Source organism: Gymnoscopelus microlampas, assembly GCF_963454915.1.
Source record: "Gymnoscopelus microlampas genome assembly, chromosome: 6".
NCBI classification, from domain to species: Eukaryota; Metazoa; Chordata; class Actinopteri; order Myctophiformes; family Myctophidae; genus Gymnoscopelus; species Gymnoscopelus microlampas.
The window spans coordinates 20,379,888-20,451,976 of NC_139943.1; the positions used below are offsets into that span (position 1 = coordinate 20,379,888).

The 72,089-nt window shown below is 41.4% G+C and overlaps 4 protein-coding genes and 1 pseudogene across 11 annotated transcripts in view; 3 read left to right on the forward strand and 2 right to left on the reverse strand.

The window, feature by feature from the left end:
- Positions 1-12,282: 12,282 nt before the first annotated feature.
- On the forward strand, positions 12,283-13,472 carry LOC311046894 (interferon-inducible GTPase 5-like; annotated as a pseudogene). Its single transcript has one exon. The product of its transcript is annotated as an interferon-inducible GTPase 5-like (transcript).
- Positions 13,473-16,003: 2,531 nt separating this feature from the next.
- On the reverse strand, positions 16,004-18,682 carry LOC311047257 (interferon-inducible GTPase 5-like). Its single transcript, XM_084059914.1, has 2 exons — positions 18,516-18,682; positions 16,004-18,122 (listed from the first exon to the last, which is right to left on the reverse strand). The coding sequence occupies exon 2, from the start codon at positions 18,113-18,115 to the stop codon at positions 16,757-16,759; it is 1,359 nt and encodes a 452-aa protein (XP_083916040.1). The 5' UTR covers positions 18,116-18,122; positions 18,516-18,682; the 3' UTR covers positions 16,004-16,756.
- A 2,922-nt stretch (positions 18,683-21,604) lies between these two features.
- On the reverse strand, positions 21,605-24,572 carry LOC311047088 (trypsin-1-like; the record flags this gene model as incomplete). Its single annotated transcript, XM_084059674.1, has 6 exons — positions 21,605-21,721; positions 22,356-22,457; positions 22,562-22,698; positions 23,010-23,257; positions 23,575-23,722; positions 24,437-24,572. 6 exons carry the CDS (start codon positions 24,570-24,572, stop codon positions 21,674-21,676), a joined length of 819 nt encoding a protein of 272 aa, XP_083915800.1. The 3' UTR covers positions 21,605-21,673.
- A 4,925-nt stretch (positions 24,573-29,497) lies between these two features.
- LOC311047492 (metallophosphoesterase MPPED2-like) lies at positions 29,498-39,290 on the forward strand. The gene is made up of 8 exons (XM_084060224.1): positions 29,498-29,647; positions 31,374-31,501; positions 32,386-32,539; positions 32,715-32,896; positions 33,478-33,703; positions 35,130-35,245; positions 35,426-35,539; positions 36,090-39,290. The coding sequence occupies exons 2-8, from the start codon at positions 31,441-31,443 to the stop codon at positions 36,200-36,202; spliced, it is 966 nt and encodes a 321-aa protein (XP_083916350.1). The 5' UTR covers positions 29,498-29,647; positions 31,374-31,440; the 3' UTR covers positions 36,203-39,290.
- Positions 39,291-58,841: 19,551 nt separating this feature from the next.
- Positions 58,842-72,089, forward strand: part of LOC311046655 (neuron navigator 2-like) — a 46,158-nt gene continuing 32,910 nt past the window's right edge. For 3 of the 7 annotated variants that reach the window (XM_084059130.1, XM_084059131.1, XM_084059132.1), the window contains exons 1-2: positions 58,842-58,934; positions 66,299-66,445. In XM_084059130.1, the coding sequence (XP_083915256.1) occupies positions 58,867-58,934; positions 66,299-66,445 (215 nt within the window). In that variant the 5' untranslated portion in view covers positions 58,842-58,866. Of the gene's footprint in view, positions 58,935-64,034; positions 64,174-66,298; positions 66,446-70,874; positions 71,124-72,089 lie in introns of those variants that run through there. The other 4 variants (XM_084059133.1, XM_084059136.1, XM_084059134.1 and 1 more) reach the window with 4 other exon arrangements.

Here is a 72,089-nt window from a genome sequence, read left to right on the forward strand (position 1 = left end):
CGCACACACACACACACACACACACACACACACACACACACACACACACACACACACACACACACACACACACACACACACACACACACACACACACACACAGTGTATGTGCTTCCTGTCTTACTCTGAACAGATTCATAGGAGCATAAGGGACATTCTTTACCTCTAAGATGGAGGGAAGGAGCAAAGGAGTGGGAAGATGTGAGGGAGGCAGGGATGAAAGGAGAGGAGATCTGACCATGGATGGATGAGGTGAAACAGAAAGGAGACGAAGGAGCAATAGAGACGTAGGGAGAACAGAGGATGACGAGTGATACACACTCAATAAGGTAATCCTTCTGTCTGAACACACACACACACACACACACACACACACACACACACACACACACACACACACACACACACACACAGCAGCACCACTGGAGTCATTTGGTGGATTTAATAATATAATGTAATCTTCTGTAAACGATCTAACATGTTGATGATAATGTGATGTGATAATCATATGGTTATAACACTTAATTGTCACTGTTGATTAAGAGAAATTATGCCATGACTGAATCATTAAATCCCTGTCGGTTGGTTATCAAATTAGTATAAAGCAGGTATGTGCTACCTGTGGGAATGTCACGAGATTGACTGTCATGCGAACTGATAACATGACTGTATGAGTTGCAGCTGTGGCAGATTCAGAGACATTCACGCATGAACACCTAAAGCCTCAGTTATACTTTGTTGCATGCTGGTGTCGTTCTCAGTAAATGGCAGATCTACAAGCTCTCAACGTGTCACATTTGTGACGCGTTGAGAGCTTGTATATGTGCTATTTACAGCATGCAACACCTGCGTGCAACTAACTAAGCATACTCTAAATCAGGCTTAAAGGCATGGAGAATGGAGGTACTTAGTGCCAGTGGGACATATAGGAGTTACTATGTCTACTATTATTGGACTGCTTTTCCCCTGTTCCTTCGACGTTTGATTTGAGTTATTGTTATAACTGAACTGCGGCCCTTTGATTCTCAACCTTTTTAATTTCAAGGACACCCAGTTTAATATGCATTAGGCCTCGGACCCCCATTTGATACCATTTTTATCCCTGTCAGGCCGGATGGCTGAAGCCTGGAGATTATGAGCTTGTACGTACGTAGATCGGCTATTTTCACTAGTTTGGGTCCCGCCCGGGGTTACAGCAAATTCCTCCTTTGGGTCTCGAGCTAAAACGTTTGGGAACCACTGGATTAGATAACAGCATTAACCACCTCTATTGGACTTTGACCTTATACATCTCCTAGACTTTTAGACACTAAATAGTTTAGAATTGTGCCCTCTGATCCAAGATCACAGACTGTTATTCATTAACCGGATTTCAGACTAGGGAGATTAGAGAAATACACATGCACGCCACCAATTAAAACACAGTAAGAATAGTTTAAGAAAGCATGACTTATTCAGAACATATGGTGGCTATAGTTTTAGGGTGCATGTATGTGTGTGTGCATGGGTTTCAGGGCGTGCGGGTGTGTGTTTTGTCTAGTAAAAGAAGCCACACAGAGCTTTGGTGTCGCACACGCACACGCACGCACACGCACACACACACACACACACACACACACACACACACACACACACACACACACACACACACACACACACACACACACACACACACACACACACACACACACACAGGACAGTTTTTCAGCTCATTAAGCAGCGTGTCTGATAGGGTCATTAGTGGTTATTCAGCTGGTGAGAGAGGGAGGACCAGAGGGGGGAAGGGGGGGGGGGGGGGTGTATTGAATATGGAGGGAAAGACAGTGGACAGTGTTGCCAGATTTTGCGAGAGAAACAAGCGGCCTGGTCTACGAAAACAAGCCCAAAAGATGCGAATAGGTCGCATGATCACACACAGGGGTCCCCTGCAAAATGAGTTAATGTAGCATCAAAATCAGTTTTACCACTTGAAAAATTGGATATTTGAAAATATTGGAAAATGTTTTAAACATTTTAACTACACTAATCGTGTGTGGGCCAGGGGTATTTTCAGATGGGGTCTGCGGACAAAGATATATTAATTTGGGGGGGTCCTTGACACTGGTTTAAACAACATTAGGAAGGAAGCCCAAATAAGCAATCTACACTTTAAAAACAAGCAACAAAAAAACGCAATCTGCAACCGGCAATATTTACAAGTGATTTTACAGAAAAACAAGCTCAAAGTTGCTTATAATAAGCAGACTTGGCAACACTGTTCAGTGGGGGGAAGGAGGTTACAGGATGTAACTTTGGGAGGAAAGGAGATAGAGGAGAGAAGAAGGCGAGAGGAGTGAGTAGGGATGCAACTATCGAACATCTTCTTAGTTATTATTCTATCAATTACTTTGTCTATAAATAAAATAATTGAGAAGTGCTTTTTGTTTATTTTTTTATATGTCAACGAATCAACATGAAGAAATTAGAAGAAAAAAATTAAACCTTTGTGAAAGTTGTGTGTGTATTTTATAAATTGAACCAATTAAAAATGTGACTGAATAATAACTATATTGGATCCATTGGAACATACAAAGGTTTCTGCCCGACAGCTACAATATATTAATATAATATTGGGCACATATTTTTCCCGTGTGATTCAGATATCCCAGCTTTTTTTTTTTTAGAAATATTGACTTTTTTATCCTGCACCTGAACCCGGTTGAGTTGGATGTCCACACCAGTAAGCTTCTCTCTACATGAAGCTTGACATTTGCCACTATGTTGTCTAAGCACCATGGGAGGCTGAAGCCGTCCATATGGTGCTGGTCAGTGGACAACAGTGTCCACAGGACCGGCGAATCATACACAATGGCATGAATCACCACGGTCCACTCACCCCCCCCCCCCCCCCCCCCCCCCCCCCCCACACACACACACACACACACACACACACACACACACACACACACACACACACACACACACACACACACACACACACACACACACACACACACAAGTGTGCATACAAACTGACCGGACTATGAAATGGCTAGGTAACGTGACAGAGTATTTATGCACACACAGAGACAGAGAGAGAGAGAGAGAGAGAGAGAGAGAGAGAGAGAGAGAGAGAGAGAGAGAGAGAGAGAGAGAGAGAGAGAGAGAGAGAGAGAGAGAGAGAGAGAGAGAGAGAGAGAGAGAGAGAGAGAGAGAGAGAGAGAGACGGACGGATACATTATTGATGGGTTGGTGTAATGCTCAGACAGATTACATGCTGATCATTCAGGTCAAATTGAAATGCCTCATAAATCCACTATTACTACTATTTAACTATCAGGTCCACTTTTAGAGACACTTTTCCATACCCTAGAACAACAAAAACACTCTCTCTCTCGCACGCAGGCACACATGCACACGCACGCACGCAGGCATACACACACACACACACACACACACACACACACACACACACACACACACACACACACACACACACACACACACACACACACACACACACACACACACACACACACACACACACACACACACACACACACACACAGTGATCCACCTCTCTGAGAGGCCCCTTGACATCCCAGAGAAAAGACATTGTTATAAATGAACTACCCTGAGTGAATGATCTCTCTCTCTCTCTCTCTCTCTCTCTCTGCAGACACGCACACAAACACACACCCAAGTTACTTGCATATAGTACATGGACATGTCAAAAACAATCTCTCTCTCACACGCAGACAAGCAATAGACTAAAATAAATAAATATATGAAATAAAGCGAGACCAGTATAAGGATCCATATCAGTCATTTAGCTGGGGAGTAGAGATCCCCTGGAACCCCCTCAAGGACCCATGGAGGATCCCAGTGATATAGAGGCAAGACATAATAAACGCAACTTATAGACAGAGAAAGTGGCAGAGAGAGTGAAGTGAAGGACAGAGACACAGAGACACAGAGTGGAGAGAGAAAGGACAAAGGCTGTCTCATTAAGCGGTGATTTATCATGAGAGGAAAGACCCGTTTAACCCCTGACCTGCCGGCCCTACACACCCACGATCCCCCACCCCAAGGGCCAATTGTCAGCTTCCTAGGGGGTCTCTGAAATTCATATAAATCTATGGCAATGCTTACACTGACTGACCATGAGTTTTGAGCATGTTTATTAAAATGTAATAATTTGTGTTAAATAGCTCTATATTATAATTGCTATGGAGTGAGGTTCTTTCTTCAGTAACAGGGGTCCCCTCTCTCCAGCCCTTTAGTAAACAGAAAATAAATTTTCAGGCCGTGATACCAATTTCATCCAATCAAGAGAGAATTCATACAGGATGAACATGTGAAATTGTAAGTGATGCAGTGATTTCTATAAGAATATAAAGCTTTAAAACTTTTTTTATGTACACTATATCACCTAGCACGCACGCACGCACGCACGCACGCACGCACGCACGCACGCACGCACGCACGCACGCACGCACGCACACACACACACACACACACACACACACACACACACACACACACACACACACACACACACACACACACAGCTAGCATACTTATGTACTGTACAATCCATACATACCACAGGCTTTGTTATTAATATCAAGCATCTCGATAGCGCATAGTGCATCATTCTGCACATCCATCTCAATCTCCTCTCTGTGGGTCTTCAGGTGGCTGTAGAGGCCAAACGTCTCTATTTGGAGGTCCTTTCCTAGGTGTCCTGTGCCTTCATGGACCATGGCCTCCTCCCAGTTTTTGAGGAGTATTATCTGAGCCACATATACCCTGAATGTCAGATTGTAGTGGGGTTTTATGATTTTTCATCACTTTGACCGCTTTACAGAAGTTAACATGGTTGTGATTTTTTAGCTTCCTGGCAAGCAAATCAGTTCTAATAGTTTTAATAACACATTTTCTTAATATACCGGTGAGTATATACTGTCTTCCTGTTTGTGTTTCTGGAGCAAAGAGAAAAGGAGCAGACCACAAGTCTGACAGGTTGTGCTGGACTCTGTATGTCAGGGGTTCCCAAACTGTGGTGCGCGGGCGCCCACCAGGGGGTGCGTGACCTGCCATCTAGGCAAACCAACCTAATTGGTTTGCCTAGATGACGCCCCGGGGGGGGTGCGTCATCTAGGTCAGGATGTAATAAGGGGTGCACAGCTAAATAAGTTTGGGAACCGCTGCTGTATGTTATTGTCATACATTTCATTGTTGAGCCACTAGGTGGTGCATGTATGTTGTGTAATCCTTTTCACTGTGGTCAAAATTGGGCCTAATTAAGGGGAATTAGGAACACCTGTATAGCTCAGTATGCTCAGATCTCCTTAGTTTGCAAGTTGTGACTGCAGATAGCAGATGTTTGACCTCCACTCGCCTCCACTCGCCATAGGATCATTGCTTGTAAGTTTGTGGATTCCTTTCTTTGTGTTGATATTTGCTAACTTAGGCTACAGTGTTGTGCTTTATTAAACGTTGTAGCTTTACACCTGGTTGTTAATGGCATTAGCTGGTGTTGCATCAGCCAGCATTATGTTCATTTGGGTTGTATTGTAACTGCTCACCTGTTATTTGGGGTTGTGCTTAAAGATATGTCATGTGTGCATCATTTTGCAGCACTGCTTAATGTATATAGTGCAGTATATATGACCAATCAATGTTTATTTCTCTTTATTGTAGTTTTACTGTGTGTGTCCAGCTACACAGTGAGTGGCGAGGAATAAATCCATCGCTCAGCGAGAAACAGTAAGAGGACTCCCAGTTGTCTGTCTGCCTAGTTGAAAAAGGGGGAACTTTTTGACGAGGGCGGAATACAGGTTGTGTTGCCAATCTCTAGGTGGGGCCAACCTTTTCCTGTAAGACAGAGCACGGCACATTCCAGTCAGAGGCAAGAGGATGTGTGTGAGTGGGTGTATAGAAGGGAGGTAATTATACATTTTTGGAGTTTTTGTTGAGTTGAGTGTGAATTGGCAGGACAGGTTTAATTATAGGCTAGTATATATTTGATGTTAAATGTCAAGGGTCTTTGTTTCTTTATGGCTGTTTTTCTAATTATTTTATTTTTTAATTCATGTATTTATTTACTGTTTACTTATTGTTATTTTTGAGCGGTGTAGCCGCTCCTATTAGTGGGGTTGGGAATTCGTCTTCCCCTGTACTGTGATTGGCTGACTCTATTCACAGCCTTTTTGCCCTACCGTGATTGGCTGACTCTATTCAGACCCTTTGCTTTGATTGGCTAGCGAGACGCATGATGAAATAATAACCACGCACTTCAAAAAAAACTTCTTTTTTTTAAAGTGAGATTCCATCACTGTGATGACCACTGTTGTTTCTAAATAACACCGCTCACTTCACACTGGGTGTGATTTTTATTTTTGATTAGAGGAATGCAAATTTTAAAAACATAATGAAACTAGAAAAAGTGCTCCTCGGAGCACAGGTCTCCGCCAGGTCAGGTACGTTATTGTGGCCTCCTGGTGGCGCTATAATAGGCCAATGTGAAAAGGGTGTAATTTCTTCTTTCGATTGCCTTTCATGGCAATCGGACACTGCATTCATGATTTGAGGCATTTTGTTTCAAAAATGTGTTTTGCTAAATTAGACCTGCTGGTGGTGCTATAACGTGAAAAGGGTGCCATTTCTTCCTCGGCCTCATGGGAATGTGCGTGTGAAATTTCACGGAAATCTCAAGCTGCGTTCATGATTTGAGGCATTTTGTTGAAAACGGACCAATCCTGCAAACTTTGGAAGGCAACCTTAGCCAATGAGGATGGAATATAGAAAATAGGACCCGTGTTGATCACATGACTATAGAGATACTGTGTACCGATTTGCATGACGTTTGGATAAAATCTGTAGGAGTAAATGGGTTTTGGACAAATCGGCTTCCTGGTGGCGCTACAACAGGCCCATGTGAAACATTTGGGGCAGAGGTTCTGAATTGCCATCCAGGGAGTGTGTGTGCACAGTTTCGGAGCGACCGGGCCAACGGTGCCGGAGATTAGCTGTTCACAGACGGACACACACACACGGACGGACGGACGGACGGACGGACGGACAGGGGGTAAAACATACTCTGGCCATGCCTTTCGGCCTGGCGGAGACAATCAAGGGAGGGGAGAGAGAAAGAGGGGGAAGAAAAAGGAGTGCAATAACGTGACTGAAGGGGTTTTAAGGGTACTTCAGGTTTTGTTATCTATAAATCCCATGTCATTGTTATTTTTTCCATTTGTGTTATTGTTTGATGGATGGGCTTGAATAACTTAATGTCAGGTTTTTGATATTCATATTGGCACTAGTAATACCACTCTGTGGTTGCTGTGCTGTGCTGCACTGTTTGATAGAAGTTCTTTATTATATTGTATAATTATTCGACGGAGAATTTTGTCCTCACTCCGGCATGTTGGTCTTAGTAGCGGAGGGTGGGGTGGGTGTGGGAGGGCCCAGGTTCCAGCAGCCGTTAGTTAGAGAATCACGGACCAAGCTGAGGGTAGGGTAAGCGTCTGTTTTTTCAGACGTTTTTTTTGTTTGTGTTTTATATTTTTTCATTATATTTGTATGTTTCTGTTTTGTGTGCACAGAGTAGGGAAGCTGCAGTTCGGCCTCAGCGTTATCCAGCAGACTGCACCATTTCAGGTAGTAACACAGGGTTGAAGCTTATGAGCTGGAACGTCAGAGTTCTCAATGATATGTTTAAGAGGAAAAAGGTTTTAACCTTCAATAAATCAAAAAAAATGTGACATTGTGTTTATGCAGGAAACCCACTTATTAATACAGGAAACTAAGAAGCTCTGTAGAGATTGGGTGGGGTTTGTGGGGGCCGCTTGTGGTAGCAGTAAGAGTAGAGGGGTGGTGACATTGAAGCATCTACAATTTAAATGCCTTAAAGAAAGCAAGAATTTTGGTTATGCTTTGTCAGATTCAGGGCAATAGTGTAATTTCGGCTAATGTTTATGCGCCGAATGTTGATGACCCCTCATTTTTTGGTAATAGAATAATTTCAGATCATAGCACAATTTATTTGAATGTGACGTAATTTCGTAAGCCAGAGAGAACATCTAGATGGAGACTCAATTCTAGCCTGCTTTTGGATGAGACCTTTAAGGAGTCATTGAGAGCACAAATCAATTTGTATATTGAAACTAACTTGCCAACAGCCCCATCGGTAGGGAAAACCTGGGAAGCGCTAAAGGCCTTTTTGAGGGGTCACATAATCCAACATGCGTCGTTTAAAAAGAAACAAAATGCTGCTAAACTACAGGAGTTAGAAAATAAAATTGGTATTGCGGAAAAGAAACTCAAAAGTAATATGTCCTCTGACAATTTGATGATTCTGACCAAGCTAAAATATGATTTTGATTTAGTTATGACCCAGAGGGCAGAATTATCTCTTTTCCGGGCAAGACAGAAATATTTTGAGGAAGGGGACAAGGCCGGGAGATTACCCGCGGCTGGACAGTTTCACCTCAGAATTTTATAAGGCATACGCAGAGGAGCTAGCACCACTACTCTGAAGAACATATAATGAGGCTTTGGAAAAGGACTCTCCCTCCCTCCTCATTTTCAATGTCTTTAATACACCTTAGAGCTGTTGTGTGGAAATAAGAAAAAAGTACCCCCCCTTCTATGTTGCCTAGAACTGTATAATTGATTGAGGTCATGTGATCAGTGACATACGCAGGGTGTACTTTTGGCTCCGCCCCCCTCAGCCCAGAATACAGGAAGGCTGATCAAATTGTATTGGAATTTTATTGGAAATATTATTCATCACTTTGACCGCTTTACAGAAGTCAACATGGTTGTTATTTTGTAGCTTCCTGGCAAGTGAATCAGCTCTAATAGTGTGAAAACAAATCTTAATATACCGGAGAGTATATTAGTGTCATTCTGTTTGTTTCTGGAGCAAAGAAAAAGAGAGCAGACACATGTGGTCTGACAGGTTTTGTTGCCAACCTCTAGGGCCAACCTTTTCCTGTAAGACAGAGCACGGCACATTCCAGTCAGAGGCCTCTTCAGTAACTATAAAACAGGTTACCGGGCATTATTCCCATAAACAGGTTTATGGGAATAATGCCTCAGTTGGTATCCCTGAGGGTGACTTTATACACTGATTATCAATGTCTGTTTATTGATTGATACATTTCCCTTTTTAAGTAGTATTTATTTACAGTATACATACAGTAAGAAAACAGTCACAACATAAAAGCATGTTATCAGTTTCCGTAGCATAGAATATAGGAAGGCTGACATCATTTTATTGGAATCCAGAGTACGGTTTGAAGGCATATTTGATCAGTCCGATTTTTGGTCTGAAACTACCCATTGACTTATAATGTTATAATGTTACAGTATCCTGTATCACTATACTAAGCACAGCTTTGGCATCTTCTGTCATCTCCTTTTTCCCCTCATAGAGTAGATGCAGCGTTGTGTAAAATGCAACCTCCATTGCTCCAACATTACCAAAGGCAGGAATAGCGGTCAGCAAAACCTCAACATCTTTGCTGCCATCATGGCTGTTGTAGGCATCATTTTGGCCAGTTTGGCTTGTTGACTCTCTGAGAGTTTTCAGAGAGATATCTCATGTAGCCGAAAGAAATTATGGCCTTTTGCAGAAGTTCTAGCATGATCCTAATCTCTCTGGAATGGACAAGCCTGGAATGGAAATTGCAGCAGTGGTACAGACAGCAGCAGCAGCAACTTTTGAATCATACTTCCCTAGGTCAAAGATAGAGATGAGGAAGACTTGGTTTTGGACCATTTGCTCCTCACTGAAGTTCTTCTTTTGGGTATCAGCGTGGATGTCATGGTCAATCTTTGATTGAATCTGGTGGGGTGGTTGTATTGAATGGCTGTCATAGTGGTCTCAGTCACACCAGTCTCTTCTGACCCATCATCTCCCTCTCCAAGACAATATATGTGGCATTGACAATGGTGGACTACTCTCTCCAGTCACAGTAATGTTCAGTTGCATTTTCCAACTTGTCATGTGTCTCCGTTGATTTGGATGGTGGGTGACTTTGATACAAATTCATAAATACCTCCTTTTCATTAAGGATGTCAGGATGTTCATAAAGACACTCTTCTGACATGGAGCATCAGATAAAACAAAAATGATAGAACGTCTTTACATCTATGTATGGCTTCAGTGAATGCAACGGATCAAGCTCAAGGTGAAGTTAATCGTGCTCACGCACACGTTTTCCACTCATAACCACCTAAAATCGAACATAATACAGTTAACACCACAATGTCATTAGCCACGAAATGATTGGGGAGTATACTGTGCTGCTCAACAATGCCTGACAAAATAGTTTCAAAGTGATACAATATTTATTCTTTACACCGCAAGGATGCTGGGAATGAGGTCAGTCATGCTCTCTCTCCCGTGTGTGGAATCAACATAACATCTATCATAGATGCATAGCTGTCATAGATGCATGACGGCAACATATTTAATTGCCTGACTTCACCAGTTTGTTAAAAAAGAAAGAGAGAGAAGCGCTGCAGGGATCATTCAGTGGCTCTGAGATCGGTGCTCTTTGGTGACACAGGTAGGGTCATATAAGCAAAAAAGGATTTCCAAAGAAGTACTGCTTGCCAAAAAGGTGTGAAATGCAGACTTACAAAGAAAAGAATTCCAAGGCACTCCATCTCACGTGAAAAAAAAATTATGAATTAATTTATTTAGAGCAAGGCAAATAAGTATGACCAACGCGTTTCGACCTAGAAGGTCTTCATCAGGGTCTATCTGGCATTTTGGCTAATCAGTCACTTAAATACAGCCGTGGATGATGTTTCAATCAATCATGTTAGTACGTTATTGTGTCATTATCACATTTAAATGACAGTTCAAATGAGCACAATTGCCCCAATAAATGAGAGAACAAAACGAAAATGTAAAGATAGATTGGGAGAACATAAAACAGCCATTCGCACAAACAATCCCAATTATCCGATGGCTGTGCATTACCATGAAAAAGGCCATGGCAGCCCCTCCTCTCTAAAAGCTATAGCCATAGAAGTCATCCCCACTGACAGCAGAGGAGGCGACAGACTCAAAAGAGTGCTCCAAAGATCCTTTTGGATCGTCTCTTTAAAAGCCACACAGTTTCCAGGCTTAAATGATGAGGTTGATTACTTGATTACTGTGATCATGTTTGTGTTTACAGTGTAAATATTTACTACACTGTGATTATATTTACTTTAGTTTTCCCAGTATGTTATTTTATAGAAAAAATGTTTTTGGTGTCTGTCACTCTGGGTGTTGCTTTTTGATTTTATTTTATTTTCATTTATTGGGGCAATTAGTTCTCATTTAAATGTGATAATGACGTAATTATGTACTGAATGCCAGATAGACCCTGATGAAGACCTTCTAGGTCGAAACGCGTTGGTCATACTCATTTGCCTTGCTCTAAATAAATGCATACATTTTTTCACGCGAGACGGAGTGCCTTGAAATTCTTTTCTTTGTAAGTCTGCATTCTTCACCAGTTTGTTATTTTCACCTGCAAATCCTGCCTGCATTCTGTTAACATTTTGCATAGAAGCTACATACGTATGTTAGATAGATTTAGTCTCATCAGGGTCATCATGGCTGAACCTATCTATGACAGTGCTGATAGGAGTGGGGAAAATGATAACGACTACGAGATGATGGGGAAAGTTATGAGTGAAGCACGGAACCATGTGAAAGTTGATCCTACTCAGTCATCAGCCAAAGCAAAAGAGGAACAATACCTCTTGGAGAACGTGACTCTGAATATTGCCATTACTGGAGAGAGCGGAGTGGGAAAGTCTTCCTTTGTCAACGCCATGCGAGGTCTTGGAAATGGAGAAGATGGGGCAGCAGAGACCGAAGCGACTGAGACCACTTTGAGAGCCATTCGATATGCCTAACGTTTACATTTGGGACCTGCCGGGAATTGGTACACCCAACTTCAAAGCTAAAAGGTATCTCAAACAGGTTCAGTTTGACTCCTATGATTTGTTCATCATAATTGGCTCTCTTAGGTTCAAAGATAATGATATCATGCTGGCCAAAGAGATCAAGAAGCTGAAGAAAACGTTTTACTTTGTTCAATCGAAGGTTGATCAGGATGTGCACGCTGAAACCCGGAAAAAGAATGTCACTTGGAATTCTTTTCTTTGTAAGTCTGCATTCTTCACCAGTTTGTTATTTGCACCGGCAAATAGTGCCTGCATTGTGTTAACATTTTGCATAGAAGCTACATACATATGTTAGATAGATTTAGTCTCATCAGGGTCATCATGGCTGAACCTATCTATGACAGTGCTGATAGGAGTGGGGAAAACTATGATAACGACTACGAGATGATGGGGGAAGTTATGAGTGAAGCACGGAACCATGTGAAAGTTGATCCTACTCAATCATCAGCCAAAGCAAAAGAGGAACAATACCTCTTGGAGAACGTGACTCTGAATATTGCCATTACTGGAGAGAGCGGAGTGGGAAAGTCTTCCTTTGTCAACGCCATGCAAGGTCTTGCAAATGGAGAAGATGGGGCAGCAGAGACCGGAGCGACTGAGACCACTTTGAGAGCCATTCCATACAGCCACCCCTTCATGCCCAACGTTTACATTTGGGACCTGCCGGGAATTGGTACACCCAACTTCAAAGCTAAAAGGTATCTCAAACAGGTTCAGTTTGACTCCTATGATTTCTTCATCATAATTGTCTCTCTTAGGTTCAAAGAGAATGATATCATGCTGGCCAAAGAGATCAAACGTTTTACTTTGTTCGATCGAAGGTTGATCAGGATGTTTACGCTGAAACCCGGAAAAAGAATGTCACTGAGGAGCAGATTCTCACCAAGATCCGACTCAGCTGCAGAGAAAACCTTGCGGCTGCTGGAAGCCCCAAAGTCTTCCTCATCTCCACCATGGACCTGGGGAAGTATGATTTCCAGAAGCTGGTTGACTCCCTGAAGGACAACCTGTCTGACCACAAGTGGTCTGCTCTGGTTAAAGCTCTGCCTGTATGCTCTCTGAGCATGATTGAGACAAAAAAAAGAGACCTTCAAAAAAGGGCAAGGGCCGCTGCTACAGCTGCTGCCACCACAGTGTACATCCTTCTTATTCCTGGCTTCTCAATTGGTTGTGAGATTGGTATCATGGTAAAGTTCCTAGGGAAAGCCTTGATTACCTTTGGGCTGGATGAAAAATCCATCCAAGCACTGGCTGCGCGAGTCAACAAGCCACCAATTCAACTGAAATCAGTGACGAAATCTCGCTTTTCCAGGGGAGTAGATAAGACAGTGGTGGCCAATATGTTTCGCACAACAGGCATGTTAGTGGCAAAGACTGTTGAGGCTATATTGTTTGGTGTCCCGGCCCTTTCAATGGTGATAGCATTTGCCACTACTCTTCAACTTCTATCTCAGGGAATAAATGAAATGGCAGAAGATGCTAGAGCAGTGATTCTTGCAGCAGGTTTGTGATGACATTATTGTAAAAATGATAGGCATGTAATGTTGTACTGTAAATGCTTTAAAATCTAGCATTTACATAATTTTACAATGGTCAGAAAGGCATGATTTAAGTACAGTACTCTATAGCAATGCAATTGGTAAAACTACCCAATTAAGGAGGATTGAGAAGGGTTTTATATGAATGTTGACAGTTTCCTTCAGATTATACATGAAGTTGCTCATCTTAGAGGTGATTTATAAGACACACTGTATATTGCCTTAATGTTTGTAAATAATGTATAACTTTTCATAATAAAACACAGTTGAATGAATCCATCTGGATTTCTTATGTTACAGAATTCCTGATCCTTATAATTACATAACATTAATAACATCAATAACATATTGTGAATTAATTCATTATATCATCTCACAATGTTATGGTATGCCTGGTATATGGAATGTCCCAGACACAGTAAACATTCCGGACTTGTTTTAGAGGAAGATGTGTAGATAGAAAGGACACCTACATATTTTTTTATGGGAATGAGGAATTCATAACAATATCATCAATTCAATATTTTTTACTTCTTCTTATTGTCATCTGTTGTATTAAATAAATTTACTAAAATACATTTGCTGGTAATGTTTTATTCTCTCACCAAGGAAATGCTTAATTTCCACAACATGACATTACAATTCAAGTCTATAATGTATATACTGAGAGCTGATAATCTCAAGAATAAAACACAATAAATCAATATTAATAGAAATGGTCATACTGGTATGTGAACCTCAAATTGTATTTACATTTCCCAGTTTCGATATTAATCTAGGAAATTCAGGTAAACATTGTTCTATATTATTTATATCTATATTATTTATTAAATATTATTTAAAGACAAAGAGAAAAGTATATGGTAGGTTTTTCTTTTAAAGAGCTGCTTGAAGTTCCACTAACACAGTAAAAGAAGCAGCCAACTTAATAATAAAAGCATTAAGCTGCAGTGCTGATCCATTAACTATTAAAGAATGCATCTTAAGAAACCACAAATACTGCTATAGTTATTCTTAATACTTGACACTGCATAATGTTATAATTCTATTTACACTGATGACTGTTGTTTCCATGCTGATAACCTTTTGAGGCATCCATATTGATACAGTGCAATGATATATCATGTACAAGTGTTACCAATTAAGGCTGTTCTTCTATTTAGTGAAGCAGAGCCTTTCCAGTGAGCCTATAACACTAGCTGTGGATCTTTTGCAAAATAGAAGCACCCTGACACTGTTTGGGCTACATTATTATTATCGGAAAATGGCCAATCTAGAAGCTCACAACCCATCGCATGAATGCATGAGTCTGCATGGCAAAACAGCAGGCTGCAGAATTGAATACAGTGGGAAAATATTATTTGTATGTGCACCTAGTGATTGATGGTAATTGTGACTGCAAACAAACCAGTTTTCATTATGATTTACTTACAAGACTGTCTTAGTTTGCCAGACAACAATACTATATCCACAGTTAATTTTTACTGATTTTATTCCATAGTGAATATATAAATAAAACTTAAATGATTCATTTGTTTAGGATGGAAATGTATTTGATATAAAATAGAATCGCATTGACTTTATTTTGTTTGTACCTGTTACAACTTAGCCTGCCCCACTTACATTTTGTATAGGCTACCAATTCTGCTATGCTCGGAAGTCCGGTCTACTGCCCCTCCAGACCACTGTCTTTTAGGGTTGAGCAAAAACAGTGGCCCACATGCTTGCCATTAGTTCTGATTGATCAGCTATCGGTTAAAATTTTTAAAATCTTAACCAACACAACCAACAAATGTCTAGTGCTTCAAGGTATCTGAGAATGTACAGTAAACATACTGTACCTTATTGAATTCTTAGGATATGCTTCAGTCACTCCAAATAAAATTTCAGTTTGAGAGAATATCTTGTAGAACATGAACAAGAATTCATAACCCTTCTGTTTGTGTTTGTGGAGTAAAGAGAACATTTGTTAAAGGAGTTGTTCACCCCAAAAATTACTTATTTTCTATCAATTACACACCCCATGAAGCATTTTGAGCCTCTGTCACACAGTTGATAGTACAGGCCAAAGTCACAACTTGCCTGACAAATCAAGCAGTGACTGTAGGTCACAGAATCTGGGTAACATGTCTTGTAACATCAAGATGTGGTGCATTAAATATATGACTCAAACAATATTCTGGTGGGGTTTTCATGATGAAAGAGACCACATTTTACTAAAGTAATAATACATCATTTTTGTTGTTGAAAAAGAGAGACAAACCTGTGGACCAATCTATTTCATTCTGTGGGCTGGTCAGCCAACCAAAAAAAAACAAAACAAAAAAAAACATACGTATAGGACTAAAGTCCAGAGTTAAGCGTACTCTACTGACTTAAGTAGTTTAAAGAATGACGGGTGCAGACTCACAGCAAACAGAAACAGTCCGCATGCGCTCGCAAAATACATATTTGTGTTTTTTTATTTACCGCAGCAGCAGTCTGACAAACAGACATGTTTCAGCTCCTCGGGGCTTCGTCAGCATTTGCCCCGCCTGGGCAGATATGACCTATGTTGTTTGCAGTATAGTTACATGCCAATCACAATACAACAGTGAGAATACAACATTTGATATAAACATTAAGTAGGGTAATACACAATAGAATAAAAAGAATAGGAATTCTCACAAATTACGAACCCACAAGAGTATTCAGTCAATTATTATACTATAAAATGCAATTCAACACTAATTCTTCATTTAGTCCTTTTGGAAATTAAAATGCTTCTCTCCGCATGAGTAAACAGTCTCTGTCAACTCCTCTTTTCAAAGGATTCACCCATTCAATGCCCTGGAATCTCAACATACAGACCTCATGTCCGCTGTAGTATTAAAGTGCCTAGCTACCAGGAATTATTCATGATTTCTGATGTTACTTTTATGTTCACAGATTCAGGTCTTTAGTTCTCTTTTTTATTAATTTATTCATTTGTATTTATATTTTAATTTAGCAGGGACAATACAAAAAATAATCTATCATCAAGTTAAAAACATGAGACCATAATATTGCATTTAGGGTTTCTAGCCAAGGATTATTTACGACCCTTGTCCCTCGTTAGGCCTTTCTACACCAGATGCTTACATATTAAAAAAAAAAAAAAACTCTAAAATAAAACTCACGGCTCACAGACAAACACAACATTAATAACAATAAACAACAACAAACAAACAATGACATTTCCCAACATAACAAGGACATAAAAGACACACTACATATTTTCATAAGTAATCCTCCTGCACCTCACAGACAGACTGACCCACCTGGAGTTCTCCCTGTACTCCCAATGGTGAGTCCATCCCTGGCATGTTTTCTCCCTGTACTCCCAATGAAGAGTCCACCCCTGGCATGTTTTCTCCCTGTACTCCCAATGGTGAGTCCACCCTTGGCATGTTTTCCAGCATCACTATACTAAGCACAGCTTTGGCATCTTCTGCCATCTCCTTTATCCCCCCACGGAGTAGATGAAGCGTTGTGGAATAGGCAACCCCCATTGCTCCAGCACTACCAAGGGCAGGAATAGCGCTCAGAAAAACCTCAACAGTCTTTGCTGCCACCATGGCTTTTGTACGCATCATTTTGGCCACCACTTTCTCATCGACCCCCTCAGCGAAACGAGACTTCATCACTGACCTGAGATCCTCTTCTGGCTTGTTGACCCTCTCGGAGAGTCTCCTGAGAGATCTCTCGTCTAGCCCAAAGGAAATGAGGGCCTTTTGCAGAAACTCTTGCATGATCCCAATCTCGCATCCTACAGACAAGCCTGGAATGGGAATTGCAGCAGTAGCACAGGCAGCACCGGCAGCAGATTCAGCACTTTTGTTAAGGTCTTCCATTTTCTTTTCTATCATGGTCAAGGAGCATACAGGAAGAGAACGAATCAGAGCTGACCGCTTGTGCTCTGACAGGTTTGTCTCCAAAGACTCAATCAGGTTTTGCAAATCATACTTCCCCAGGTCAAAGTTGGAGATGAGGAAGACCTTGGGGTTCCCAAGAGTCTTCAGGTTTTCTTCACAACACTGTCTGATCTTGGAGAGCACCATATCCTCAGTGACGTTCTTTTTACAGGTTTCGGCATGGACATCCTGGTCAATCTTTGATCGAACAAAGTAAAACATTTTCTTCATCCTCTTGATCTCTTTGGCCAGCAAGATGTCATTCTCCTTGAACCTAACAGAGCAAATTATGAAGAAGAAGTCAAAGGTGTCAAACTGGACCTCTTTGAGATAGTTCTTAGCTTTGAAGTTGGGTTTACCAATTCCCGGCAAGTCCCAGATATAAACGTTAGGCATGGTGGGGTGATTGTATCGAATGGCTTTCATAGTAGTCTCAGTCACTCCGGTGTCTGCTGACCCTTCATCTCCGTCTCTGAGACCTCGTATGGCGTTGACAAAGGTGGACTTTCCCACACCGCTCTCTCCAGTCACAGCAATGTTCAGAGTCACATTCTCCAACTCGTTGTGGGTCTTCTTTGATTTGGAAGATGGATCAGTTTGGTACAATTTCATGTAGTCCTCCAATTCACTGAGGATCTCAGGACTGAGGATCGCAGGATTTTCACAAGTAGTCTCTTCTGACATGATGAATCTGATAAAACAAACATTATAGAAAGTCTTTATGTCTCTAAGTATTACTTCACTGAATTCATGGCATCAAACTCAGGGTAAAGTTAATAGTGCTCATGCACTGTGTAAACAACATACCGTACTGTACAATCATGCAGTACATGCTCGCATGCAAATTATACTGACATTAGCCATGAACTTATCTGTGATTTGTAATTCTTCAGTCATTTATTCAAATAAAATGTAAATTTAAAATTACTCTTGCATGAATAGGTTTCTCAGACAGTAATTACATTTTGCTTTCAGTATTATCACGCCACAGTCAAAAACGTCTGCAACAATGCATGGGAACTTTGAATTGTGAATTAAATCCTCTATTCCCAAGGTGTAGAGTGAAAAAGATTTGTTTACTTACCATAGATCTTATGTCGGAGTAGAATAAATTTGAGACAGCAAGTATCAACAATGCCTGAAAAAATGGTTTCAAAGTGATACAAGATTCTTTACACCTCATATACTTTACACGGCATGTAATGCTGTGAAAGAGGTTAGTCTTGCTCTCTCCCTAGTGTGTGGAATCAACAACATTGAGCATGACAACACATAGCTGTCATAGCTGCATGACATAAGTAACTGCCAGACTTTCAGGGTTTTTTGCACTCGAATTTCCTGCTTGTTAAGTATTCCGATAATAGCTACAGTAGGTACGGTATGTTATTTAGATAGATGGTACAGTAGGTATGTCGTTTACTTGTTATCCTAGTTCATGTGTAGCATAAGTATACTTGTATTGCTCTAACAACTGATTCGCCACTTACCATGATGTTTAATTAAAAATAACTAAATTAGAACTATGTGTTAACCACTTATTCCGACGTTGCACTTTATAAGTTGCTGTTTCTAAGTGTCTGCTAAACTGAGATTGCTTCAGTCAAATGAATTGCACTCTGACTGGGGTTATTCATTAAAATAATGTAATTATTTTCTCATTTATATCCATTTTTGTTTACTTATCTAAAATATTTTGGTTGAACAAACATTCAACCTTCATTACTACAGATGGTATTATCAAATATATTTAACAATGTTGCATAGTCAAGTACCGACAACAACTCTGCATGCCCCAGTATGTGGATAACATTCACATTAATGTGAATCAGCAGTTTGTTCCCCTTCAGCCAATCAGCAGCTCATTTTCTAACCTGTCCTCCGCCAGATGTGTCACAAGCTTCTTCCATCTGGCAGAGTCAGGTTACTAATTTTCCCCACCACCAGCAATATGACGCAAGGGGACTTTTGAAGGGGCTATGCCGAAAATAGGTTGCTTTATTTGGATACATACGTGTCACTGCCCGCCCCTGCCGGTTCTCTGAATTTTTATTTTTAAATAGGCTCTGTCATGATAAATTGACCACATATATGAAGTTAAACAACTAAATTCTATCCAAACGATATCTTAAAAGTAAATTCTGTGCCTCAAAAAAGAAGTTTGAGAGCGTTTTAAAGTTTTAAAACCGAAACCAAAAACAGAGCACAGAAAAAAATGCGGCTCGTTACATTTTTGTTGGCTACACTCGGTTCCATTCGGTTTCACTCGAACTCGCCACCTGATTGGCCAACCTTCGCTGTCAATCTCAGAACATTGAGCGAGGACGTTGATAGGACAGTTCATACGGACACGGACGCACACGGACGCACATGCACTTCATTTCATTTACGTCCCGGACAGTCCCGGATACCCGGATGTCAAAACATAAATAGTAGGGAAAAATACGGATTTCAGAAAGAGGATTGTGTTTCAATGCAGGAAAACACCCTGGCATCATTATATAGTAGCTGATAGTGATAGAGGGGAAAAAATGTAAAATATATATATATATATATAATTTCTTTTTTTAATTTAGGCTTCAAGTTACCTAGAATCCCTTTAAGTTCCTCATTCGTTCCCTATAGTAGCCTAACTACTCAAAATGTTCATGCCCGGTTACCCAGTCAGGTCAAATGTATTTCTAAATCATGCAATCTATATCCTATATTAAAATTGCCTAATGGGTGGACGGAGGAACCGAGTATCTGATTGGTTGAGGGAACGATCGGAACAGCCGATATTAACATAGATGCATTTTTATTACTAAATGAATAAATCATCACATTATCCAACCCATTATCACAGTGTTATCATGGTGGATTTTCTGCACAAAGTTCCTGAGAAAAAAACAACTAAAAACTAAACTGCACTTAACGGCTGTATAGAAAGCCTTCGGGAAAGGATATAGAGCACCGAAGTCTGACGTAATTTACGCATCCTACCTGGGTCGCGGTTTTCTTCCCCCATTCTGAATTCCCATAGACGTGTTTAATATCGCGTCAAATAAGAACTGTGTTCCAAAAATAAACAAATGATCCCGGCGGTTTTACTCTATATGAAGCATCAAGTGACGGTGAGAAAATGCTAATGTTACTTCCGCCGAATTAGTTACATTTTCACCAGAAACAGACTGTATCAAATATAAGTGACTGACTATCCTAAACGACACAGAGCCACCTCCCTGACAATATTGCAGAGACAGTTTGTTTATTTTTGTACCACAATTCTTATATGAGACGATTGCCCAATGTTATTCTCCATAGAGAAATGACTTTACGACCCAGGGGATGAACGACGAGTGATGTCAGGACTTCTGTACTCTATAGGAATATACTGTATGATCATTCAAATCCATTTGGGCACTATATTATTCAACATGGCTACACTCCATTTAGCCTAATGTGTGCAAAAAAGCTACCCTCAATATGATATCAACTGTGTGCACAGCCTTTTATAGAAATTCTGCTCTTAGAGGGTTTACTAGGCAACTAATGTAGAAACCAGGAGAAGAGAGTTCAGGTCTTTGTCTGTGATGTGTGTCACATAGTGTGCATATATGTTACATTTCTTAAGTATTACTGTACAAGCAATATTCATGATTGGTAACAGAAAATAATTAATCTCAATCTTTTAAAGAATTATACAAATAAGTATGTTTTTTATGTTGTTTTCTCAGTCAACCATTAAATGTTGACTTTGAATCATTATCTTTTAACACTGGTTCTCAAACATTTTTGTGTCAAGGACCACAAATGTATATGTATTAGATCTTGGACCCCCATTTGGAAGAATTTTATGCCAGGGACGTGGACCCCCATAAGAGAAGATTATTGTTGTTAGATTAGATTTAATACAGAATTCTGTAGTGATAACAGTTTAGAGACTGAAACCAATTATCATTGTTAAGCAGAAATTAAACATTATTAATATACATTATTACACATTTTGCTGGGGACCCCTGGGTGCCTCTCATGGACCCCACTATGTGAACCATTGTTTTAGAATATTACTAAAAAGTACACAATCATTTTAATTTAAAACATCTCAGACCAAATCTGAATCATTATTTAAACGAAGGAAAATAAAATAGACTTCACAGATAAAGTTCAAATGATTTATTTTCCAGTACAAAGCATGGAACACGCACATCACATGATGATAAAGTGCATTAATTGGACTGGAGAATGATCAATGATCGGGATCACTTAGTAGGTGGCCATGGTTTGCTCCAGCCAGTCGTTGAACAGGCACACCTGAAAATGGAGACAGAAAGATTTAGCACAATAATACTGAGATTGTCTTACATATTATAGGGTAGGCTTAGGCTATAGTTGTGTATTGCACTGTTATGGCTCAAGGTTCCAGGGTTGTATGTTCACATGCATTACAGCTGTTGCAATATTGCTGGTAGGCAGTGAAAGTCTTGTATTTATAGCTTCCTGAACATTGTGGATGGATGAAATGATAGTCTGTCAGCCGTAGCTGAGTGGTTAGAGAGGTCGCCTGGGAAACACAAGGTCTGGTACCGGCGTGAACATCTAGTAGCTATATTTGCTGTTTTACATTTATTATTACAGGTTTTTGTAAAGGACAGGGTAATGTAGTCTGTATTGTTGACATTATAAGATTTATTTTTCGCACTTGGAGTCCCATAAGGTCAGGCCAAGAGTTTCGATTTCACAGTTATTTTGGTGGCCAAAAAGATAGACCTCAAATATGTATTTTCTCCGATTCGCTATAGCAGCGGCTGCTGTTTAGCTATACAAAGTCCTTGCTTTTATGAATGACATGTCTGACTTTGACTTGTATGTGTAAAGACAAACACAGAAAAACCCAAACTCATAAATACATACAACTCATAAATACGATCTTTGAGGCATACTGTACCTTGGCGTAGACACCAGGGTGGTCCCTCTCAGCACAACCGTATCCCCAGGACACAACTCCCTGCAGCTCACCGTTACACACAACGGGGCCACCAGAGTCACCCTGAGAGGAGACACGTGAAAATTAGCCACAGTGGGACGATGATTAGATATCTAAATGATGAACAATGATGACAGAGGTACCTTATTATTATGTTAATTACATACCTGGCAAGAGTCCTTGCCTCCCTCCAGGTAACCAGCGCAGAACATGGCTTCGGTGATCATGCCAGGGTAGGAGTTGTCACAGTCCTCGTGAGAGAGGATGGGAAGGTCCAGGCACTGCAGCTTGTCACCGCTAACAGCTGCGAGTCAAACAACGGGTAAAGATGCAACATTTCACTATAATTGTTAATTGTGGTACTTACCACTAATCATGATGATAGGTTCATTAATTAATCAATGTGGAAGCATGTTTATTATGCATTATAGTCAGGTGTTTGTTTGTTTTCTTGTTATGTGTCTATTATTGATGTACTTTTCTGTTATGTCTGATAAAATCAATACAAATGTGTATATACATATGTTTTTCAATCTTCTTCAAAAAATCCTGAACCATTTTCTGGAAATTATATATATTTTTTAGATTTGCCTCCCAGAAGGATGATTTACTCACAGCTCATGGTGTTGCCCCAGCCAGAGACTAAGCACATGGTGCCAGCGGCAGCGCAGGAAGTGGGCAGAGCCACAGCCTGCACAAACTCGTTGAGGGTGGCGGGCGTGCTCAGCTTGATCAGCATGATGTCATTGTTGATGTTGTAGGAGCTGTATTTGGGGTGACGGATGACACGAGAGGAGGAGATGAACTGCTCGGTATTCTCGGTGACCCTGATGTGGTGCTCGCCAAGACGAACCTGAACGCGGCTGGAAAAGAAAGATGGGTATGGGTTAAATTAGCTTGGAGATACAGGAAAGAAGGCTCCTGTGGAACTTGATCTTAAGCCATATGTGGAACAGTATAACTTCTCACAGTGGCTCCCATAAATGTCCCTAACAAGGTAAAATAAGAAAAATACAGGTAGAGGGAAGGGTCTCTGTAGCTATAAACACCAGCACACACTTCAGGTGGGTCATGAGTAATGATTGAGAGAGATTATTTTTTAATGAGTCTATTCATAGTTTTTTTGATAATCTTACTAATATCTTTAATACTGTCAAAAATGTTTTACGGGTTGTCTTACGACTTGTAGCAGTGAGCAGCAGACACAACCCAGTTCTCGTTGACCAGGGAGCCACCACAGAAGTGGTAGCCAGAGTTCAGAGACACCGTATGGGGCTGGGAGTGTGCCTCACACTCATATCCTCCAACGATCTTGTCCTCCTCCGCAACTACAAACACACACAGGGAATCAGTTTAAATAAGATTGAACACTTTCAAGTTTTGCATGAATTAAAAAGCATTAGTTTTCAATGCTATATATCCTTCCCTCAATCTTCCCATTGAAGTGGAAGTTTAGGTTTTCATTTGAATTGTTTGTGTTTGGCCAAAAGTAAAATAAGTGTTGCACCACAATTTAAGTATTTCAGCCAATTGGGTAAACTCTGACCACTAAGAAATCCATGTGTGGACAAAGCTCTAAGTGGGCGTCCAGCACATGCATAACGGAACAGTATACTCAGCGAGATTATTATAGTTTTGAATTTTTATCGTTATTTCATTTTGACTTCATGTTTTCTTTTCAGTTAGTTTTAATATTTTTTGTAATATGGGCTAGTCAGGGGCAAGATTCAAAAAGCCCAGAAAAATTGTGAAAATCTCCAAACTCACAACACGGTTCATCGTGACACATTGTGAGCTTGTAGATCAGCTATTTTCCTTATTTTCAAAGAAAAATATTGGATAATTACAAAGACCAAAACGAAGGATATATGATTTTAGTTGTATTAGTTAGTTTTGTAAACACACAATGCCGTTTCAGTTTTGTTTTTGTAAAGCCTTGTTTTAGTTTTTATTTCAATTAACTAATATGTTTTAGTTTTGTTTTAAATTAAATGTTTTGTTATTTCAATAGTTTTAGTTAACTACATAACCCTCATACTCACAAGCGGCTCCGATGAGCAGAATGAAGACCAGAGAAATCATGGTTGCTGTGTGATCCTGTCGATGAGAGAACTTCACCTGGACCCCTGGTTTATATACACAGTCAGGTGAGCTGCCCTGTTCTCCAGCTGTCCTCATAGACCATATTCACACGTTGTTAATGAAATACCACCCGTTGCCACCCTGTTTTTTCAATGCAAAATGCCAACATGGCCACCGTGTGAATATGGTCTATAGTTTAGCAGAGAGCCAATCACCTGCAGGATGCTGAAGTTAGATCTTTTATTCCCAGAATGATGTGAAATCAAATGAAAATGAGATGCTGATCTCAAGGGGCTATCCCTTCAATAAAAATCTGAAATCCAAAAACAGTCAGTGATGTTCAGGTTTTTGTTTTATCCTTGTAGACTAGAGGTTTCATCACGCCAAATTAATAGACTGGATCCAAGGGTCAGATGTACTCGACCGAGCAGCACCAGCCCCACTGTCAAATGCTTTAAAAAAAGCAATTTTAGCAAGCGATAATTTCCAGTCCAACTAGAGCCTAAAAACAGGCCAATCCACCCAAAAACTGCCCAAAACGTATATTGCTATAAAACCATATGACTTACAGTATGCAATCTGCACCTACAGGACACAAGTAAAGTAGGGCAACTTGGAATCCTCAGAAAACAATTCCATTGATAACAGCAATAACAATAAGGACAATATGCAAATAAACACCAACAAACGCATACAATCCAGTTCAGTAAATGTGACTTAATTCATAAATAGCATTAGGGGCTAAACAAGGAACTTATGTCTCTCTCTTTCTCGCTCTCATTTACACACCCATGCACGCACACACAAGCACGCCACACGCACACTTTTACAGCTCTACAAGCCATTGGAGAACAACACCACAGTGTTCTTCTACGATGTGTTCTTCTAAGAATATAAAATGTATTGCTTTTGTGGGCCACAAATGTAAATAATAATATCTACATATTTCATAATCTACCTTGTTGAACGTAGATGTGTGTGTGTGTGTGTGTGTGTGTGTGTGTGTGTGTGTGTGTGTGTGTGTGTGTGTGTGTGTGTGTGTGTGTGTGTGTGTGTGTGTGTGTGTGTGTGTGTGTGTGTGTGTGTGGACCTTACATGACTCAAGTTAAAATAGTCAGCTTATCTAGTTTTAGGGGATAGTGCTGGTGGAAAAATAAACTGTATTTTTAATGAAATATTATCTAATCTTATCTTCCTCTGGTGTCAGTCAGAACAGGTTCTTTGGACATTCAGGGACACCTCTATATTTAGATTAGAACTATGTGAAATCTTTGACAAACAGATGGCTAGTTCTCATACAGTACAGCATGGAAATATTTGTGAAGCTGAAGTTTAAGTATTAGTATACACCATACAGTAGAATTTAAACACTACAGTACACTGTATTAGATATAGACTTCATTTTTTACAGTCTTAACAACACTGGATAACATTGTTCAAATATCACATACCACAAAAAAAGATTAAGGAACAATATATGTACTGTGGTATTGTAAACTGCAACAACATTTGTTGCAGTAATCTCGCACACTGTGTTACTGTTATTTCTGTTCTAACATGTAAATTGGGGAGTGTAAACATTACAGTATAGTAAAATTCCATCTGTAATGACCCAGGCCAAGGGCCAGTCGAGATGTACCTTTAACACATTATTTACATTGGTTAGGTAGTTGTCCACTTCTGTCACTTAACCACTTAAATCATATACTGAATTGAAAAATTCCATATCTCAGTAATGTATTAAAATATAAACATTTTACACATATATATATTTTTTGTTTTAAGCTCAGAACAAGATGTCCGTGTCCCACCTGCCCCTACCCACTGTCCAAACTGTCAACTGCAGAATTTTGGGGAAATGCACTCCTTGTAGCTACATTTAACAGCTTGACAAATTGTTAGCAGAGGCCTGTATCTGTTCAGGGATCATATAATCGTCATTATTGTTCAAGTAGTCTGTAAGTAATGGGAGGTTATTTTGTGTCGATACAAAAGTGTCCCAAGCGTACCCACTCCCCCCTACTTGCTTTTGCTCCATTTCCAAGTACTGGCATAATCTTTTGTAATAACACTTAAAGTCTCTCTGTAGTCTATGAATGCTGGAATTATGTTTATCTTTTCAAATGCTCTGAGATGTATAATTATTCACTCCAACAGACCCAAAACAATACAAGTCCGCTTCAAATCAAAGCCTCATAATGATGCCATTCATTTGAGGCTGAATTTAAACCATTCCCAATCCTAGTGGAAGCTTTCGGCACATTTGATTTAGAGATTAGAGAAAGCAGGGAATTGGAGAAAAGAAAATTAGAAAAGCGGCTTTGCTGGGTGTTTATACATTTCAATTAATACGTCCATTGATAGAGGCCAGGCTGTGTGGTCAGGTTGGAGGGCTGGGTCCTCAAGTGCTACTTCAAATTCACACACAAATGTTTAGAAGGATTGGAGCTCCGATACGGGGTTTCTTTTTAGCATCTCAGAGCCTGAGATCAGTGGAGGTTCAAAAACAGGTTTTCCATGAACCCATGCACATTTTTAAAACGTTTTTCTCTTGGTACAAACCCACATATGCTCTTTTGTAGATGGTAAATGGTGCATTTCATATAGCCTTTATCCAAAGCGCTTTACAATGATTAGATGGTATATTATGCTAAACTGCCAGGTTGTGTTCTGCTTATAACTATAGGCAGCGGTTCCAGTAGGAGACACAAAGGAGACTCTTATGTCTCCTACCGCGACCGCTGCCGGTCATCAAATTATTGGCTTAGGAATGCGACAAAAACTAAAAAGTATCCATTAATTCAAGTCTCCATGGAGTGACTAATCGGTAGAAAAAAAGTAATTTTGGGGTGAACTATCCCTTTAAGGGGAGCTTGTGGCATCAATTATATAATAGAACCGTCCAGTTAAAAACCTTTACTTGTTGAAGCTACTAAATTTTGATAATTAGTTAGACGTCAATATGACATAGGTTGAGCCAAACAATGTGGCAATTGTTGTATGGGAGGTTAGTGGTCACAGAACAGGATAGATTTTACTGCTCAGCTCTCCTTCAACAGTGACCATGGAAATGCCCTTGAGCAAGGCATGTACTGTAACCCTCAAATGCTCCATTCAAGCTTCTCAGGGGTCAAAAGATGGCATGACTCATAGTAGGTATGGCATACACCATAAGTGTGTGTGCTAGCCAGCAGCCACTTACTTACTTACTGTACTTAGGCTCATCGCTCCCAGTGGAGCATAGGCCATCTACGACTCTTCTCCATCCAACATGGCTTTGGGCTGTCCTTTCTGCCTCCCCCCAGTTCGTTCCCTGTATCTTGAGCTCTGCCTCAGTGTCCCGCCTCCAGATGTTCTTAGGCCGCCCTCTCTTCCACGTCAGGGCCTGGCGTCAGTGGCGTGTAGTACTGGTTGCTTGCCGGTTTTCCTCAAAGTGTGCCGTATCCATCCCCACTTTATCTCAGGATCTGTTTCTCTTCTGGTTCCTGTGGCCCTCTCAGCCATTGCTGGCCACTGCTGGTGGAGAAACCTTAGAGTCAGATCTAAAACTTTTATAATATATATATTTTTAATACTTTTATAAGTATCTATCACACAACAGCATTGCTTGCCTAAATCTTCTTGAAGATCAGTTATTTTAGGCAAGCAAAACTGTAGTTCTATGGAGTATAAATTAGGCTTTAATAGTTCAAATAAGACTATTCATTCACACACACACACACACACACACACACACACACACACACACACACACACACACACACACACACACACACACACACACACACACACACACACACACACACACACACACACACACACACACAAGTGTTGTAGTTCTGTGAAGTTTCTTGCTATAAAAATGATTACTCAGTGACCTCTAGTGGCTTTGTATTATTCCTGCTGCCTAACATAGAACTTCGTAACAGCAAAATGGCAAATATATAAAAAATATATATTGCTACATTCTTTTCATGGAGAAACAGAAAAAGTGTGTGTTTGTGGGGGGGGGGGGGGGGGGGGGGGCAGAGCTAGAGCTATGCAATGAAAGCAGTAGAATTTCCTAAAGGCTTCAATATTACATGGTCACAGCATCTGTTAGAAATGCAATTCTCAATGTAGGAGGCAGACATTTTATTCTATAACTATTTACTTTAATATATATTATATCAATATGTTCAGTAACATGGGTCTCCCTGTCTTTCCAGCTCTTTATAACAGAAAATACATATTCAGGTGGGTCGCCAAATAATTTCAGCCAATCAGGAGAGTACCCAATTATCGGCTTCAATTGTATTGTGTAACTGTTCCAGTTGCAATTTTGTCAGCTCATTGCTTGAACATCACATGTTTATCCTGTATCCTGTGTGAGCTCTCTCCTGATAAAAGTGGTATCCCGATTCCCGATCTAGAAATGCATTTTCTGTCCACTGAAGAGCTGTCCAACACTCTATAACAATTATTACTATCAGAATATAGAGCTATTTTACACTTATTTTAACAAAACAATATCACTTTCCTTTTCCTACCTTTAGGTAACAGTTGGTTTAGAGGTAGGCCCACAAAGGCATGTTATTTATGCCCAGTGTTTTTCTGTTAATAGTTGTCCAATCTGTTTACAAAAAGATTTTTATTAATCACTTAACACCATGGATAACCGGAGTCACTCAAGGCTTATTACTAGTGTTTTTTCCCGTTTTCTGTTAATGTGGGGAAAGCTTTTGCTGAAAATAGCCGATCGACAAGCTTGTAGATCTGTTATTTTCAGCGAAAGCTTTCCCCACAATACGGATGCTGGGGTTTACGTGGTTACGATTCTGTCTTATTTTGAAAAACACGTACCGGAAGTCGGAGGCCGGTAGCAGAGGGCGTCCCTTGCCAAAAAGAACAGATCTACAAGTTAACAACGCGTCGCACTACCACCCGATCGTGACGCGTCGGTAGTTTGTAGATCTGTTCTTTTTGTCATTCGCGACTACGGAAGCCCAAAAAGGTCACAGCTTATTTTCTGTGCCAAAAAAGACAACACAAAACAAAACGGGGGCTGTTATTATTATTTAGACGGTATTTTGCATCATTACGCGAACAGCAAACAAGACTGCGTTGTCTTTATCTACCGACAGTTGATGAGCCTTGTCAAAAAAACAGAGAGATAGATGATCTGCTGCCTGGTAAGGATGGTGCGATGCAGGAGAGCATCTAGCCCCTTTCGGGACCCTGTTTACCTTGTTTTGTATTTGGGAAGACGGTAACCAGGGTCCCTTGACGCTCAAAGCACTCTCTCTCATATTCGCGGGTACCACTGTCTCGTCTCGGGCTAATAGCTCGTCGCTGGGAAGTTGCAGAGATTTCTCAAAGGTACCAAAAAGAGCAATACTAAACCGCGGTTAATCTGCATTAATGCGCTCGGATCGGCGCTGCCGTTTAACATTTTTAATCATTTAGTAAAGCTAAATTTCCTCTCTCAAACAATGCTCCACTTCCCATGTCCCGCCTCCCCGCGTTGTGACTGACAAGCTGCGCGTCCTACGCATAACTCTATGGTCCTACGGTACTGCCTCTGATTGGCGAGCTCCTACATGCTTGCATGACAATCACAACGCGGGGAGGCGGGACATGGGAAGTGGAGCATTGTTTGAGAGAGGAAATTTAGCTTTACTAAATGATTAAAAATGTTAAACGGCAGCGCCGATCCGAGCGCATTAATGCAGATTAACCGCGGTTTAGTATTGCTCTTTTTGGTACCTTTGAGAAATCTCTGCAACTTCCCAGCGACGAGCTATTAGCCCGAGACGAGACAGTGGTACCCGCGAATATGAGAGAGAGTGCTTTGAGCGTCAAGGGACCCTGGTTACCGTCTTCCCAAATACAAAACAAGGTAAACAGGGTCCCGAAAGGGGCTAGAGAGCATCCACAGTAGCTTATGTTATGTAGGTTATGTTGGCTACAGTAGGTTATGTTGGATTATGTCAGTGGTTTTCAACCTTTTTCATATCAAGGTCCATTATTTATTCGGCATTTGAGTCACAGACCACCATTTGATGAGATTTAGACTCTCAGACCCAAGACTTACAGTAATAGAATTTGTTGTCGTAAGATGTTGTCCACAATTCCATGCTGTATTGATGTGGTACCAATAGGAGAGATAACAGGCAAACGTTGATCAAAATAACACTGAAACCCCTCAAGGACCACTGGATTATGCAGTTATCATGTCGTCACTTACAAGGCAATATGGATCAGGTAGCCTTGGACCAAGACCGTCAGAGATTTATTTGATTGAGTCTGACATTTGTGTACGTCAGACTATGAAATAATTCTCTGGTCCAATCCAAGGTTATGCAGATCAGGATAAGGAAGAACTCACCCTCTCTGTAAAATGATGTTTCCCAGGAGGTTTTGTTTAGGTCTTTAGAGTAATTATTGTCCTAATAATGTCGTTTGCACATAGACTCCAGTTAAGAGCAGACAGGCCATGTGTAGCGACAAAGCTGTCATGTATGCATAGGAATACTGTTGAGGGGCTAATAAATTATAGAATATTATGATTTAATTTAATTCTTTAAGTCTGTTAGTCCATTGTCTTAAAACTAAAAATTATTCTTATACATATACGTAATAATCAAGCAGGAGCATTGGAATGTCTATCAAATCTTATCTCAACTATGTATTTTTGTATGTCTTCGTATATGTGCTTATAGCTCAGTGAGAGTGGGGCCTGTGTGCATGTGTGTCTGTGAGTAAACAAAGGTGTGTGTGTGTGTGTGTGTGTGTGTGTGTGTGTGTGTGTGTGTGTGTGTGTGTGTGTGTGTGTGTGAAAAATAATGCAAGCCAGTGAGTTTGTTGAGTAAAAGATTGCAAGAGTTTAATGTACGTTTGTGTTTGTGAGCATGTCAGGAGGATGTCACCAAGGTGCCACTGGTCTGCAGGTTGGCGGCGGCTGCGATGCTACTGAATTGAATCCATGAGGATGGCCCTTAGGAGCAGGGCCCAGCCCTCTCCTCTGCCCCAGCCCTACAGCCAAGGTCAGTACATTGGACTGGACATTAGTGGGAGTCAGCAAAGCTGGCATGATCAGCTAGTTTGTAAACTGACAGGTTGGCGGTGCCATAGGTTGATACTCCCCTGTTCACGTATATCTATGACGACACAAATCCATTGACACGACTTAGTAAATGCATCACTTCCTAATGTTAAATCCCACACATCAGACCAGGTACATGGATATTTTGGCATTGACAATTCAATGGAAAAGCACCACGCTCTATGAAAAGCAGTGGGAAAGAAGGAATCAATATGAATCACATAAGGAGTTTACCAAAACATGTTTCCTGCCTAGAGTATGTGGGTAGTAGTAGTACTCAACTTATAATGAGCTATTTGTCATACATTGTAGATTAGTTAGGCCCTAAAACTATGAATTAATGAATGGCATGTTGAAAACAACACTGAATATGTACATTTCCTCTTAATGTTCGTGGAATCCTTATCCTTAAAGAACATTACAAGCATCCTTCATATCTTTAATGTACCATGAAAGTAACCACGGCCCAATGGCACTTCATCGTGTCCCTGGGCTGCAGTGATTAAGAAATGTTCAGAAATGTTTAAACATTTTCACACATTTTTTAAAGTATGAAATTATTACGGAAATTGGGCCATAGCACTTTATTTATTTTGCTTATTCGTACCGGTCATTGTCAGTCACTTCTTTTATGTCAAATCCGCTCTGTGCAATTTTTGTTTACCAAGCCTAAATGGCAAACAAATGTAATAATCGCAATTATTTGTATGACAGCTAATCGTCAATTAGACGATTAGTCTAAGGTCATGGTCATTACAGCCCTTCATGAGGGCATGTGCTGCAACATAAAATGAGAGACTCACAGTTCTCATCATATGCTTTCAGCATCAGAGGACGAGGAGCCTGAGGCAGACTATGGGTCCCAGAAGAACCAGGATAAAGTGTCGGTGAGTGTGGATGAGCTGAGCTCTGACCCCTCCCAGGCCTTCACTTACTACAACATCAACCACAACCGCTTCCAGCCTCCGGCTGTTCATATGTGAGTAAGCACACACAGCACTAAAGCTACACTATGTAACGTTTTTTTGGTGAATAAAATGTTACTTTGACTAGTCTGTATGATGGCGGGGGTTGTATTTGGCCTCCCTGCTCTTCTATTGATACATTTTTGTCCTGTATCCATCTCTTCCTGTCTTTGTCCCTTCCCTCCTCAGGGTGGAGCCACTGGACCATGAATCCCCCAAACCTCCAGGCCACACACGCTTTGTGTGCATGTCAGACACCCACTCCAGAACAGACGGGATCCCCATGCCGTACGGAGACGTTCTGTTGCACAGTGGAGACTTCACAGAGCTGGGCCTGCCCGCTGAAGTCCGCAAGTTCAACGACTGGCTAGGTAACGCACACACGCACGCACGCACGCACACACGTACAGCATACATTCATTGTTATTAATTATTTTATAATTCTATGCTGTATTAAAGTATCCATTTACACATACTTTTTTTTAATATAAACAATGAAGTATTGATTACACCACTCAATCTCCTCTCTTAGCGTCATGTCTTTGTTTTGTCTTTTTTTTATTTGTATTTTCTGCTCAGAATGTTCTTTGATGTTTTTTTTGTTGTCTATTTTCTTATGTTTTTTGTTTTGTTTTAGTTTTTAGACATTAATACATTCTAATTGTAATGTAAACGGTGAGGTTCTCTTATAAGGCCTCCTAGGGGTTCTTACCTCACCAGCACAACAATATTCTGTCATCTTTCCTAGGAAAGAAGTAGTATACTATGTATATGTATATGTCTCCTGTTGTGCAAATCAATAAATCCTCTCCTCTCCTCTTCTGTCTCTCTCCTCCAAGCTTTCCATATGATTCCAGCTCAGTGTGCAATAACATCAGGCCAAAACGTCTTCTTTTCCTTTCCTGACTAACTTCTCATTAATCTGTCCTCTCCTCTCCCTCTCTCCTGTTAGGAAGCCTTCCCTATGAATCTAAGATCGTCATAGCAGGAAACCACGAGTTGACCTTTGACCCGTCCTTCCTGTGTGAACTGGTGCGCCAGGACTATTACCGCTTCCCCTCAGTGTCCAAGCTGCAGCCCGCCGACTTCGACGAGGCCAAGGGTCTGCTGACCAACTGCGTGTATCTGCAGGACTCTGAGATCACCGTCAGAGGGTTCCGAATATATGGCACACCCTGGTGAGACATGGCTATCCCCTCAGAGCCGATTCATTGGTCGTAGTTAGTCTCGCGAGCCTGACTCTTGCCTCCCACCATTTTTAGCGGCACTAGCCGCTCTATACCTTTAGGTATAGAGCGGATCCTGCTCTATACCTGACTTTGTCCATGTTCACCGTCAACGCTCTGATTGGTCAGACCCGTCAACGCTCTGATTGGTCAGACCCGTCAACGCTCTGATTGGTCAGACCCGTCAACGCTCTGATTGGTCAGACCCGTCAACAAAGTGATTGGTCAAGCTTCACGTGACATGGCTATAAACACATTATAAACACATATCGATGACAAAATGTATCAAAGGCGCCGCTACCTTCACACAGGGTGTGATTTTTCAAATACATACAGTCTGGAGCACGGAAGCGCTGAAAATGATCAACGGTAAAGCGGATGTCCCCCCCCCCCCGGCTTCCGTCTCGTCTTTGTGGTCGCATACATGCATCCTACTGTAAATCAAATTATTCAAAGCATATGATAGCTTTGTGCTTAGCAGAAATGAAAATATATATTTTGAAAATATTTTAAAATATATTTTCGTGAACGGAAATGACGAACAGATGACAGCTTCCTTTCTCGACTTTCAGGAGGTGTAGTTCCAGAGTATTTGGAGATTGAATAGTAGTCTGGCCACGGGAGACTTGGTCGTGGTCGACCAAGGGGGTTGGCTCTTGAATACTAGATACTGTATCTATATATATAATAACCTTATAATTCTGACAGTATATAACTGATTGTATGCAGCACAATCAATTTGACAGATTGCCTGCTAACTGATTAGTAGACACATTCCTATGAGTGTTAATACAAATGTTAATAGACCAAATACATTCTTGACCAGGCTGTTTTTGTTACAAGATGTTGTTATCCATGCTTAGCATTTCATAGTCTGTTATCAGCGTCAGAAATCTATAAGTTGATGACCATGTCCATTTGTTACCATTTGTACACTGTTGGAGCTACAGACCTGCAAGTGTCAGTTTGGTTTCTATCACTGCAGCATGCCACACTGGTCGTTATTTCCATATTACTTTCACTTCCTGTAGCTACCAGATCATTCTAGCGCCCTCTAATTCATTACAAAAACAAACACTAGCATCAACGAGGGATACCATTTTCATTTAAAGCCGGTGTTTCCGGACCTGCATGCAATAAATACACAAAAGAATGGAAATGATATAATCTAAGATGGTTCTGCGCGAGGTATTTCCTTGCCACTGTCGCCAGATGATTGCTGAGGGGGGAGACGATGGGTCTCTCAGCTCTATAAAGTATTTTGAGACAACTTGTTTTGATTTGGCATTATAATAACATTGAATTCATTTGAATTAAACTGATCACACACTCAATCTCTGCCTCTCTCCCATACGCCCCCCCCCCTTCCCCCCATCAGGACTCCGTGGTATAATGGCTGGGCCTTCAACCTCCCCAGAGGACAACCTTTGTTGGAAAAGTGGGACCTCATACCTGATGGAATTGACATCCTGCTCACACACACACCTCCTCTGGGTAGAACACACACACACACACACACACACACACACACACACACACACACACACACACACACACACACACACACACACACACACAACACGATAATCTTTTAATTTGTTTTTTTTATATCTTGTGTGTGTGTGTGTGTGTGTGTGTGTGTGTGTGTGTGTGTTGTGTGTGTGTGTGTATTAGGCTTCAGGGACTGGGTCCCCAGGGATCTGAAGCGTGTGGGTTGCATTGATCTGCTAAACACACTGCAGCGAAGAGTACAACCAAAACTCCACACCTTTGGAGGGGTGCACGAGGGTAGGACGCACACTTAAGGGCCATTCACACTGAGCAGAGTTCACACCAGGGATGCGGAAAGGGGGGTGCTGAGGGTGCTGCAGCACCCCTGGTGGTGTGGAAGAGAAAGAAAAAAATAGAAAAACATTTTAATTTTTTTTAAGATTATTTTTTTTTGTAAATTAAACAAATATATATAATTTTAAAGTCTATATACACACTTATATATTAAAACAATGATGTATTTAACTACAGTATGGGGAATACAATATTTGTTGGAAAAGGTGAAAAAATCGCGGGACACGTGTGAAAAAAAATCAAGTTCCCCGCCAAGCCCAGCACTCCTTGGCATAAATGACTTCCAGCGTCCCTGGTTCACACCAACTATAAAAAAAATACAATGGTGAACGATATAGTTATAGTTATAGTGCTCAGTGTGAATGGCCCTTTACACACCGACTCACACCTCCTGTCTTTCACTCTGTTGCAGCCATTTCATCTCATGATGTTAATATGAACTGTTTGTCTGCTTGTCTGAGGGTCCTATGTCCGTCCGTCTCTTCATTTCCAGGTTATGGTATAATGACTGACAGTTGTACCACCTACATCAACTCATGTACCTGTACAGCAGGGTACATGCCCATGAACCCGCCGCTGGTGTTTGACCTGCCCAACCCCACGTAAGAAGAGGAAGCACTGAATACATTTAAAGGATATACCGTTGGGCTTTTCCTCCAGAATTCCTCAAACTATCCCTTAAAGGGAAAACAACTACCGTTCCATCTGTTTTTAAATTATTACATGGTGAGTTTTAATGGATAAAGGACCTTTTTAAAAATCTAAATAATAATATCTGTCAAACAAGGATTGTGACGTTTTGACTGTGGAACTGTGATAAAGATCCTTATGGAAACCCTACAAACTCTGTAATTTAATGGTCTGCAGTAAGTGGACAGGAAATTAAATCGCACAACGGTGGTTAATTCAAGACCCGTCCCAAATGAACATGTCCGTCCTCTTTGCCTGCTTGATGACCCTCAAATGTAAAATGATTCGTTCTCTTGATTACTTGGCACAGGCATTCTTATCACCATGTGTATAATTTGTTTGAGTGAAGAGGTAAATTAAGTGACTTAGTGGATGGAGGAAGATTGAATTTAAAATGTATAGACTTAAGACTTTTTTCCTTAGCTTACACATACCCGCAAGCCAACAGTCTTCCTAAAACCAATATTTAGTGTTTTGTTTGTGAAATGAACTGTGTTTTTTATAATTCTCATTTTGTACTGGTGGATGGATTTAATTTTAGGCAAACACAGGAGAAGGAGCGCACACCAGTATTGAAGAGGTGCTGACCACGGTAAAAATATAACTTATAAAAAAGGAGGAGGCCGCACAGCTCGTTGCCTTGATGCAAAATAGATTTATTAAAATGCAGAAACAAACGTTTCGACTGGATAGTCTTGAAGTTTAGCAAGTGAACAGAAACGAGTGGAATTGAAGTATCAACATTCCTGTGGGTGCAGTTCATTTATGGATGATGAAGAATGAGTTAACATTATAGCTTTTTGCTAGTTTTTGCCAAATATCTAAACAAGCAAAAAGCCTTCTCATGCTTTGAAGACTTCTCATGCTTTAACCACATAAGCCATATTTTATACTTCAGCTAAGCTCACAACAAACAATACAAGCTCACAACACCTTGTATTGCAACACCTTGTGAGCTTGTCGATCTATACGACATGTTGTGAACTTGTAGATTGGCTATTTTAAAAAATATATGTTTTTTAACACTCACCAGGTTACTTTTTTTTTTAAATAATTGATTACGTTATATTTGATAATCTGTATTCAGATGATAGTTTGTTGACATGAAATCGGGATGTTTGAATCATGCTTTCTCTCTATCCAAACATTCTATCCTATCTATTGACAAACATTTAGAATTTCAATGAGGTTCAGATTGCTGTAAAGCTTCATTCATACTCCCTCGTAGGACAGTATCGCTTCCAACAAGAACTGAAGTACAAGCTAATCACATCACATCATTGTTATCTTGTAAATGAGTTCTTGCCAGCAAGTGGCACTGTCGTCCTTCTTCTAAGTATACATTAGGCTTAAAGGGATATTTCACTTTCAAACATGTTTGGGGTAATTTTAATGTCTACTCTGGCTTTTGTGATCACCCCGGACAGTTTATAAGTTGCTTGATTCAGTATTTAGATATTTGATATTCATTTGATCAGACACACCCCCCTATACAAACCCATTGTAACTTCAAACTCCATTTACCTGCCATTCACGGTTATAACCGTGAATAAAGATCCAACCCGTTATCTGCCAATCACGGTTATTATTATTTATTTACGCCCAGAACCCAAGATAACGTGATCCGAAGATTTACTGCTCCATTCACTTCTTGGTTAACTTATTACTTTAAAATCCTGTATCTCAGCTCCTGTGTACTTTTTTGTTGTTGTGATGTTTCTTTGCTGAAACATGTTATTTGTAACTGAGCATAACAAGCTAATGCTAAGCTAACGTGCTAAGCTAACGTTTTTGTGGAAGCACAGTGAAGCCCTCTGTGATTAGCGACCATCAGGGGGGGTGCAGTACGTTAGTCCGACAGCGCATTCCTCCGACAGCGCAGCGCTCCGACGTTTCCAATACTAAACCCGAACCAAACCCGCACCCTAACCCTAACCGCACGCGGATGCCACATAGTCGGAGAAAAGGTCTGTCGGATTAACGCATGCCTCCCATCAGGGGATCGATCATACTGGAGATAAATATTCTGTGGTTCTTGAAAAAATTGTCAGAATGCTTAAAAATACTGTCAGGGAAGGGGTCTGACAGCATTAAAAAGCCCCCGGCAGGGAATGTGTTAACCTTGAGAAAGATAGTCCTTCTAATACATGAATATCAAATATCTAAATACTGAATCAAACAACTTCAAAACTGTCTAGGGTGCTCACAAAAGCTAGAGTAGACGTTAAATTAGGAACTTTATTTTGCTTTAATTCATTTGGGCAGATTGCAATACATCTAGCTGAGTGTATTCGTGCCCCCTGCAGGATGTCCCCTGCTGATGTTGGTGACTCATGGCCTTTCCTCCAGCACCAACATTTCCAGTTGTGTGTAATGAACAGCACAGCCTCTACTCTAGACTTTGCTAGCAGAGCTTAACACACGCACAGATAAATTAGCCTAATGTACGTAGACTGAACTAGAAAAGTGTGCTCTTCTGAGCGCAGGTCTCTGCCAGGCCGGGTTGCCTACCCATGTGCCTGCAAACTTTGGAAGGCAGTAATAGCCAGTTGGAATGGGATCTAAAAATCTGACTCATACAGTACATCTTGATCAAATTACCCCAGATATATAGATAGAAATGTACCGATTTGTGTGAGTTTTGGACAAAATCTAAAGTAAAAAGTGTGTTTTGAAAACAAATGGTAGAAATGTTATCTGGCACAAACAGGGTCTATACCTTGGATCCAGGGGGGAAAAGATGTTGATCTTACGACCTACGGTTCAATAGTTATAGGCCAAAACATGAAGTGGACTGTTGAAGCACCACCATGAGGAGATTTGAAGAATTTGGGATGGAGGTTCTTCCTCGGCTTAGTGGGAATGTGTGTGCAAAGTTTCCCAGCAATCGGGCGCTGCATTTATGATGTGTGGCATTTTATGCAAAACAGACCACCCCCACAAACTTTGGAAGAAAATCATTGTCAATCGTAATGGAATATAAGAAATGTGACAGATACGTCTTGATCACATAACTACAGAGATAATGTATACCAATGTCTGTAGGAGTAGTAATAAAGAATGTGCTTGGCAAAATTCTGTCTCATAGTTGAGCTATGACTGGCCGATTTGGGGGGAACAATCGGTAGAGATTCTTCCTTGGCCTGCTGGGAGTGTGTGTGCAAAGTTTCCCGCCGATCGGTCCAACAGTGCTAGCATGTCATGCAAAACGGGCCCTCCAGCATACTTTGAAAGCCAATCGTAGTCAATGGGAATAGAATCCGAAAAATTTGTCAGATACTGTACATCTTGATCACATGACTACAGAGATAATGTGTACCAATTTGAGTGATGTTTGGACAAAATCGGTAGGAGTAGTAGCAAAAACTGTTTTGAGAAAACGCGGAAATGGGTGTGGCTTATTTGGTGAGTTCTGTAATGATCCAAGGGGAAAATATATTTTGATTGTATGACCTACGTTTCAAGAGTTATGGGAATGCCGTGAAACAAAGTTTCAATGCCGTGAAACAAAGTTTCACGGCAATCGGATACTGCGTTCATGATTTGAGGCATTTTGTTCAAAACGGGCCACACCTGCAAACTTTGGAAACCAATCTTAGCCAATCTGAAAGGAATATGAAAAATTCGTCTTGATCACATGACTATTGAGATAGATGTGTACCGATTTGCATGATATTTGGACAAAATCTGTAAGAGTAATATTAAAAACAGGCCAATGTGAAAAGTTGTGGGGCCAATGTTGGCCAGAGGTTCTGCTCTGGCGATCGATGCCGGAGATTAACAGTACACAGACAGACAAACGGACACGGACGGACGGACGGACAGGGGTGACAACATAGTCTCGGCCACACCTTCGGCCTGGCGGAGACAACTATTTAGCTTAGATTTCCATGGTGTTTTCTTTGTCTTCAGCTTTGATCCTGACGTTTTAGGACTTGAGCCTGTGGTTGGAAGGTGGCTAGTTAATAACGCGCCCACCATTTTACCTCACAGGATCAAACTGTGTGTTGTCATGGAGCCCAGGGACCACCACCACTAACTGTCCTCCAAACCAGAGTGGAAGAACTGAAGGATTCTTGGGACAAGCTCAGTGGAACAACTTGGCTGCAAGTGTCTTCAGGGTAGTTAGTCCCTTGGAATATTCTGGGACCCATGACACACCACAGTGGAACCCAAGTATTTAGTCAACTTTAACATCTATTAACCACAGGGTCTTTGGTCTTGGAGAGCCCCTGCCAGCTCTGCACCCTTTGAATCTTCCAGAACATTTCACCCAAATTCACCCTCCATTTACCCATCGTCAAAGTCTTGTTAGTTTAGGACAATTGCAGAGAATGTTGAGGAAAAATAAACACTAGTCTAGCTGGCAAAGTAGCAGCTACAGGAGTTCCGAACATAAACGTTCTTCTATCTTACCCAGCCCTCCGGTTATGCTTCGGAAACCACTGGGGACCCCAGGGATTCTGCCTCCCCAGTTACTGAAGCTCTCTGCCTGGGTGGAGGGCTGACAGACACTGGGTCTGATGATATGGATGAACTACAGAGATTACTGTACAGCAGAGACGGAGAGAGACGAGGAAAGACACAGAGCGAGGAAGATGTGATGTGATCAGGCACGAGAGTGGATATGGAGAGAGAGAGAGAGAGAGAGAGAGGGGGAGAGAGAGAGGAGGGCAGGGAATCCTAGGGAGCAAACTGCGATCTCCCATCTCTCACTGTTAGGAATGGCGTGAGTGTGTGAGAGAGTTGATAGCCGGAAGGAAATAGGGCGCGAAAGAGGGAGAGACTCAGAGAGACAGAGAGAGGGATGACCCAAAGAGAGGGGGGGGGGGAATAAAAGTTTAGTATTATAGAGAGTGAGAGCATGAAGAAGTAGAGAGGAAGCATTTTGTTTTCTGCAATGGAGTGTGGATCAGAGGAAAGCAAGCACCACCTTCATCATCATTCACATCAACACCCTGCTCACCATCAGGACCAGCAGCAAAGAAAGAAGAGGGTCAGCCACACTTTGAACAACCAGAAGAAGGTGAGTTGAGAATTTCTAGCACTTTTAAACCCGGCGTCCTTATTTTGGGCATGTAATAACAGGCTGAAGGTTGTTTTTTTTCACGATTTTCTCAATTGAATTAAATTAGTTTTTTCTTTTTTTTTACATTTTTAAAAAGGGCTTATTAAGTTGTTGAACAGTGTGTCTGTTACAGTTTGTTGTAGCAGTAGTGGTTTAGGGTTGTTAGTGATATGTTGCACAACAGACCCTTGATATTTGTATTCTTTCACTCTTGCTTGTTTTCTTTTATAAGAATATATAACTGCAATTTAAGCTTGCACAAAATAATTTCACCCACTCTTGTACCTGGTGTAAACTGTTTTAAAGTTATAGCTTTGAGAACCGTTTGCCTATTATTTAATGTTCATTCTAAACTGTATTTCTGTTGCAGCTGTGGGTTAGTTTTGGTCATTATTTGTCACCTCTGAAAGGAAATTGGGTTGTCACCTCCTCCTGTATTTGTTCTTTAGTGAGACTGTAGGCTGAACAGGGACCAGTCCAATTTGATTTGGCAAGTCGACGGCAATGTGGTGTTTGAACTGGCCTGCAAGGGCATGTGTTCCTCTGGAGGCAACATTCTTAACCACTACCCCATCAATGGGTACTTTATTTCATAGTACAGAACAGTACAGTAAAGTGAGAGCAGCGATTGTTTGAGAACCCATGATACAAAACAAATAGAACACGCACATGTGGGGCAAGGCAGAAATAATGATCAGAAAAGAGGAATAAAGTCCGTCCAGAGAGAGGGCCCATAAATGCCACAATGATGTCCCAATTCCTTTACCTATATATAGTCTTACTGTTTAAGCCACCAGAAATGCCCATAATTATGTTCAAGTGAATGCTGTAGACTCCCTCTTAAATAATGGAATTCTTATGGTGTCTTCTGGGCTAAGCATGTCTGTCTGTTATTTTAGCATGTTTAATGGATGAGCTGTAGAAGGGACAGAACTGGGGGTGGGGGCTTTCAACCACATTCTACGTGGAGGCAAATATATCTTTTAAAGGTAACATGTCTGTTTATTTATTTTATTTATTTTTTTTTAATGTTTTTTTATGGGTTTTTAACCCTATATCTAATCTAATTATTACAAGCAGAGATTGGTTTCTCCCATGTCTTGCTTTTTGATTTTTTTTTGGTTTTGATTTCCAGCATGACAGACAATCGAGGCATTTAGAAAAGGGTTTGACTGTATGTCCCCGCATAATGCAAAAGAAGTACATTTGTACATGGCAATTTTTCTTAGGAGCGCAGCACTCAGGAGTTCATTTTTATGTGTGCATCCATAGCCTCTCAAACCAGACTCATATTCAAATGATTCGTAGAGTCTGTAATTACACCCCCTGAAAGCAGCGCACAGGAAGCTGTCGCCGTTCGTCATTTCCTTTCTTGAATGTATATTTGAAAATATTGTTAAAATTATTTTATTTACATTTTTGCTAAGCAGCAACCTAGAACCTGGGACAACTGCAGATCGGCGTACCGTACCCATATGCCCAATCATGCAAAATGTCAACATTTTGTGGAGAAATACACAGAAGATTGTTTTTTTTTGCCACACTATTATTGATATACTCACACCAGCACAATGGGATTTAGTTTCTATCTTCCAGCCCTCCATACACTTTACCCATTGAACTCTATGATACTGTAGATCTGTGTCACATACCATGGTAAATGGTGCATTTATATAGCGCTTTTATCCAAAGCGCTTTACATAGATTGTGCATTACATTCACCCATTCACACACACATTCATACACGGATGGCAGAGGAAACCATGCAAGGCACCAACCTGCTCATCGGAAGCATTGAGGGGTTGAGGTTGAGGTTGCCATCCAGCTGCTCTACCGGCCACTCTACCCCTGAGCCACTGCCGCCCCGGCATAGACTGCTGTTGCTTTAGTTATTTGTAAACAACGTGATATGCGAAAAGTAAATGTCTTCATTTAACAAGACAGTTTCATCTTAGCTCTTCGGTAGACATGTTTGTAAATTGTCCCCTTTCAGTAGTTCTGCAGTCTTGCATCATTTCACTTCTTTCCTGAGCTTTAAAACTGGGAAAGCATGTGTCATTTTAGGTTTTAGCTATGTATAGCACATTGGTTGGCTATTAAAAAATAGCAGATATACAAGCTTATAGCGCGTCACTTCGTGCCGCGCTACAAGCTTGTAGATCTGCTATTTTTGAAGAAAATGTTTGCAAATCTTTGATTATATATATATATATATATATTTTTTTTTTTTAAGCGAAATATTTGAACTCAAAAACAAAACATTTTGAGATGGGGGTCCGCGGCCAAATACATATAATTTTGGGCGTCCTTGACATGAAAAGGTTTTGAGCATCAGTGATATAGCAACATACCTTTTTCAGAAAACTGTTAGGATTTTTTTTAATCGGCCTCAGGTCTTAATGGGTTAAACAAGTAAACAGAGTATCAGAGACACACAGGGTTATTTGAGTTTTTTTAGCTTTCCATTTTTTCTTTTCTGGTTACAATTGACCAGCAAAAGTGGAAAAAAGTCGGACGTAATGTTTCATTTCAGGCCTCAGGGCAATTATATGAATCTATATAACACTGCTGCAAGCACTAATGGTTTATTTGTTGAACTTTCGGTAACAAGCTTCCTCAGATGAAATCTTTTCTGTTGTGCAGATTGCCTTTTTTTGCAGGGCAATTAATGTTCTGTGGAAAAGAGAAGAGAGATGATATGACGATTTTCTGGTGGAAAAGTAGGAGACCTGTATGAAGCAGTGGCGTTCCCAGAAATTACATTTAGGGCAGGCGAGATTTTTTTCTCTACCTACCCCCTACCACCCCCCCCCCTCCGAGGGGGGGTACTCGGGGAAAAAATCTCGGGGGAAACAAGTTAACAACGCAACACTGACTACAAAACTGAAAAACGTTAATAAAAACAATATGCAAGTATAATCGATCAATCAATTATTCAGCAGTGGTCTCTTCATGTTGTAGTTTAATGGTTCAAGCTGCTCTCATACTCAGAGCCCCTTTTATGCCTGGTGAGTACAGGTGATGGCCCAGAGACCCCCACACCTGGCACCCCATGAAGATAAAATCAAACATTTGCATCACTATAGTATAGGCGACGTCGCTCTGCTGTTTGGATACGGTAGTGATTAGCTGCCCGCGTGAATGGACGAGGTCCGACGGCCACTATTCTCTTTGGATTTTTTTCACTGCCTGTTTTTCAGTCTTTTACTTTATTTTAGATTAGCTAGATTTTAGTTGGGCAGGCGGCCGCCTGCCCTGCCTCTATGGTGGGTACGCCACTGGTATGAAGTGAACCGAACTCAGGAGGGGGACAGTCTGGGAGAACAAGGACAATGTACATGAAATATGAGAGAGAGAGAGAGAGAGAGAGAAGTAGGAAGGAAGGGAGGTTTGTATGATGGATGGATGAGAGAGAGAGAGAGAGAGAGAGAGAGAGAGAGAGAGAGAGAGAGAGAGAGAGAGAGAGAGAGAGAGAGGAAACAAAGGCAAAAGAGATGAAAGGATACAGGGCGGTGGTGATGATGATGATGATGCTGATGCCAGGACTGGAACTGTGACACTGTCAGAAGACATCACTCAGTACCAGGGAAATACAGACTCGTGCAAGCACACTCACTCGCCCACTATCCCTGGTGTTGAATGAAAGTTTTCCAGTGGGACATTACAGTAACTGTGTCAGACTCTGATCTACAGCTCTAAAATATATCTTCACACTAGAGAAGATCAGATGAATGCTTTTAGTCCAGTGTTCAGTGCAGTGCAGTGTCAGTACTGCCAGTAATACTGTAGGGACTCTGGAGTCAAATAGAGCTCTAAATGAGCAAGTTCTCTGTCATAAGCTCATTCAAAATGTTTTTTTGTACACAGCTGCAGTGCAACATGACACAGCAGACAATTCAATGAAAATATTGATTATCTGGCATTTTGAGGTGTCAAGGGGAGCCGGGGAGGACTACTACAACTTGTTACTGATACTTTCTACTCACTTGTAGGCTTATCAGTATACATGTACTACTACTACTACTACTACCACCACTACTACTACCACTACTACTAGTACTACTACTAAAAAAAAGTACAGAGGAATAGGAGAGAGAGATAAAGTACAGAAGGAACAGAAGCTGTGGTACAGATAATAGCCTTGACAGAGATGGGTGAATGAGTAAAACTTAATTTATGCTCCATCACATAATGGTTCCATTTGTCACGCCGAAAATATCAGTCATTTTTGGCAAGTGACACCATATTTTCGAATAGTATAAAACAGGGCTTAAAGGTAGGGTAAGTGATATTTTTTGGTTAAAACAAAAAGTATTTTGTTAAAAGGTTAAAATACTATATTCTGATAGTAATCATTGCTATAGAGTGTTTTTGCAGTAACAGGAGTCTCCCTGTCTCTCCAGCTCTTTAATAAACAGAACATACATTTTTCGGTAGGTGTCAAAATCTCAGCCAATCAGGAGAAAGTACCCATTTTTAAGCTTAATTTGTATAGTGTTCCAGTTCAAATTTTGTCAGCTCATTTCTTAGTGTCATCACTTCCAATTTCACTTGTTTAATCTGTATCCTGATTGAGTTCTCTGTCCTGGTTGGAAAAAAATGGAAATGAAACTGAAACTGAAACGAAAATGCATTTTCTGTTTTATAAAGAGGTGGAGAGACAAGGAGACTCCTAATACTGAACAAACACTCTATAGCAATGAGTACTATCAGAATATAGAGCTATTTAACACTTATTTTAACCAAAGCAAATCACTTACCCTACCTTTAATTGGTTAATATACAGTATGTTTTTAAGTAGGCCTTCTAAACCTGTCAAATAATTATAGTGGGGGAAAAAGTAAAGATTTGCCCATGAGATGTAGTAAACACAATGTGACACTGGAGAGGACTGAGAATGGGAGGAGAGGAGGAGGAGATGAGCAGAGAGGGGGATGAAGGAGAAACAGAGAGAAGAAATGACATCATCCTGTGTGTAGTTGTAATGCTGAGTGGCACTGTGTGTGTGTGTGTGTGTGTGTGTGTGTGTGTGTGTGTGTGTGTGTGTGTGTGTGTGTGTGTGTGTGTGTGTGTGTGTGTGTGTGTGTGTGTGTGTGTGTGTGTGTGTGTGTGCGTCTGTGTCTGTGTGTGTGTGTGTGTGTGTGTGTGTGTGTGTGTGCGAGTCTCAGTGGGACTCTCTCATTGCTGGTCCTCATTCCCTTACTTACTCTGACTGCTATTTGAGAACGGGGCATCAATTTACTGTAGAACTGTTAATACATTCATTTGTGTGTGTGTGTGTGTGTGTGTGTGTGAGAGAGAGAGAGAGAGAGAGAGGTGAGAGAGAGAGGCGGGGGGCAGAGATATTCACAGTGAAACAGGTTGGCAGTGAGGAATATCAGACCCCTCAGTCCTTCCGTAGGGAATAGTGATCAATAATAGATGAGTTTTGGGGCTGTGTTGCTGTCTGATCAGAATACAGGTCAGTATGTCAGCGTTATTCAAACACTAGACTGCAGGAAAGATTATGGTCAATATGAGAAATTAAGTCAAATCCATGTTTTTTCGTAAATTAGTGGCCTACTTCATACTGTAGTGCCACCCAAAAGTAGCAAAAATACAAGCTCACAACAGGTCGTAATGTATATCACCATTTTGACATTTAAAGTGGTCATGTGTGTCTGTGGATTTTATATTGAACCAATGAAAAGTATTAGAGCTTGTGACTAAATAATAACTAGGCCTACATTGGATCCATTGGAACACAGGTTATTTTTTCCATTTCCTGAAAATTAATCGTTTTGGACATAGGCTACAAGGTTTCCACACGACAGCGATGTTATGGAAATATTATAACGGTAACATTATTGCATAATCATTTTTCTGCTCATCTCATGCAGTCTTATAGTGACATTTAACTTCGCTTGCAGAATCTATTCCAAGCAAAAATGGAAACTGCTTTGGCAGCTCACAGTGCACCAGTACGCCCACCCAGTTATTTATACCATGTTGGTATTTCTTTGATTGTGGCTTACCTGTATGTATCCTCCATTCACTTTCTGTTTAATAAATACAGGAACTAGATTTTCTTTTAAATCCAACTGCTCTTAGAATCAGTACAGACTAATACAGACTGGATAAACTCTAGCCTGGTAGTAGTCCCATATCTGTGTAGCTATCATCATGGATACAGTGCTGCCCTCTACTGTTGATTGAATATTATATCAGGCAATAAATCACATGGCTAGGAGAAGGGGATTCCTGGACATTATCTAACTGAATACTAAAGAACTTTCCATCTAAAATAACAAAAACAGGGGATTCCTATCAGGCATCGCAGAGACTGGCAGAGTATACATTGTTACACAAATAGTACAGCAAATCTAGCTGTCCAGAGAGAAGAAAAACTAAACAAAAAGCTTTGTTTTAAGCAGAACATCAATATTCCCATCCCTAGTGGACATTTTTACAGATTGGGCAAAGCAAGGGAAGTTTATTGTTGTGCAGGTTTTCTGGGTGTTCGTTCCAGATTTGTGCACACTTGTTTGGAAGAGCATTATTACTAGGCTTTAAAAAAAAGAAGAAAAAAAAGCCTACTGAGGTTCTGCTGATGCGCTGCTACTACCACTGCTACAGCTACTACTAAAAATGATAATATCTGTGTAAGTCACAACTTACTATTTGTATTATTCTGTGTATCTGTCTCTCTTTGCATCTAGATCTATACAGACTGGGCCAACCATTATCTGGCCAAGTCAGGTCACCAGCGGCTGATAAAAGACCTTCAGCAGGACTTAAATGATGGAGTTCTCTTGGCCCAGGTTATACAGGTGGTCGGTATGTGCGTCAAACTAACCTCTAAATTATTGTCAATTAACCATTCATTTACATTTATCAGAGGTAATTTAACTGTTCTTAAACCCTTTGTAATCACCTTATTAAATGCAGGCTAAAGCTTGCCTTGATATGTTATAAAATGGTATAACAACGATACACATTAAAAAGCAACCTTTATTTCCAAAACGAAGCCCGAACTATGCACACAAAACCTGTATTTCCCTTCATCCACAGCCAATGAGAAGATATGTGGCATTAATGGTGTCCCAAAGACCAGAGCTCAGATGGTGAGTGGAGTGAAATATCCCTTTAAGCTCTTTCAAAAGGACATCAACAACAGTAGACCAATCGCAGCAAACTATACTGTACATCTCAGCTGATGATCCCACAAAAGTAGACCGATATATCGGTGAACAACAGAGCTCAGCTGACGCTGCTACACCAATCAAAGCTCAGACTATTTAACAATCAGCTGATACTGCTGCTGATTACTAAACCTAACACTAACCCAATCACAGCTCAGCAATATCAGTGCATAATGCTCACTTTAGCAACTTAGCTCATCATCGGTGATGTCCTGCATTGTTCAAGATATATTCATATCACTGTAGCCCAAAGTAAAAGGAAAAATAAATTCTCCCACTACAGTGAAATTACATAAATGCTGTATATTCTATAACGTATATCTGTATTCCTCTCCTCTCCATGTAAGATTGAGAATATTGAAGTGTCTCTGGGTTTCTTGGCTGCTAAAGGAATCAACATCCAGGGCCTATGTTCAGAGCGTGAGTTATTCTATTGTAACAGCATAACAGAGGCGTGCCATCACTGTTAGTTTGAAACAATACGTTACAGTTATTCAGCACCAACATACTAGCAATACCACGAAACAGTCACTCAGTGGTGTAAAGTAACTAAGTACATGTACTTAAGTACAATTTTGAGGTATTTGTACTTTACTTGAGTATTTCCAATTTCCAATACTTTTACTTCTACTCCACTACATCTCAGAGGCAAATATTGTACTTTTACTCCACTACAATAATTTGAAAACTTTAGTTACTAGTTACTTTGCAGATATAAATTATTATGTTATGAAACACATTAACCACTTAAGCCCTATTTTATACCTAGGCTATTTGAAAATAGCCGATCTACAAGCTCACAACGCGTCGCGATGCGACGCGTTGTGAGCTTGTAGATCTGCTATTTTCAAATATTTAGTACTTTTACTTTTGGTACTTTAAGTACATTTTGATGCCAATACTTTTGTACTTTTACTCAAGTAAATTTTGAATTCTGGACTTTTACTTGTAACAGAGTATTTTTATATTGCAGTATTGGTACTTTTACTTAAGTAAAGAATTTTAGTACTTTTTCCACCACTGAGTCACTCAGAAACTATTGAAGAACATCACTTAAGTATGTCTGTCTGTTTCTCTGCCTGCCCAACTGTCCGTCTCTCCATCAGAGATCAGTGGAGGAAACCTCAAGACTATTCTGAGTCTGTTCTTCAGCCTGTCAAAGTACAAACAGCAGCAGCACAGGACTGTAAGACAGACCGGTCAGTCTGAAATGCCCATTACTCCTGAACAGGCCAGTCTAATCCACACCAAACCGACCGAGAGGCACCGCCACACACCGGACAAACAGAAAGCACCATCTGCTGATACAGTCACCAAGTGAGAACTCTTGCTTTGAATAAAATCTTTTTTTTTTTTAAATCACTTTTTTCAAACTCACTACTTTATATTCAGTAGGTCACAGAACACACACCTGAGAGTTGGCCAGTACCACCACATGTCTCAGTTTTGGGCAACTCAGCAGATCAAACAAGCACAGTTGCAGGACAAGTGTCATCATTGTGTTGTGTTGTCATAACTGACCATATACACCAATATTTTACTAGTCAGTACAAGTTTTTAAACGGCTGACTTTCACGTATCCTAAGACAAGTTTCATACATGTTTGTCTACAACTCGTAGACTCATGTTTGTCTTTCATCACATAATGCACCTTTCTCAGCTAGTGTATAGTTAGTAATTCATCAATTATACCGTTTCATTTGTTTTTTCGTGACTACACCCACAGCTGTTTGTACTTGTATGAATGAATGACAAATAAAACCCTCTTGATTCTTGATTCCTACCCCACCCAAGATGACATCGATTAATTTGTGCATCATTTTTGTGAAAATGTTTAAGCATTTTCAACCTGAAGCCCCGAGAGAAGCTGCACAGAACGATGTACTGTGAAAACGTGGTCAAAAATAAATAAAACTCTCGTGGTAGAACTGTAGAACCGCATCATCCGCATGTCTCACAAGGTTCTAGTTCTGCTTGGTTCACCGTCTCCATTCTCTCTTACATTTTTCACCTTTCTTCTTTTCTCTGACCTCTCTATCTTTCCTTCCACCCATTTTCAACAATACCTATCTGTCTCTCTGGGTTTGCTGCAGTCCATCCCAGATGACCGGAGGTGGGACATTGTCACTGGCTCAGAGAAGGTCTGCATTTCATTTTCCTCTCATTGGATTAGCTTTTCCTTCTTCTGCTATACTGCACTCGCTCGTTCTCTCATGTCCTTGGTTATCACTCTTTCTTTTTTTTCCCATTCACTCCCCCGGGGTCTTACACTGAATGCCAATGCGCGTTACTTTATCCCGCCGATGAAGCTTGGGTTCATTTCACTTTCAGGTCCATCATTTCAGGAAGCACTTAAGTTTTCCCAAAAGCTGAAGAGCTTGAGACGTTTTCATGAAAGGGTTGTGAAATGCAAATACAGACTAGAATAATTCATCTTTGTCAGACATTATCTACAAATAAAATGCAGATTATATTCATACTTTGATTTGGTAGAATTGAAAGTGAACTGACTCTAACCCTGGATATTTGTTGTAGTCAGGTGGTGCTGTAGAGGTGTGGAAACACAATTGATAAGTCATTTTGTGTTGTTAGTTAGACTAGAAGTCAGATTTTGTATGTGCCTGCATACTGTAGCTGATACCAGTATTAATAAAATACATTACAGTATCACAGTCTGATTAATTTGCATAATGTATAAAATGGCTCCAATAGAATGCAAAACCCAGATTCTGCTTTTCTTTTGCTTAAATACCTTTAAATGGCTTTAATTTTCATGAACTAAAACAGCATTTAATCATTTTAATATGTTATTCTAACTCTCGATTTCTCTCACTTTCTACCCACTCCTTTTCTCTCTCCCCCAAATTCCCTCCTTGTCCTGTTGCTTCCCATGTTCCCCCTGCTCTTTCTCTTCGTCCCCGCATTCCTCTCTTCTCCTCACTCTCGTAGACTGCCAGCACCCATCATGCGTGTCCCACCAGGTATGGCCAGCGGGATTAAGACCCCCTCCCCTTCCCACTCCCGCTCCAGTTCTCTGAGTTTCAGCCACTATGACCGGCCCAGGGCCTGTCTCCAGCCTGCAGCCAGTATGCAAGAGCCAAGAGGTAGGTCTCTCACAGGAGGGTACGGAACAGAAAAGTTCCTCAATATAACTATTCATCAAGACGTGTTTACCCTTCCACAAGGTTAGGTGCAAAGAGAAAACATTCTGAAGAAGACTCTGTGTTGAAACGTCAATCTATAATAAAGCCTTGACCGGGAGCTTTTGCAAAGTTACAGTGTGCAGACTTCTATTTTTGCCTTTTTCCACTGTTGATTTGCCAGTTTTATATTTTTTTTTTCAAAGAGAAAACATGCCACAGGATTTTGCAGCAATGGGAAGAATGGATAATGATGAAATGTCATATGTCATATTTTAAAATAATGTTATCTAATGCGTACAAATTATGTCCATGAACAAAATAACCCAAGAACAGATGGGTGCATTTTCACAAACCTTGGTGGGAATGATCAGGCTGTCTTGAAGAGATGAACTAATTGGTCAAAAAGGTTAAAGGTCAATGTCGATATCAAGAACAGATGGGTGGATTTCCATGAAATTTCTACCAGGCTGCCCCGAAGAGATGATTAACTTTTGGGTCAAAAAGGGCAGGGGTCAATGACAATCAAGGTCAAGGGCAAAATTCCTCTTTCATATCTAAAGGTGGAAATGGCATAGATATCTTGACAGTTGCACAGTGTTGGCGTGCACAGTGTTGCACACTGTTATGAACAGTGTGCAATCTTTCTAGTTTGTTACTGTAATATTGACGTGTGAAGGGTGCCAGTCAGCCTGTTTCAATCAATTTCATTGACTTGATGGTTTGGGCCATCACAACAACGTTGACGATTAAATGTCCTGCTGCCGTGATACGTAGGGTCCTGAAACTTAGATTTTGACATCAATTTCTTTGGCATTTGCCATAGAAGAGCATGAAACTAAAGTCTTTCCCTCCTCACTGTCCCTGTCCAACAGAGAGAAGTCTTTCTCCAATGGAACGGGCTGTCTCCCCAGCACCACTCAACCCAACCTCGTCCTGCTCCACCTTCTCTTCTCAGTCGCTCCCACAGTGTACCTCCTCCACCTCGTCCCTGACACTACCTACCACCTCCTGCCGCTCCAACTCCCCTCTGGCCCAGTCAGTGTTAGACAGCAGCAGTTACAAAGCCTGGAAGAGCAAATCCCTCGGCGCTAAACATTCTGCCATCTCCTCATCTCTGCTGTCCGTCAGACAGACAGACACTCTCCCTCCATCTCTGTCCCCTCCATCCCAAGCGCTGTCTCGCTCTTTGCCTCAGCTCCTCTATCAGGCACCGGTCCAGCAATCTCACAGTGAGGACCAGAAACAACGGACCCGAAACCAGCCCAAGACCCTGGCCCTTTCTCTCCCTCAGCCCCAGAACCAAGGCCAGCCCAAACGCCAGAGGCAACCCAAGGCCCAGGCCAAGGTCCTAGAAGTTCCCCCTAAAGTCCTAGCTCAGAAGTCCATGTTGGAGAAACTCAAGCTGTTCAACAGTAAGTCAGCTACCACCAAGGGCGGCAGCGGCGACGGCAGCACTGGAGCGCAGGTGGACGCTCGGAGAGGACGGGACGCGCAGAAGAAAGGGAGAGAGAAGGGAGAGAAGCGGGCAGAGAAGAAGGCAGACAAGACGGCTGAGAAGGTAGAAAAGGAGGAGAAGAGCATGGAGAAAGGAGAGAAGAGAAGGGGACGAGAAAAGAGATCCCAGAGCGTGGCTTCTATCAAAGAGGATGCCTTGGTGACCTCCCCCTGCACCCTGCTACCTCCTCCTGCTCCTCCTGCTGTTGCTGTCTCCCCTCTCTCCCCCGCCCCTGCCCCCTCCTTGCCCAGTCCCAAGCAGGCTCTAAGGACCCTGGGACGAGCGCTGACCAGCAGGTAGGCCTGCTAGTCTGTTTATTCCATCTCCTATATACTGTATTTAACTTCATGTTGGCACACAGCAAGTGAAACATTTAGAGAATACCCATCAGTGAAAAAGGGTCCATTATTTACGTTTTGATTGAATTTAGTAATTTATTGACAGAAGATTGAATTGAAGAAATATTATAAATAAAATGCCTGGAACCCGCAGAATGCTCACATGGTACCATTTATTTGCAGCCCAAAATGTTGACATAATTGTTTCACAGCAACCATGTGTGCAGTCTTCCAGTTCTTTATTATCACCATTTAAAAAAAAAAGAGTATTATTTCCAACACATTCGTAGAACTAGTTTGGAATGTGTTTCAGAGTTACACGTCATGCAACACTGCAGATGAGATCCCACGGTGCATTAATTAAAGACACCCAAAAAAGCAATGGTTTGAGCACCTGCGTTTACTTTGGATGTGCGTGTTCTATTTTTAGACTACTTTGGAACCACACACTTGAGTTACTTTCCAACATAACATAGGACCTTTTGTCCTAACGTTCTGTGTAATGGATTCCACAAGAGAGCTTTGTTTTGGTTTAATTTCACTGCATGAAAAGCCCAAGTATTCTCTACTTTGCTCTGGTCAGCTTGACTCTATTTTGCTGTGTTCTACAATACTTTGCTCTGGTCTGATCTTACCCAGGAAGGCCACCCTGAAGCAGGGGGACAAGGATAGGTCCAAGGCTGTTTTGGGGTTTAAAGATAAAGACAAGGCAGGCTCTAGAGAGGACAGACCTGGAGCCAAGGACAGAGACAAGAATGGAACTAAAGAGAAAGAAAACGCAAGGTACCACATTAAAACCTTGAGTGTTCATTTAACCCAGAGAGCATATAAATGTACCCATTTTACTGTGTTAAATTAACAATTCTTGTATATGTTAGCAAGTTGTTTATTTTATTTGTTTTGTTTTAAAGCGACTTTAAGTACCAAGAAAAGTGCTATATAAATTGGATGTATTGTTATTATTACGGTATTGTTAAGTCTACCAGTGTTATGTGCAGAAGGCAACATTCTTGTGGTAATTTATTGTTCAAGTTCTATGAACTTGAACTTAAACTAGCCTACTGTACTGACTGTCAATCATGCTTGTCAATCACACAATTGACAGGCTGTAGTGGTTTGGGTGCCTTTACTCTTTTTACAATGGCCAAAAAGTCAGCATCCTCAAAAAATCCTTTTCCACTGCAACCAAAACAAAGAAGAACCACAAACCACAAAAAAACAAAGAGACGAAAGAAAACAGGAAGGAGTGAATATAAATGGCAAGAGATGAGAAAAAACATTTGAGGACAGATGCCCAGCTTCTGGACAGGTAGCAAGCTGTGTTATTTTGCTATAGCTTAGTGTACTGTAGTATGTAACATCATCATCTAATTTGATAGTAATCCTGGAGACATCAAAAAGGGAGTTAGTAGTGTATTGATGAATGTAACAGTAGATAATTTAGCAATTTATCATATTTATTATTATATTAGTAGTAAGTATTTTGCTTACTGCACCTTTTAACACATGAACCCATAGTGTCACTATTCTGGGACATCGCCCCTGTTGCTCGTATAGGGAGAAGAATGCAGGCAAAGAGAAGGAGAAGGTGAAGGGTGCTTCAGTGTTTGGCTCTAGGAGAAGTCTGCAGTCAGGACCACTGCTGGTCAGACAGGTCAGTATGGCTGCGTATACAACCTTACACTAAACACTGGGCAGTGGGCTTATTAAACATGTTCTTTTATGTGATTAATGTAACAAAAATTATATATTTTCATATGAAATAGTGTCTTGTCACTGGTTACAATGGGACAGTGTAACCATCTCCAACTGCGGGTGGAGATGGTTACACTTAATAAGCAAAATAAGCAAAAAGATGAAGCGGACTGTAATAGTGCCGCCATGAGGCTGATTTGAAAAATTGCCTTTGCCTACCGGGAGTGTGCGTGCAAAGTTTCATGCTGATTGGTCCAGCGGTGCCGGAGATTAGCTGTTCACAGACGGACCCAAACATAGATAGACACGGGACAAAAACACAATCTCTGGCCTTCGGACGTCTGGCCTGGCGGAAATAAAAAAGCACATCTGTATCAGCCAATAGGGTGTGAAAATAACGATATCGGTATCACATCAGAAACACATCGTGTACCACTATTTCAAACTATTCAGCCGCCAAAAAGACAACATTGTTCTTTATTCTAGGAAGGGGTGGGGTCAGAGGCGGAACATGCTAAGAAGAGCACCACCAATCAGCTCGCCAGCCTTGGCACTAATGAAGACAAAACCAATGGAACCAAAAAGGGGAGTTCCTACCCCACCATCTTTCCTTCCACTTCCACAGTCTCTGCCACTACTACCACCTACATCCCCAAGCCTGTCCCCAACAAACAGAGGAAAGGCTCATTTGGCACACTGACTGCCATGGAAGGGGAGAGACGGGACAGTAATGATCTGGCTGCACGCCAAGATGAAACGGACAGAGAGCCAGTTAATCAGACTGAAACACTGACTGAAAGACGAGTTGAAAAACTGTCAGACAGACGGTCGGAGAGACAGAGGTCCACTTCCTGCTCTGGCCTCGACCCCTCAGACATACGTGGCCTCCACCAGGCTGAGAGTGCCGTGGTGCCCCCTGTGGTAGGGAACGGCACTGCACAGAGCAGTGTTCCAATCAGCACCACAACCAACATTCAGCTACCCAGAACACAACTTTACAGCCACCATAACATGGCCACTGTAGCTCCATATATATTCAGGTATGTAACTGTCTGGGGATAATATAATTGTAACAATAACTAGTGGTATCAGTTCTTGCTGGCATGCCAAAATTAGTTCTTGCCAGCATGCGACACTGTCGTGCAATGAGTAGCCTATAAATTAAGTTAAATCCTGCATGTTAATTTCTGCACGAGACTGCTGTTTAATATGCCACTGCACGAAAAGATATATCCTGCAAAATACCATCCTTCAATTCTTTTGGCAATAATTGACAGAGTGACCTTCCCCATGAACTGTTGTGTTGTGCAGGTCTCAGCCTGATGTCACAGGTGCAGGATCCATAGAGGTGCAATGCAGAAGGGCAACTTTCAGCCAATCAGCTCACAGCTCCCTGGAGGATCTGACAAGTGGGTGTGGTCATAATGATTAACTGTGTCACATCCCTGCAGTTATGCGACCAATTTACCATCCAGCAAGTTTCAGACATCCCCCCCAATGCAATGTGTGTGTGTATGTGTATGTATGTACTGTATGCATACATGCAATACATGGTACGCCCATTCACAAGCATATGTGTGACTGTGACCGTGAATTTGTTTATGCCTGTGAGAGCACATGCATTTGTGTGCATGTTTGTTGAGGGTGTGTATGTGTGTGTTTAAGATTTTAAAAAGCAGGTTGAACTGAGAGAAAAGACTGATTGTTCTCAAACCCCCCTGGAATGCTGTATAAGCACACACACACACGCACACACACACACACACACACACACACACACACACACACACACACACACACACACACACACACACACACACACACACACACACACACACACACACACACACACACACACACACACACACACGTGCACGCACCGTCACGTTTCTGCTTTAGGGAACTTAGCCCTGCTTTTCAAGGCTGTGCACCAGTGTGTAAGTGTGTGCACTTGTGTTTGTGTGTGTGCAGTAGGTTTAAATCCCTCTCTGATGTGTAGAGGCAGGCTACTGTTTTTTTCACACACTTCATTTTCGCCTGGGGACCCGTAAACACAACAGACAAGGCTGCCGATTTCTAGGACATTTCTTGACGGCTAACCTTCTTGTCTCCAGATATTTCAGACTACAGAACCTTACACCGGAGGTAGTTTCTCAATAATTATTTGAGAGCCGACTCCTCCAGTCCAGTCTGATTTTTACTGACAGAGTAAACCCATTCTAATAGTTTTATGCAACACTTAACAACCATTTGCTTTTGTTGATGCACACTTCTTACTTGAAGTAGTCATGGATATTCTCTGCAGGTAAGACATTGTATTGTAAAAGTCTTTGAAGGGTTTGACATCACCTTTCCTTTTGTCTCTTCTGTACTCCCACAGGTGAGGACCCGACTGAGGCCAGGCGTCTGCAGACAGTGAGACACATGGCTGACCTAAGACAGAATCTCCAGGAGACGATGTCCTGTCTGAGAGGAACCCAGATCAGCCACTGGTAGGGGCAGTGGAGGGGCTTGGGTCTGTGTTTTTGAGCATGGATGCTTGTGGTTAATGTCAGGTATGACAGGGGTCTTATTAAGACCCCTGTCATACCTGACATTAACCCCGTGAACCCTAGCATCCCTATTCTGGCCATGTCATAATAGCCCAAACTAGCAGATTTAGAAGCTTGTAGAACGGTTATCTTTTGGCAAAGGGACTTGGTGAAGAGAGAACAAATGAAGGGTATGATTGAATATTTTCAATTTCAGACAGAAATGTAAAAACAGCACAAGTACAGTCAAACACTTTGTCTAAAAGGATAACACCGTTGCGGTCTTGTTTCCATTGGGGTCCTAGGTATTCAATATAGAATATATAGACCCCTGGTCAACAATGTATACATGGTTTAAGTGGTTAACAAGTGTCCTGGGCATGCTCCTCACCTCTCCTCTCCTCTCAGCTACTTAGACTCCTCCTCTGATGTCAGCGCTGTCATGGAAGCCGACAGCAGCAGCAGTGTGAAGCCTCTCCCCAGCCCCGGGTCTCCTGCCTGCTCCCCGTTACCTTGGCGACTGGCCTCCATCATGTCCCGTCCTCCTCGGCTGCAGGCAGGCGATGCCCCCTTCATGGGTGACGGGTACAGAAGTGTGCCACGACTGACCGGCAGAGCTGACAGTCCAGTGAGCGGGCGCTACCTGAAGAGACCACAGCCTACCGGACAGGAGAGGGTGGGTCTGGTCCTGGGGTTTTTAGTGGCCTCAGATTTTACTTATTTTTTTCTAGTTTATAGAACTACAACACCACTGAAATCTCTTTTAATCTGTATCATTTTAGATTTGAGCAAAAAAGCATTATTGTATACTTTGGCTATTAAAAGATAGCAGATATACAAGCTCATAGCGCGTCACTTTGTGCCGCGCTACGAGCTTGTAGATCTGCTATTTTTTTTAAATCGTGAACATTTTTGCAAATCGTTAAATATATATGTTTTTTAAAGCGAACTGGGGTCAGCGGCCAAATATATATAATTTTTGGGGTCCTTACATAAAAGTTTGAGAGTTTTTCAGAAAACTGTTGGGATTTAGAAAACATTTGTAGAATCGGGCCTCAGGTCTTAATGGGTTAAATGACAAATCAATGTCTTCTCCTAGGAGAAAGCAGAGGATGCAAAGGCCAGTTCCATGGAAGCGGGTGGCTACTCCAGTGATGGTGACGTGCTGGGGAAGACCACAATGACAAACAACACAAGGTCAGTAACTTACTGTAGGTCTCGGAGCTAACCTGACCCCTGGCCCTGGAACCCTAACCCCAAATCTAAGTCTGTAGGGCTGTCCCCTCATAGTCGATTAAATGATTAATCAGTCGCTTTGACCTTATAGTTGACCAAGACTTTGTTAGTCGATTGTTGTTGTTTTTTTCTCTGCTTTTTTAATGCCCATGGCCTGTAATTCTGCCATTCTATTATTTTCAATAGCCACCAGTAGCCCTTGTGAAAGCAATATTAGAATGCTCAGTTCTCAACCTCACCAACCTGTAACAGCTGGTCTTTGTATGTGCAGCATCAAGCACATTGGATACTAGCACAGTGCTTGTTCCAGTCTGTAAGTAGAGGTGTGAGCCACTAGATGGCAGCAGTGTACCCATCTCCTCCATTCACTAGGGCAGTGGTTTGAGAAATGTTTGGGACCCACTGCTCAGGGGCTCCCCAAATACATTTAAGCAGGAAAGTAGTTACACATTAGTCTCTGGCTTGCTGGGATTCTGTCCCAGGAACAAATATCTCAGAAGAGTTCTTACTTTATAGCCTTCTCCGTCGTAAAACAGTGTCGTTTGCAGACAATAACATCTCAATTCAAGACATTGTATCTCTGCACAAAGATCAAATTAATAAATGATAATAAAAAAATATTGTAACTTACTGAAGATGACAGCCAGCGGTAGTCTCACTGCTGTGAGGTCAAAGGTCAAGCCGGGTGTTATGGGTGGAATAGATTTTGATTGATTGATTGAATACTTTGATGATAAAGATACACATATGCACGCACACACACAAACATCTCTACTCATCTTAGGTTCATAATATTTTTTGTGTGAACAAATGGTTTTCAAAGGTTCCAGCAGTCCCCAACCAGAGGAGTTTCTTTTCACTATACCGCTAATCTACTTAAATGAAATTGAAATTATTACAATACAAACACAATATCTGTAATGTACTATTCTAACAATATTACCACTATGAATCTATTTCTCATGAGAAATGATGACATACACAATTTGATATTTTCATGTCAGGGCCCCAAAGACAGAATCATTTTTAAATGTGGGTCTTAAGAAAGTCAATTTGTAGATCCATGACATGAACACGTTTTAAAACTCCTACTGTACACTGCTTTGTGCTATGGAGTTGGCACACACACACACACACACACACACACACACACACACACACACACACACACACACACACACACACACACACACACACACCTGTCCTTGGGGGTATGTCAGTCAGAGCGATAATGTTTTAGTTTCCTAGCCATTTCTCCACATGCATCTGAGTCAGCTGATAGACAGACAGCCACAGGTTACAATGTCTCTGCTGTTTCACAACACACGCACGCAAACACGCACGCACACACACACACACGCACGCACGCACGCACGCGCGCACGCACACACACACACACACACACACACACACACACACACACACACACACACACACACACACACACACACACACACACACACACACACACACACACACACACACACACACACACACACACACACACACACACACACACACACACACACACACACACACACACACACAGTTTGTATTACTATGCTTGTGAGGACTTTTATTATTACCATATTTACAATGTTTTGTCATTTTTAACCCCAACTCAAAAGCCAAAAATAGCCAATCTACCAGCTTGCAGATCGGCTATTGTTGGTGCATGACACAGCTGCAGAACTAATCAGACTCCTCACAATGTATATTTCTCAGATTCTACTATACTTGTGCGGACATTTGGTCCTCACACACACAAACACACACACACACACACACACACACACACACACACACACACGCGCACGCACGCACGCACGCACGCACGCACGCGCGCACATTACTGGCAGTGAAGCGCGTAACTAAAAACCCAGCTGTTAAATGGTTTAATTATTCTTTAGTTTTTAGACAGACAGTCAGACAGACAGGCTGCAACATGCTGAGTTTCCATGGCGATCAGTACAGCAGGTCTTTTAGCTCAGATTGTGCCAGCAGTGTGTTTGTGGTTCTTTCTGTCTAGTGAAAACAAATCACACAGTGGACAGTACATCTACAATCTAAATCCGTGGTTCTCAAACCTTTTTGCATTCCCAAAGACCCCCATAACTGTGAAAGTGTACAAATGGAACCAAATGGAACCATGCAGGTCCATTTGGTTCCATTTGTGCTCTCTGAGAGTTACAAACCTGCATGTAAGGAGGCCATTTGGAACCCCCTCAAGGAACCCTAAGGGTCCATGGACACCACTTTGAGAACCATGCACTGGTCTAAATTCAATGAATAAATATTTCACAGTATTTATATTTATCTTGGCAGACGACTGAACATTATGAAATTAGTGTGAAGAAAACGATACAATAGATGAATGGATAATGTTAATACATCAAGCTCAAAAAGGGTAAAAAAAATACATTGGTTACCGTGAAATTCTACACAGAACATATATCAACTCATCATTTTCAACGTCAGCATCTGCTAGTCAGTACTAGTCTCATGACCTCTGACCTTGTTGCCTGTGATTGGTTTAGGGTCAAGACCACAGGTTAGCCGGGAGGTCATTGGCTTATAGGGGCCATAGATATTACTGCCAACACTTCACCAAGCAAATACACCCACTCTCTCTCTCTCTCTCTCACACGCACTCACGCACGCACGCACACGCCCCTCAAGGGCTCAAATGTCATTCACAGCGACCTTTGTTGTTCAGTAACCAAGGTTAACAAACCTCCAGTCCGTTTGTTTCTCTGTCTCGCTGAGTGCAGCCATCACTCTGTTTCTCTGTCTGGCGTTTTCTCTCAGCTACTCGTGTTGTTCAGTAACCGATAGTCATTCTTCACGCCGTTCTTTCTCTTCTAACCCACCATCTATCACTCTATATACCGTCTTTTTCGACAGTGTTACTTGCGAAAAAGAACAGATCTACCGTATAAGCTTTAACAACGCGTCACGGTGCAACGCAGTGACACCCTCCCGTGATGGAGTATACATTCAGCTGAATGTCATTGTACAGAAGGAATACCAATGGGGTCAGTATAGGAGGGAACGCAATGATGATGTCACTGGGTTACTCTGCTGGGTCAGTGGAATGTCTACAGACGGACCCCCCACCCCATCCAAACACACCACACCTCAGGCTGTTTGGCTTGAGTCATTAACCACTTGAAACCATAGCATCCCTATTCTGGGGCTAATGTTTGAGGAAAATAACAGATCTACTATTATTAGATTGCCTAGTTATCACGGAGAAGATACTTAGTGTAGAGCGAAGACTGGAGGGCCCCTTGTATAGAGCCCTTGGGAATCCGGTAAACTAAGGACTCGGTTTAAGGGAAGTCTGGAGGCTACAACTAACCATGTGTAACCATTTCACATGTTCAAAAAACTAAAAATGCGCTGCTTCAAAAATAGCGATGTGAGCTTGTACAGTATATCTACTATTTTTTAATAGCCAACGCAAAAATCTAAAATGACACAGATGCTTTCCCAGTTTTAACGGGTTACAAACCTCATATTTTCACCAAAGCTACAAAGTGTTTTAATCTTATTCTAATGCTCTAAACAAGCAGTTGATTATGATTACAATGGTCGTTTCAAAAAGAATAAATGTGCCCCCTTTAGTCATTGTTGGGACTAAGTACATTTGACCGTGTACATTTGCACCTGGTATTTGTCCTTTGCATTTAACCCATCATAATTAGGAGCAGTAAGCAACTGCTGAACAGCCCCCAGCAGTTGGTGTTCAGTGTCTTGCTCAAGGACACTTTGACACTAAAAGCCAAGGAGGAGCTGGGGATTGAACTGGGAACCTTCCGATTGGGGATTTGACTGGGAACCTTCCAAACTGCCACTCTGCCGCGTGCCGCAGTTTCTTACAATAGGAAAGTGTGTGTGTGTGTGTTGTACTGAGTGCGTGTATTTCTTGTCATGTTTAATTAGTTTAAGCTTACACTTGACAAACCTGAAGCTTACCAAACCTTTCCCTGTGGCTGTGCCTCGTTGAAAACAAAAGGCTCTGTGATGAGTCAGCTTCTGTTGAGCCTGAGTCAGGTTGGTGTGGCTGAGGATTATGCAACACTTTACATCATAAAACATCCAATAAATAAGCTTGGGTGCTTTATACTTGTTTGTTCTGGTCTGATCTCCAGAAATCCATGAAAGCCACCTTGACAAACATATTACTGCTCTAATCAAAGTGGGTCATGAGGAATAAATGGATTATGAAATACAGCACTATTGGTCATGTAGATGATTAGTCACTACAGCTGTTGGAGCCGTTTACAATGACTCAAAATGTTTGAGTTATTGCATTTTGATTGCTCAAAGAATCAAACACATAAAGATAAATTCCATTAGGTTTCACTACCATCTCAGTCAAATGTCCTTAATTGGCACAGCTGGGGGACTGTTTCCTAAACAGACGTGTGTAACTGCTGAATCTCTCGTTTCAGAGAAACCAGTTAGGCCATAGGAAAAAAGCAGAGAAAGGAGAAGAGTTGGCCGTTGTTTATAACTGGCACTGGGTCTTATCAGAGGAAATGACACTTCCTCTCAGGGCTGTATTTAGTATGCTAATGTTCTGACCAGACAGAGCTAAATGGATATCTCCAGTCAAATCAACATTCTTGAATGGTAATGTGTTGGTTACAACAGTTATTTCCTACAATGCATGTTTGTGACTGGCCAAGAGGCGTTGCTTTTCTTGCTTTGAACATCTCTGAGCCTTCAGGCTTTCTGAAAGTCATCCACAAACCAAACATGACGGTATTATGATTAAATGATGTGGTAAATATGAATTATCTTAGCTAAAGCAAAGGAGATTATCGAAATCCAGCAAAACATGTTGCTTCTATTCCCTAATCCTACAGTATGGGAACTCCAAGAGGTTCTGTTACTGCTTGCTGACAGAGAAATATATTCTTTTTTTCTTCTTCTTTTTCCCTGTGTGACAATAACACTATTATTAGCCAATAACAGCCACTTACAGGCTAACAGAGCCACACCCACAAACACCACCTGCTTCTACATGTTACCTGGCTGGCACTTACAGAGAGAGAGAGAGAGAAAGAAAGATTAAACACAGAACAACAGGACAGAAAAAGAGAGAGAAAGACAAAGAAAGAAAGAGAATTGAAGAAAAGAGAGGCGGACCCCTACTTGGAAATTTCTTTTATCAGTAGAAAGAAGGAAACAGGTACAGTGTGCTGTCATTTAAAGCCTGATCTATACTTCGTCGTACAACGCTGTTGCTAGCCTAAAATTGCAGAACTACAAGCTCGCAAAGCAACTCGGATGTGACGCATTGTGAGCTTGTAGATCTGATTTTTTCAGCGTGCGACAGTGTCATACGATGGAGCATAACTTGAGCATAATTGGTTATTGAGCTGGTTACACTGGAGCAGTATATGGGAGAGAATCTTCTGTTTGAGATGTCTGGCATGACTTTTATAGGTATAATTCCTGTAAAGTGCTAAGCACATAGGCGCATAACAAACTTTAAGACAAATCATTATTTGGAGCGCTGCTTGCCATGCAGGTGACAAACAGCCTGTCACTTCACATTGGACACCACTGAATTCCTTGACGAGTTGAATACACAGGACCACAATGGAAAAAGCCCTCAGGGGCTTTTTGTGTTATCCTTTTAGCATTATTGTATAACTGTACTACTGTACTTTTTGCAAACTGTTAATAAAGTATTCAATCGATCAATCAATTATCGTAAACTGTTACTGTGACTAGTACTCAAAAGCTTCAGTAGTAGTTAATAATGACTGGTGATGGGTGGGCACCCTAACCACTGGAAAATGAAAACATTTGGTCTATTATAGAGCTGTGCCAGTTCATCACCAGTGCTCTTTTCCTTCTGACCTCTTTGAAGGACCATAGAGTTATAATATACCTCTGTATATATAACTTTATAACTCTATCGTAGTATAACCTAGCCTCTATGTGCCTTTATCTCTATATGGTTTTATAAATAGTGTTCTAATATACCTCTATTATGATATAGCTTTATATATCCACCATATCTTCAGTAAGGTGTGACCTACTGTCACCCCGCTGTTGTGGGCCACAGGTTGAGAATTGAGAACCCTGAGGTTCTCAATGGGTTGAGAACCCATCACCAGTGGGCCCAGGCCCACAGGTTGAGAACAACTGGTTTAAAGACATGAGAGTTGTGTTGCTGTGGCTGGTGGAAGGTGTTTGTCTAAGGTGTGTACAGTAACTGCAAGAGGAATGATGGTAGGTTGACGGGAATGTTTGATGACAAATGTCTGTTAAACAGTCTCCTTTTACCACCAATTTTACTGCAAGACAATGTGTGCGTGCGTGTGTGCGTGAGTGCGTGCGTGTGCTTGTGTATAAGACCTAATGTGTGTGGTGGATTATCTACAGTTATTTTTAGTGCATTTAGGGTGCTCATGTGTAGTTGTAGACAGTACATTGTGGTCTTATTAAGACAGTAGTGGTGAGGGTAATTGTGTACATGTGTGTATAGTGTTTCTATTTCTCCCAGCTTTATTGTCTCCGCCAGGCCGAAGGTGTAGCTGAGACTGAGCTGTTGTACCCTGTCCGTCCGTGTCCGTCCGTCCGTCCGTCCGCGAGCAGCTAATCTCCGGCACCGTTGGCCCGATCGAAGTGAAACTGTGCATGCACACTCCCTGGATGCCAGAGCAGAAACTCGGCCCGACGTTTTCAGATCGCCATGTTATAACGCCTCCAGGAGGCCGATTTTTGCGGAACTACTTTTTTGATATTACTCCTACAAAGTGTGTTCAAACATCACACAAATCAGTACACATTATCTCTATAGTCAAGTGACCAAGCCGGATCTGTCCGATTTTTCATATTCCATCCTGATTGGCGAATTACGAACATTTCTGGCCCACAATAACCTACCTGACCTGGCGGAGCCCTGTGCTCCGAGGAGCACTTTTTGTAGTTGATGGCATGTTTCTCTCCTATACGTATACTGTACACAGTGACAGTATAGTGTGTGTTTCAGTGTGACTTTCTGTGTGTGTTTCTCTTGCAATTGTAGTCAGAATGTGTAATGTATGGATGTGTGTATGCATCAATTTGTACGTGGTTCTATACTATACTGTGAATGTCTTATGTATTTTCAAATAACATCAGTATTCGTGTGTGTGTGTGTGTGTGTGTGTGTGTGTGTGTGTGTGTGTGTGTGTGTGTGTGTGTGTGTGTGTGTGTGTGTGTGTGTGTGTGTGTGTGTGTGTGTGTGTGTGTGTGTGTGTGTGTGTGTGTGTGTGTGTGTGTGTGTGCATTTGTGTGCGTGCGTGTCTGCATTATCACAGAGATCTAGCAGACAGACAGTTCGGAGTGTTTTGCCGGCGCATGGCCAGCCTATCCCAGCTTGACGTCATGACATCATCAGCGGCATCCTCAACGGTCAGACGCGCTGCTCTGCAGCTGCCTGTCAAAGACCACAGGGACTATGACAGGTAGGACATGTACCCCGTCCCTCTCAGGCAGCACATGGGGTCAATGAGTCTAGTGAAGTGGTTCTCAGACGTTTTAATTTTAAGGACCCCCCCCAGCTCGGTATGCATTAGGCCACGGACCCCCATAACTCTGAGGGTTACAGACAAATAAGGATCCATTTGGTTCCCAACTATAAATTATTTAGCTGGGGGACCCCTCCTGGAACCCCATCAAGGTCCCTGGACCCCACTTTGAGAACCACTAGTTTAGTGCACAAATCTGGAGTTTTAATTGAACTCTGAAGGTGTAACAATGGTGTATGTCAGTCAGAGAAACTTAAAGGCACTTAATGAACTGTGTTTTTAGCCCCCAGTGAACATCATGGGTCATCACTTTTTAGATGTCTCCTTTAGTTGTTGTTGTTGGGGTATTTGTCACTGTACATTTTCAGCATCCACCCTCCCTTTCACCTTTCATTTTCTCCCTCCACTGTCTCCTTCCTTCCTCAGGATCAGAATAGGTCTGAGTGGTCAGTGCAGTGTGCTTGCGTGCGTGTAAGCGTATGCGTGTGACTGACTGTGTCCGCTCACTAATAGGATAATACTGAGGTTAGTCAACAGAGCAGCCATTGTTTGAAGCCTAGGGGGCTTTTTACATACACAACCACACATGGAGGTTCCTTCCTGGTGTCTGCATGTGAGTGTGTGTCTCTTATGTGCTTCTGTGTGTGTGTGTGTGTGTGTGTGTGTGTGTGTGTGTGTGTGTGTGTGTGTGTGTGTGTGTGTGTGTGTGTGTGTGTCTCTCTCAGTACGTGCCTCTGAGTGTGAGTGTGTCTCGGTACTTGTCTCTCTGTGAGTGTGTGTGTGTGTGTGTCTCGGTACGTGTCTCTCTGCGAGTGTGCCTGTCTCTGTATTTGCCTCTCTGTGTATGTGTCCATTTGTGTGTAAGTGTGAGACTTAATGTGGATTCAACACACGCGCAACTAGGTCCAATATTTGCATATAACCTGTATCCTGTATCTCAGTCATGTGAACAACAATTCACCTTCTCTCAAAGTTCAGCACTCAGGGTGTGAAGTTCAGACATAATTATGTCTTGCTGGTGTCTTGCTACGAAGCAGAATCTGGAGTGTTAATTCATCTCTGAAAGTGTAATATGAAATGATGGGTCCACTTTTACACCTGCAGAGTTATATTAACTCTCTGGGTTTTACAGTGGACAGCAGATCAGTAGAGTGAGCTTGCAGATCAGCTATTTCCGGCTTGCGACAAAGTATAAGTCAGGCTTCACTATCTTTGTGTCCGTCTGTCTGGGTGGGATATACAGTGTTGTCTGGTGTACACTATCAGTGCTATCAGCTCAACAGTAGTCCTCCGTTCTCAGTGGCCAGTGGTGGACAAAGTACTCAAACCCAGTGCTTGAGTCAAAGTATAGGTTGTGAAACTTGCTCAGTCAAATTTGTACTTGAGTTAAAGTACCGGAGTACTTGCTTTTGTGCAATTTCTTTTTAATATCAATGCATTGCTGAATTTCTTTCAAAAATGACAAATTTAAATAGTGCTAGTGGTTAATTGATAATATATGTTTCCCTTCCCTTCCATTTGTCTTTGAGTTCAAGAAAAAGTTCAAGTAAAGTACAGATACTCAAAAGATTTACTTGACTAGTACTTGACAAGTACTTTGTTACTGTCCACCACTGTCAGTGGCATTGTCGTCTGCTTGTTCCCAGTAGGTTATGGCGAGTCAGTCACTGTGTTAAGTGGTGTTTCTATTTGGTCATTCATTGTGGAACACTTGCTTTTAAAGAAAGAAGTCCCCCCCACACAACCCCCTGGACCACCAACTTAAAGAGCAACTCTAAATGTCACTTTTGCAACAACAGTAAAGGTCTGCTTTGTCAGGTGGGCATGCATTATACACTTGGAACTGTCACTTGTGTTTGCGTGTGCATGTGTGTTTGCAGCCAGCTAATCCACAGTCTTGGAAAATTGAGGCCACATTGGTTGGAGTTCACTCCAGGGCCAGGAATCAGAGCACGTGCAAGCACGCACGCACGCACGCACGCGCACGTGCAAGCGCGCGCACACACACACACACACACACACACACACACACACACACACACACACACACACACACACACACACACACACACACACACACACACACACACACACACATTCACTGTAAATGACCTAAATAGCAGACCTGGAATGTAGACATAAACTGCATGGGTCAGGCTTTTAAAAAGCTAGTTACTGTAGCACATACTGTAGGTAATGCAGGGATTTAGTAAATAAAGTGATTGTGTCCTGCTGGTGTCATAACCTCACTGTAGAGTTCATCCCTTCATCCCTTACCTCATTAATAGCTGTTGATATGCGAGCTGAGCGCCATCTAGTGGTCCAGGTCAACTGCCTGTGATACAATAGTGGATGAGAACGTCAACCATTGGCGTCCTATATCCCAAGCATCCAAGCAAGATCTATATAGCTGATCACAACACACTCACAACATGTCGCAATGCAACGCGTTGTGAGTGTGTCGCTCGACTTTTTGTGACACCGTTTGAGTCAGGCTTAAGGGGTTAAAGAAATAAAGTGCTGGACTATTGAAAGCCATAGAAAGACAGCATACAGTTGAACCTGTATAAAACCATAGCACACCTGCTCGACTATAACTTTGTATGCTTGTAAACTTAAATGCATACTCTTTAAGAAACATTCTTTCCGTCTGTCTCCCTGTCTGTCTATCCATCTGACGTCCTGCTTGTCTATGGTTAACAACATATAGCTAAACATAGGAGGCAGGCACTTTACATGTCACGCCGTTTACATTTTACTGCAGTGTGGCTGTTGACACTTACACTTAAGCTATACTTTTATTCCAAGGCTAAACCCCAATTGTGGTATTCCGTGGGTATATGTGAGGCAAAATGACTTGCCGTACTGCTATATTTCTCATTAAGCTGCACATTTGCAGTGGAATGGGCCTGTGGGTGTTTTAGGCAAACAGAGTTAAATGAAGCATAACATATGGCTTGTTTACCCACTGATGGTTTTACTGAGCAAGTATGTTTGTTTTCAGCAGTATAGACTGCAACACAGTCACAAGTTACACACATGCTCATTTGAAAGCTGCACGCACAGCTCTCTACTGAGCAGCTCTGCCAAAACAGTTGGGGGTTAGTTTGCGTGCATTGCTCGAGGGCACTTGACCTCACAGCTCTTCTTTTGTTGAGTTTTGGGTCTGATGCCGATCCCATTTTTGGAGAGCCACAGACCACCGATTAATGATGTTTTGACCAACATTTTCTAATTAATTTAATTAAGTTTAATAAAGTTTCTATTTTTGTGAAAACTAGCTTATACGCAAACATTTTTTATAATATACTCAAATTACTTTTTGATAGACAAATAAACACATAAACTGAACTTTGTTAACCACTTAAGCTCTATTCAAAACCTTTCAAAACTAGGCGATCTAACCTCACAATGGGTCTTGACTCGTTGTGAGCTTGTTGAAGTTTCCTAAAAGCTCGGACATTTTCACCTATTATGACCTGTCCAAAAATAGGGACACCAGATTGAAAGTGCTTAAAAATCAGTGACACACCATGCTACATAATTGTTGATACTAATATCAAATAATACCAGTGAAATAATGGCTGATATATCAGTCAGGATTGCTTACAATGTGATGCATTGTAAGGTTGTAGATCAGCTATTTTCAGCAAAGATATTTAATGTATAGAGAAAACAGAAAAGACACTACTAGAGCCCTGAGGGACTCCGCTCAACAACATATGGGGTTTAAGTGGTTAATTACGGCTTTTAAAAAAGGCTTTTCAAACATCATGACGGATCACGTTAAGGTTAAGGCCAGTGGTTAGGGAATGAAAGTGTTTGTCAGTATCTCCTCACAGCGTGCGTGTGTGTGTGTGTGTGTGTGTGTGTGTGTGTGTGTGTGTGTGTGTGTGTGTGTGTGTGTGTGTGTGTGTGTGTGTGTGTGTGTGTGTGTGTGTGTGTGTGTGTGTGTGTGTGTGTGTGTGTGTGTGTGTGTGTGTGCCTAGTTCTAGTGTGTCAGTAGCAGCTTGAAGTTACTCCAGGTTAACAGGGATCAAATTGCTGAACACAGGAGTGTCTTGTCTGTTGTGTGCGTGTGTGCGTGTGTGTGTGTGTGTGTGTGTGTGTGTGTGTGTGTGTGTGTGTGTGTGTGTGTGTGTGTGTGTGTGTGTGTGTGTGTGTGTGTGTGTGTGTGTGTGTGTGTGTGTGTGTGTGTGTGTGTGTGTGTGAAACAGTTTGCTTGTTTAAAAGGTGTGTGTATGTGCGTGTTCGTCCATGCAGAGCTTTTTGTCTCCTGGATATCAGTTGGTTGATGTTTGTTTAAGTGGCGAATGAATAGTGCGTGCTGAGACAGCCCCCCCCCCCCCCTCCCCTCTCAGTGTGTGTGTGTACAGCTTCAGGCGAAAGCTTAGTCAGTCAGTGGCTCAGTGGTGAAGAGGCTGTGGCCAGTTTGTGGACTGGAAGAAGCAGCTTGGAGCTATACGCAGCAGAACACATAGAAAGAGCAAAGAGAAGAGAGTGAAAGGATAAGAGAAGCAAGGTGAGCAAGAAATAAAACGATGTACTGAATTGGTGAACAAAGTGCAAAGTAGGGTGGACGAGAGAAAGAAGAAGAACAACAGAGGAGAAAGTGGTGAGTCTGAGAGTCCATCTTTCAGCACTGTCTGACAACAAGTTACTGTTTAGAAGCTGCTAATAGTGGGAGTGTGCTGTTATAATTGCTATGCATGCAATTATTTGTGTTTCATGCATGATTCTTCTACATGGGATTTAGGGCTGTAACTATCGATTATTTTCGTAGCAATTTTTCTATTGATTATTTTTTTCAATTAATCGAATAATTGAGAAGCTTATTTTTCTGGATAAAAAATCAACAACAAATCAACACGCGAAATAGCCATTAATAGCTATTTTCTAGATTTTATTAACATTTATTATGCGTTTTATAATTGATTAAATCAGTTAGTTCGATTAACTGTTGCACGCCTAATGGCATCCAATTAGGGCTGAATGTGAGTCAGTGCAGTTTGACGTCAAAGGGTCAAACCTCAACCTTGTGCATATCACAAACAAGACAAACAAGACTGACAAACAAACAATACTGATTGCCATTCACCCAAGTGAATGTGGCGACAGTGTGTCCTGAACACTGACTTTGAAGCAATGTGTCAGATTCACCTCAGACAAGCTATAGGCTAGATGCCAAGCCACAGTTGACCTCCTTAAAGACAATGATAGCTCTCTTCGAAGCCACTAGGGTAAACACAACAGAAGCCCATCTCCGACGAGAGTGTCATCACCTTGACTATGATCAGTAGGTTGCTTTATCAACACTGTAGTTCAACGTAGGGTTACAGTAGATGTGAAGTATTAATCAGAGCTGAGAGCTCTGATTCATGTTCTGCAACATGAGAGAGTTCAAATGGAACCAAATGGACCCGTTGGTTCCATTTGTACTCTCTCAGGGTTAACTTAATACTAAGGCGTTTACTGTGTACATGTACTGTATGTGTGTGTGTGCGCGCACATTTGTGATTGGAGCATACTTTGGCATTCTCTGGTGATACTATTCATCACCAGGCAACAGAGCTGAATAGTT

Coding starts and splice junctions, on each gene's coding strand:
- LOC311047257 (XM_084059914.1), bottom strand. CDS start 18,115: ATGTCAGAAGAGACTACTTGTGAAAATCCTGCGATCCTCAGTCCTGAG.
- LOC311047492 (XM_084060224.1), top strand. CDS start 31,441: ATGAGGATGGCCCTTAGGAGCAGGGCCCAGCCCTCTCCTCTGCCCCAG. Junction 33,704..35,129: donor CGAATATATGGCACACCCTG/GTGAGACATGGC, acceptor TCCCCCCATCAG/GACTCCGTGGTATAATGGCT. Junction 35,246..35,425: donor CACACACACACCTCCTCTGG/GTAGAACACACA, acceptor TGTGTGTATTAG/GCTTCAGGGACTGGGTCCCC.